A 72,089-nucleotide genomic window follows, 5' to 3' on the forward strand; every position below is an offset into this window, starting at 1 on the left:
CTCCCCCTTGACCTTTTCAAACTACAATGACATATAGGTTCATACACTTCAAGGTCTGCCGATGATCCCTCAGGATTTGTCCATAGATTTTTATTTTTTACTATCTGCTATGCATACTAGATAATTTCAATTGTCTTGTCTTACATTTCACAGATATTCTGTCTGTCCAATCTGCTAATGAATCCAATTAATGGTGTTTTCATATCAATTACTGTAATTTGCAGCACCCAAATACCTGTTTGGTCCTTTTTTGGTAAGTTTTATATCTTTATTTTGTATGCTCTATATCTTTTTTAAGTTGTACAGCTATATAGCTGTCCTGGGAAATCCTGCTGCCTCCTATTCCATCTCCCTCTCCTCCTTAGCTTTTGGAGTGCTAATGCCCCCACCTGGGGAAATCTTCATTGGAGTTCCTGCCCATTCTTTTCTGACTGAAAAAATCACCTGGCCCTCAGGGCGACCGCTTCTCCCCCCAGACTTGTGCTGCATTCACATTTTTGCTCAAGCTCTTCCACACTCAAAGGTGACTCAATACAGGAATAGGCCCTCATCCAGGGTGCTCTCTACAGGAAAGTGATGGGGAGACACAGGCAGGAAGTCTACTTAGTCTTCTGACCTCTCCCCCTTGTAAATTTTCCTTCCCATGGGATATTCCTCCTGATTACTGCCATTGTGTAGCCCATCTCTCTCCTGGACCAAGTTCCCCTTTGCTGTTTTCCTCTCCACACAATAAGTATAGGTGCCCCCACATCATGTGCACACTAAACACCATAATTGGTCAAGGGAGCATCAAGTTAAGCCTCATACTGAGTGCTAGACCTGCTACTTTCAACCCAGAACCATATGGGGAGAGAGATTATTGCACTGTGCTGAGGACCCTTCAAGCATAGCACATACCTATGCATATTCTAGGCGGTCAGGAAATTTTATTAAACAATTCCTAGGATTAATGAAGCTTATATAGTGTAAACGATGGTTACATTTTGGGGGTCTTGATATAAATTTAAAATCAGTTCTGCAGGGATATTGATCACTGATTATTTTTATAAATCAAATTCAAATTCTAGAAAAAACAGTAAGGGGAAGTGGGGCAAGACAGCATATGGGTGAGAGCACCCTCGTCATCTCTCATGCAAAAAAAAAAAAACTGGTAGAGTGGGGACAGAATCCTGCTCAAGTGAGCTGTTTTGGGAACCCACAAAGCAGGAGGTGTCTGAACATCGATCTGGAAAGTAAGTGACAAAAGGAATGCTTGCACAAAGTAAAACCCAAACACACATTTCCCAAACTTGCATTCCTTAAGCCTGGATATCTCAAGCCCAAATTTCTGAACCCAGTGCTCCCTGAAATCTGGCTTTCCCTGAGAATGGAAGGGTTCTGGTGAAGAGTGCTGTGGGGGTTGAGGATTTCAGGTTCAATTGTCTGCCCCACCTCTATTTGGAACTCGGAGGTGCATGCCAGCTGGTTTGGGGAAAGGGTAGGAAGAGGAGAGAGGTGAATCTGCTTAGACAGCCTGACTTAGTTAAATGCACTGGGAGAGGGAAAATTGGTCTGGGAGAAGGTAGAGTTAGGCAATTAACTAGTCCTGTGAAGCACACCTAAGGGAGGGGGACAGTAGGATATGCTTGGTAGGTTTCCAATAGCATATTTAAGATTCTCAACAAGGTGTGGGTGCTAGCTCACAAAAAGACTGAGTCATTATTTTCTGTGTTGACTTGATTCACCAGGACCCCATTTGAATCTCAGAGGGGAGCTCTCACATTGCCTTTCTGCTGCCATGGAGAGAGGGAAGTGAGGAAGGGAGAAAGCGGGAAGGACAGATTCCTAAGCAGTTTATTCAATTGGGAAGAGAACTCCTTGCTTAAGGACTTGTCTGGTCTTTTTGATTTGTTTGTTTTCTTGTCTTTCCTTCCTCTTTATCTGGTCACCACCCCTACCTTTTTTTACATGCTGCAGGAAGGGTTTCTTGTTTGCTGTGTTACCTCATCGTTGATTTCCTCTTTTCTGTGTGTACTGATTTTTGCTACCAATCCTATCCCCCTTCCTTTACGTCTTTCTATCTTTCATCTTCTGCTGTTGCCAGACAGCAACAAAAAATTACCAACCATACCAATAATCAAGAAGACATGACACAATCCAATGAATGAACTAAAATCCAGTAAGAGGAGCAGAATATTGAACAACTAATAAAAGCTCTTCACAAATATCATGGATCAATTTAATGAAGTGAAGGAAGAAATTAAAGATATTAAAAAAAAACCTTGGAGAGCATACAGAAGAAATTGTAAACATACACAAAGAGATAACAGATGATAAGGAATAAAAAATGCAATCTCAGCAAATAACAGTAGATTTGAAAAAGCAGAGGAAAGGATTAATGATGTGGGAGACAATACATCTGAAATCAAGCAGATAGAATTTGTCAATAAAAAGAGAGAAAAAATCCAGCAAGAAAGTAGGGGGCAGAAAGAAACAACAAAATGCACAGATATATGCATTATAGAAAAAGAGAAGAAAAAAGGGACAGAAGAGGTGTTGGAGGAAATAATGGCTAAAAACTTCCCAAACCTATTGAGGGTGATGGATGCACATATATAGGAAGCACAACTCACCCCAAACAAAATAAATCCCAATAGACCTACCCCAAGACATATACTTGTCAAATTATCCAATGCTCAAGACAAAGAGAGAATACTGAAGGCAGCAAGAGAGAAGAGAACTATCACATACAAGAAAGCTCAATAAGATTAAGTGCTGATTTTTCATCGGAAACCATGGATGCAAGAACACAGTGGTATGACATAGTCAAGGCATTAAAAAAATTCCAGCCAAGAATACTCTATCCTGCAAAGCTGGCATTCAAAAAGGATTGAGAGTTCAAAATATTCACAGATAAACAGAAACTAAGAGAGTATGCCAACAAGAAACCTGCCCTTCAAGAAATATTAAAGGAAATTCTGAAAGAGGAAAGGAAAAAACAGGAGAGAGAGAGAAAGAAGAAAGTGTAAGAACAACTAAAAAGTCAAAAAAGAAAAAAGAAAAAAAACCCCAACATATTACATACACAAATCCAAAGAAAATAAGGCTAATGTAAGTAATTCTGTGAGAGTAATAACAATGAATGTCAATGGATTAAACTCCTGTCTAGAGACACAGATTGGAGAATGGTATAAGGAAATATGAACCATCTATATTCTTTCTACAAGAATCCCATTTTAGACTGACTGGACTGACAATATGATAGCCAGGCCCTGACCTCAACAGACTTCAGCTCCTACACTTTGATTTATTGGACTTACTCCACTCAGCTAACATGGAGTTGAAGAATGTCAGCCACCACACCATGGAGCCTAGAGTGCCTACAACTGAAAGCAGGAGGATTGAATCCAATATCTATGTGGAATCTAAACTCCCTCTTGACATAGATGTGGAATGGACACAACCAAGCCAAGGTCCACAGGAAGGAGGAATACAGTAAGGATCAGAGTGGACTTAATGATATTCTATTCATGAACTATTGTGGTTAATAATCGAGAAAATGTGGCATTGATGTGGAAAAAGTGGTCATGGTGGCTCCTGGGTGTGGGAAAGGGGGGGGGAGAGAAGAGATGTGGAGGCATTCTTGGGACTTGGAGTTGTCCTGGGTGGTGCCCCAGGGACAATTGCCGGATGTTGTATGTCCTTCCATGGCCCACTGGATGGAATGTGGGAAAGTGTGGGCTCTGGTGTGGACCACAGGACATGGGGTGCAGTGGTGCCTGGAGATGTACCCACCAGATGCAATGGATGTGACATGATGATGGGGGAAAGTGTTATTGTGGGGGGAGTGGTGAGGTGGGGGTAGTGGGGGCGAATGGGGACCTCATATTTTTTGATGTAATATCTTTTTAAAAAATGAATAAATTGAGTAGAATTTGGAAAAATAAAGTAAAATAAAATACAGGGTTTCCATATACTAAAAAAAGAAAAAAGAAAAATTCCATTTTAGACCAAGGGACTCAAGGAAGGTGAAAGTGAAGAGCAGAAAAATAATCTTACAAGCAAACAATAACCAAAAAAGGGCAGGAATAGTTATATTAATATTGGACAAAATATATTTTTAATGCAAATCTATTGTGAGAGGAGCTGGACCTAATAGACATACATATACAGAACATTATACCCAAATATAACAGGATATACACTCTTCTCAAGTGTGCATGGATCATTCTCCAAGATAAACTACATGCTAGACCACAGAGAAAGTCTCAATGAATTCAGAAAGACTGAAATCATACAAAATAATTACTCTGACCACAGAAGTATGAATCTGGAAATCTGCAAGGGTAAGAGAACCAGATTAGGCACAAATATATGGAAGTCAAGCAACATAAATTTAAACAAACAGTGGTGAAGGAGGAAATTTAAAAAAAAATCACTAACTATGTAGAAACTAATGAAAATGAAAGCACGACATATCAGAATTTATGGGATGTAGCAAAAGCTGTACTGAGAGGAAAATTTATAGCTATAAAATTCATACATTAAAAAAAGACAGAGCTAAAATCAAAGACTTAACTGCACACTTGGAAGAAGTAGTAAAACAACAACAACAACAACAAACTAACCTAAATTGAAGAAGAAAGAAAGAACAGGAGGCAGATCAAGATGGTGGCTGAGCGAGCTTACCTGATAATATCTCCTGCAAAGAAGCAGCTGGGCAGCATTGGAGGTTCTTCAGGACCAGGCTGTTTCAGGATTTTTGCAGGACAGGAGGTGTTTGGACATCGATTCGGTGGGAAGGTAACAGAGAAATTACATCTATAAAATATAATTGAGACTCTTTACATGGAGATCCGGGTTGTGCGCGGAACACACCCTCCTAGGGTGGGTGGAGCCGCAGCACCAGGTGCTGCCATGGCATGTTTTTTTTTTTTTTGGAGGTTCTGCAGTACTGGGGAATTCATAAGCCCTGAGTGGCCTATTGGGGGGTTAATAGGACAGGAGGTGCTTGCAGACCGATTTGGGGAGACAAACGGGAGTTTTATTGTGAAGTGGGGGAATTTTTTATTGCAGACACAAAGAATAGCGCTTCTGCCTAGAGCCCCGCCCCCACCAAGCCTGGTTGCTGATCTCCAGTGGACTTAAATTGATAGCAATAAAGAGATGCCCCCAGGGTCTGCCAGGGTGGGAGACGTTTGGAAGCCGATTAGGGGAATATTTTGCAAAGCGTGGGAATTTCGGGTTTGGACTCTGTTATTAGCATTTCCGGCTGGAGCCCCACCCCCGGGCCTGGCTATTGATGTGCGTCATTAAATTGGCTGCAGTGTAGAGGCACCCCCAGGTGGCCGTTCCGGGGGATTACAGGGTGGGAGGGGTCCTGAAGTCGAATTGGTGATACATCCACAGAATAGACCCCAGCGGGTGAGTGAATTGTGGGGTACAGACACACAGGATAGAGCTTGTGGATGTAACCTCACCCATATGGCTGGCACCCAGCTGCGGGGATCCCTGAAGGCTGTGATGCACTGCAGTGCTCCCAGGCTCCCTGTTAACCGAACTTGAGGTTGCCAGGTTTGAGTCCCCTAAACCCTGGTGGCCCACAGCCCAGAGACTCACACCTCTTGAGTCTTCAATATCTCAGACAATCCATCCCTGAATCCATCAAATCCTGAGTTCCATCTGAGGTCCTTGAATGTCCTAGCCCTCAACATTTGCGTTTTTTCTTTTTTGTTTTGTTTTTATTTTTATTCTATTTTATTTTTTTAATGTCCTGATTGCTAACATTGCATTATCCCCTAGTCTTTTCTCCCAGCGTATCCCCCAAAGTCTTTTATTTTTCAGTTATTTAGGTTTTTTTTTTTTTATTGTTGTTGTGGCTGTTGTGGTTGGTGTATATCTTTTTTTTCTTTTCCCTACCTGTTTCCTGCCCTTTACCCACCCCCTTTTTCTTTCTTCCTTTCTTCTCTCTCTCTCTTGTCCCTCATTTTCTTCTTATTTTATTTTATCTTAACTATACAATAATTGCTGCAGGGAATACCTCACATTTGCTGGGTTTCCTCATCCTCCACTGCCTCATTTCTGTGTGAATAGATCTTGGCCACCTACACTATCCCCTTTCCCCTACATCTTGATATCCTCCATCATCTGCTGTCTCTCCTATATTCCACCTCCCTTTCTTTGATCCACAAAGTGTCTAACTCTTAATTTCTAATACCTTTGTTTTGCTTTCAGTCTGTTACCTGCTCTTGAAACTATTGCCTTTCTTTTCTCTTTCCCTCTCTCACAAAAACAATAGCTTTTTAATTCATACCATATTCCTCCCATATTCAGTCGACTATCTCATTATAGGTACTCCACCTACTGCTATAACTCTACACAACTTACATGAATTTAACATCCATTCTCCCAGATCTCATATTGTTGCTCTGTTGACATATATCACCAATACTATTTTACACTTTTTCCTTGCTTACACAATTGCCTTTCCCTGGTCCTAATACTTTCCTTTAAAGTGAACTAAACCAGCAATAAGAAATTAGAATAAGAAGAACAAAGTGACAAAGAGAATATATAACACTTATGCAAAAACAACAGCTAATTAATTTCCAAGACTAGACAAAGAAGCTAAGGAACTGATTAAACCTGTCAAGATAAAATGATGACCAGACAGCAGCAAAAATCTACAAAGCAAAACAGTAATCAGGTAAACATGGCTGAATCCAATGAACAAACTAAAAATCAGGAAGGGGAGCAGAACTTCGCAGAAGTAATGAAAGATCTCAGAACATTTATCACCGACAAATTTAATGAAGTAAAGGAAGAGGTTAACAACATGAAGACAATACTTGGAGGGGAAATTGCGGACATACGCAAAAAGATAACAGATATGAGGGGAATGAACACCACAGTTCAAGAAATCAAAAATACACTTGCAGCAAATATCAGCAGACTAGAAGAGGCAGAGCAGAGAATTAGTGATGTGGAAGACAGTACATCAGAAATCAAACAGAAAGCAGAATTGGTTGATGAAAAGATAGAAAAAAATCCAGCTAGGACTTAGGGACCTGAATGATAATGCAAAACGCTCAAACATACGTATATAGGCATTCCAGAAGGAGAAGAGAAGGGAAAGTGGACAGAGGAGTGCTGCAAGAAATAATGGCTGAAAACTTCCAAATCTACTGAAAGATAAAGATGTACATATCCAAGAAGCACAGTGCACCCCAATCGTCATAAACCCCAACAGGCCCACCCCAAGACATATACTTGTCAAATTATTCAACGCTCAAGACAAAGAGAACATTCTAAAAGCAGCAAGAGAAAAGAAAACCATCACATACAAGGGAGGCTCCATAAGATTAAGTGCTGATTTCTCATCTGAAACCATGGAGGCAAGAAGACAGTGGTATGGTATAGTCAAGATACCAAAAGAGAAAAAATTTCCAACCAAAAATATTCTACCCAGCTAAACTAGCATTCAAAAATGATGGAGAGTTCAAAATATTCGCAGATAAACAGACATTGAAAGACTATGCCAACAAGAACCCTGCCGTTCAAGAAATATTAAAGGGAGTTCTGCAGGAAGAAAGGAAAAAACAGGACAGGCAGAGCTGGAGGAGAGTGTAAGAGGAACAAAAAAGACAAAAAGAGAAGGAAAAAAAACAAACAAAACATGACAAACTCAAGTCTAATCAATATATGGCTAACATAAATAATTCCTTGAAAGTAATAACACTGAATGTCAATGGATTAAACACACCAATCAAAAGATTCAGACTGTGACATTGGATAAGGAAATATGACCCATCTATATGCTGTCTACAAGAAACACATCTTAGACTCAGGGATTTATGGAGGTTGAAAGTGAATGGTTGGAAAACAATCTTAAAATCAAACAAAAACCAAAAAAAGGCAGGAGTAGCTAAATTAATACCAGGTACAATAGACTTTAAATGCAAAATAATTGTGAGAGACAAAGAAGGATACTACATATTAGTGAAAGGGACGATCTTTCAAGAAGAATGAACAACCATAAATATTTATGCTCCTAACAAAGGTGCCTCCAAATATGTGAGGCAAACACTGGAAAAACTAAGTGAAAGAATAGATGCCTCTTCAATTATAGTGGGATACTTTAATACACCGCTATCCACTTTGGACAGAATATCTCAAAAGAGAATCACTAAAGAAACAAAATATTTGAACAGTATATTAGAGGAGCTGGATCTAATAGACATATACAGATCATTACACCTGAATACAGCAGGATATACATATTTCTCAAGTGCACATGGATCATTCTCCAACATGGACCATATGCTAGGCCACAAAGAAAGGCTTAATGAATTCAGAAAGATCAAAATCATACAAAATAATATCTCTGACCACAGTGGAGTGAAGCTGGAAATCTGCAAGAGCCAGAGGCCCAGATTTCACAGCAAGATATGGAAATTAAACAGCACACTCTTTGGAAAACAGTGGGTCAAAGAGGAAATCTCAAAAGAAATTAATACCTACCTTGAAACTAATGATAATGGTAACACAACATAGCAAAACTAATGCGATGCAGCAAAAACAGTACTGAGAGGGAACTTTATAGCCATAAATTTATACATCAAAAAAGAAAAAAGAGCAAAAATTGAAGAACTAACTGCACATTTGGAGGAAGGTTATCTGTTTAAGATGCTTAAAGGGGATAATCAGATGCAGGACAGTCTCCTAGGGAGTGTGTGAATGCTCATTTTGCCATAGTGGGCTATATCATTGGATAGAGACCCATATAATGAGAGTGAAGGTATACCCACTTCCTGGGGAGGACTGATGTTCTCAAATAGAGGGAATTGTATCTCTTGAGAGAAATGGTGGCTCTCAGTGCATTAGGGCAGTAGAGCATGTCAAGCCCTCAACACTGTTGCAAGTATCTCTGAACATGGGCCTTTCAAGCAGTAAAGATTGACTGTCACTGTGGGTTCTGAGGGGAGAGGGAAAGAGGTATTGAATAGATGGAACCACTGTAACTGTGTGAACAATAGAAGTGTTCCAAAGGTTACAGAAGGATGGATAAAAGACATGTTAAATTACACCAAAAATATATAGGGGCTGATAGGATAAAATGTAAATCATAATGTAAAACATAAGATAACTAAAAATTCAGAAAATTGTATAGTCTAAAATATAAACCACAATGTACACCCAAATGTTACCTCGTTTGAAAGCTATTGTTCCAATATCCGTACATCAGTTTCAGTAAATATGGTATGAATATGTAAAAAGATTATTGCTGTGGAAGGGAAAATGGTTTATGTTGGATATTTGGGAGTACTGTATATTGTATATATGAATTACTGTGATCCAAAACTTTTGTGAAGATAAGCTTAATAATTAGGAAAAAAAAAAAGAATAAGAAAGGACGTAGACAGTGAGGAAAAGATGGAAGAAGTCGCCTTGCCAATTTGCATAAATGACAACACTTATTGCAGTGATGGAAGGCAAAACATCCAAAACAAAGCTTTTGCATTTTTAAATTTTTTGATACCCCAATTTATTTTTACCTTAATTTTTCTTAATTAATATGATTCTATATCTAACCTTTAAACTCATCACTGTATTTCATTTTACTATTAATGGAACCTGGCAATATATTGGGCTTCATTTTTAAAGAAGTTTTGGATAACAGAGAAGTTCAACAATGGCAGGGGAGGAATACTGGTGTGGGATATTATTGAAAGGGGATACATGTTTGGCAGGGAGTTATCCAGGGCATATATCCAGGGTACATAAAAATGGATAATTTCATAATGGTTACAATTAAAAACAACAACTGAGGGAGTGCTGAGTTCCTAGCCAGGGGAACTCTATCACTCTCCCTAAAGGAACAGCAATAATCCCCCAAGTGCAATGGCAAAGAACAAAAAAGAAGGAAGGTCCAACAATGAGCCCTTGATACTAATGACTATGCTTGTAAGCCTGTGCACCTGAAATAAGAACAAGGCCTAGAGCTGCAGGGTGCCTAAGAGTTACCTCCTGAGAGTCTACGGAGGTAAAATGTGCTCAAATTGTGTGTGTGTTGCTCAAATGTGGCCAGTCTCGAAGCCAAACTCTGCATGTAAATGTGTTGCCTTCCCCCCAGTGTGGGACATGACACCTGGTGATAAGTCTCCCTGGTACTGAGGGATTACTACTAAGTACCAGCTGATGATGTAACTAGAAAATGACCTTGAATAAAAGGGTCTACTTGGACCAGCAGAATATCTCAGTCTTCATATAATACCAGGAGTTAAAAATGCTTTTTGACCTGAATCAAGGGGGAAATGGAAAGGACAAATGAGTTTATATGGCTATGAGTCTCCAAAAAAAGCTGGGATGTTTTCAGAGGGGTTGCCCGTATGCACACCTCAGCAGAGTCCCAGAGACAGATAAAGTAGATACAAGCCCAGGTATTGGTTCTACTGAGGGCTACAGAGACCCACAGGTTCTATGGTCATTGCAGATGGAGTTCAGTGCCATGTCAGTTGGCCTTACTTTGGAGTTTGTGTTTCTGTGTGATGGAGCTGGACTCAGATGTGATCTTTGTTCACAATCCTCTCCTGTTACTTTTACCAGAACTGTCGTTGGTGCTGGGATTTAATGTACACCTAGGGGATCTGAGGCTCTCTACTCACCATGCAATAGCCAGGCCCTGAGCCTCAACAAACTTGAATCTCCTACACTCTGGTTTATGTGACTTACCCACTCAGTTATCATGGATGTGAAGGTCAACCACCACACCCAGGAGTCAAGTGTGCCTACAACTGAAAGCAGGAGAATTGCATTCAGCATCCATGTGGAATCTGAGCCCCCTCTTAATATAGATGTGGAGTGGACACAACCATTCTAAGGTCCACACAATGGAGGAATAGAGTATGGATTAGAGTGGACTTACTGATATTCTTTTCATGAACTATGGTGATTAGTAATCGAAGAAAATGTGGCAGTGGTGTGGATTAACTGGCCATGATGGCTGCTGGGGTTAGGGAGTGGGAGGAAGAGAGGTGATGTGAGAGCATTTTCAGGGATTAGAATTGTCCTTGGTGATGCTGCAGGGACAGTTACCAGACATTGTATGTTCTCCCATGGCCCACTGTGTGGACAGTGTGAGAATGTGGGTTATGGAATGGACCATTGTTCATGAGGTGCAGTGGTGCTCCAAGATGTATTCACCAAATGCAATGAATGTTTCATGATGATGGAAGAGGTTGTTGTTATGGGGAAGGTGTTGGGTGAGGGGCATGGAGGTATATGGGTACCTCATATTTTTTAAATGTAACTTTAAATAAATAAAGACAAAAAATAATAAATTGTATATAAAGATTTACCTTTATAGGGCATTAATGGGATGAGTGTGGTAAGCAGGGTACTTGGAAGTGCCTAAAGTATCTAAGAACCACGAAACAGGGAGGAACAGGCTCCAGGCAGGATACCTCAGAGTTGAGGATCGGGCCCACCTGTGTATGGAGCTTTGGGAAAATTTAATGATGGATGAAGCTGTCTCAATCATCTATTATCTGAGAAGCAGTGAAATGTGGGCTATTTGAAAAATGTTGTTGTGTGGTTAGGTTATATAGCCAAAATTTGATGGATTGCTTCATGTGAACCTTGGCCCAGACTCAGAGGAGTAAGAGATGAATAACTTCATTTTTCAATAATTAATTATATACCTCATGGGCTTGGTAGCAGAAGCATAAGTTTGCTCTCATAGAGTCCCCTTCTTGTCTCAGAGTATGGAATGTGATGTCCAGGTATGACACATTGAGGTCTATCTTGATGCCAGGGCATAGTTGTTTCATATACTAAATGAGATAATGACCTGCTGCTCTCACTGCAACTCTCCTTCCTAGCTGCATTCCTCATATCTTCCTTTTCAGACTCTTCTCATCTCTCCTCTTCCAAACATGTACACCATTTCTGGGGTGGGAACATTTGGGGAGACCCCTGAAGGAACACGAAAAGTATAAAAAATATGTGACCAGAACCCAGGCAGGAAGCACCTCCCAAATCCAAAGCCCTCTGCAGACACTTGCAAGGGGGACAGAGGAACATCCAGGTGTGAAGTTTCCTGGGAGATCCCACTGCCTCCTGCTTCACATCCCTTTCTTCCTTAGCCTTTGGGGTGCTAATGCCCCCACCTGGGGATACCTTCATGGGAGTTCCTGTCCATTCTTTCCTACATGCCCACAACCCCCAATCACATGGTGATCCCACTTCTCCCTCCCAGACTTATGCTTCACTTACATCTTCGCTCAGACTCTTCCATACTCAAAGGCAACTAAGTGTATGAATAGGTCCCAGCCAGGTGCTTTCCACAGGAGAGTGATGGGGAGACACAGGCAGTATGCCTACCTAGTCTTCTGACTGTTCCTCTGCCTTTTAAATTGTTCTTCCCAAGGGACATTCTTCCTGATTCCTGTCATCCTGTCTCTCCACAAGCTGAGCATTGGTTCCCCTACATCCTTTGCACTCTGCAGGTGATGATTAGGCTAGACAGCATCAAGCTGAGTGTCATACTGAATGCTAGACCTGCTACTTGCAAACCAGAACCATCTCAGGGAGAGAGACTACTGCACTGTGCTGAGAACCCTCCAACCATAGTACAAATCCATGCATGTTCTAGATGCTCAGAAAATATTATTAACCAATTCCTATGGATGTTGAGATTTATATGATGCAAATGATGGTTACATGTTGAGAGTCTTGGGATAAATTTGAAATTAGTGTTGCAGGAGCCTTGATCATTGATTATTTTTATAAATCAAAATCAACCTCTAGAAAAGCACTCTGTTAAGTTAAGAAATAGAGATGTAGCAGATAATTACTCCTAATCTAAATAATGGTTAAAAATTTGTTAGATTCTTGAGTCATTAAAATTCAATTGCATTTTCTATCATGTGAAATAATTAATTGTCATTCAGAGATTAAAAATGTGCATTGATTGATAAACTAAGGACACTAGGGTATTTTGAAACTTTTAGAGAAACCAATAATTATTTGTTTGCAAATGTAAGAACCACTGTAAATTAATAATGGCCCGCTTTTATTTGTTTATTAATTACAAGTTTTTGCCATATTATCTGAAATTGGTTCCAATATAAATTGCTGTTTTCTTGCCTATATTATTGGCACATGTCCAAACATCAGGCATATTGTGAGGATACCACTTCCAGATACTCAGTTAATCAATTCTGAATATTTTGGTCACCCAAGGGATACAGCAGGCTATGAAGAGCTCACTGTACCATCACCTAAGCTGGGTCCTCATCCTACCTATCTAAAAATCCTCAGGGGTGGAGTGCTGCCTGGCCTAGAGCTTGGGCTACTCTGCTGAGGTGATAGAGTATGGAGTAAGGTCTCTGGACATTTACTCTCACTGCTTCTTATACTGCCAATGCAGCATCTGATGCAGCCCTCAAGGGCAAGTCAGTGTGTCTCCTGGAGTCTATGGTAGCTCATCATTTTGCTGACCCTTAAAACTCAAATGATTAAAAAATCTCATCAAGGTCAACATCTTCAGTGACAAGTCCTTTTGACGGCATGCACCCTTGATGGGGTGTGATAAGAAGGCCACTTTACCACTGAGTTATTCTTCCCAAACCAATAACCCCAGTGTAATTACAATAAGCACATCAAGCAATTCCCATAGTGGGAACTCCTACAAAGTCCCTGACCAGTCCTCCTCAAATGTCAAGGTCATCAAAAGAGGATACCCTCAGAAACTTTTAAGTGCCAAGCAGAACCCAAGGAGACATGCTTGAATATCCCATGGTGTCCATGATGGATGTTGAGACAGAAATGGGATATTTGGGAAAACTGAGGAAATCGAAATAAAGTGAAGACTTTTGTTAATAATATATGAATATTAGTTCTTTAATTGTGACAAATGATTCACTCAAATTCAATACATTAACTACAGGTACACCAGATCATTCAGTGCTAATTTCCCATATTTTTGTAAATCTGAAACTGCTGTAAGGAGTGAATTAGATTCCTGTATTATTTGTTGTTCACAGGTCTTTCTTTGGGTTAGAAGAACAAGACCTACCAGACTCACACAAAAGAGGTGAAGGGCTTGAACCTAGCTATAGCTTGGGAACCCCTTCCCATGGCCTCTGGTTTCTGGCCTGTCCCTGTCCCTTCCTCAAATCCTGGTTCATCCCCTGCCTGAATACTGCACTCAAAGAACCTGTGTTTACCTCTGACTGGGGGTAATTGCTCCCTGAGGGCCAATGCTGCACCTTGGCCCCTCCTTGCTCCCCAGGGACCTTGGCTTCAACCTTGATCAGACAGACTCAATTTAAAGGTCAGCAGAAAACAAAGGAGAAACCAAAGGGAAGAAATTGGGGCTTTTATCCCTAAGTTTCTGTAACCCTTTTAATCAGGGTAAGGGTGTTGCTTATTTTTTCATGAAAACATGAATTTCTTCCTTCAGATAGGAAGCAATTTGAGAACCATCCTTTTATCCCTTGACTTTTAGACTATCTTTCCTCATTTTACTTTCAATGTTTCTGAAATGCTGGTTTAGGTTTAGCACTGACAAGTTTTACTGTGGAAAACTAGTACCTGCAATCATTTAGCTCCCATCTCTTGCTATCTCAGTTTGAGATGTTGAAGTGCCCAGAGACTCTCCCTCCAAGCTCCTTGGCTCTCCTGCCTCCAGAACCATCTGTGCCTTTCATAGGTAAGAGGGAAAAACAGTGGCATGTTTTGACTCTGTATAAGTCAAGGTCTAAACTAATCAGCTCTTGTCACACTATCTGGAGGTGGCTGACAGTTTCCTGTGATTTGGGACTGGAGTACTCATTGTGAATGTGAGGATGCACAGGTAGAATGTGTCCTGAATGTTAGCCATGGACTGTGGGTAGCAGGGGCTAGAGGATGGCTTAGTCATCTGTCCCTGCATAAGGATGACTCCATGCATTGCAGAGAAGGGAGTGTGTGTCAGTGGTCCTTGATGGTCCCCATGGTGACCCTCAGATTGAGCACCCTGTGAGTGAAGAACCCCCACTCTGTCCTGTTGGATTGTTAGCACCTCAGTTCTGTGGGGACACTGATTGGACACAGCTAAGTAGCTTGTGCACTTCTTGGCCCTTAGGATGGGGAGAACAGGGTGAGGGGAGTGAACTGATCCCCAAATTTGTCTGCTCTTTGCTGCACCCACCTGGTGTTCACTGCAAGGTACATATTTCTGCAAATTTGCAGCATCCCTGTTCATGGGACACTGGTAAGAGACCAGCCACCTGGTTAGGATGATGACACATTGGCAGTTCTTTGTTCTCAGTTTCCACATGTTCTATGACCCCTCCTCTTCTTTGGGCTGCCTAAGCCTGTGGTGTACAGGATACAGGCGAGGGGAGGGAAATGTTCATAATGGGTTTGAGGGACCAGGGTTTGGGGCTTAAGGAAAAAAAATCTGCCAATCTAAGCTAATTCTCATCCTGTCAGGTTTCCTGGGTCAGGGATTGGATTCCAAGAAAGGTGGGAGAACTTGAGAGGTCTCTGTGTCCTGGAAACCAGATGACTAGATTATCAGGAGCTCCCATGCAAAATGAGGTTGGATTTCTTCCTTTCTTTGATGCATCCACAGTCCCTGGCACACCCAATGAAGGAAGAGCTTCTCACATAACCCAGAAGAACCTAGATGGGGTTAGTTCCAGGATTAGGGCTGTCCAGACAACAGCCCTAGATAGCCAAAATCCTGTTGCCTACATGTTCTGGAGAGCAGCCTGGAGTGAACAAGGCAGACTTGAGCAGCTGAGGTATTGACTGAAGGACCTGCATCCAAGTTAATGCACAGCTATGTGCTGACAGTGACCCCAACCTCCTATGAAGCTGGTGGCTGACCCCAAAACTCAAAAGACATTAATTGCCCAGACCTCTTCCCAGGTTTTGTCCCCATTTCTTGTTCCTTTCAAAGCTCCTGAACTCCCCATCTCAGCCTATCCTTCTGCCAACACTGACCCCCCTGTGAGAATTCCATTCATTTTTCAGGCAATCTTCTCCATGAAGCATTGCCTGAATGCCAATCTAATTGGTTTTTACTCATTGGAAGGTAACAAGGACTGGAGCCTGCTGGTCTACCTCTCTGAGAGGGTGCATCTTTCATGCCACACTCCACAAAAAGCACATCAGCCTGTGCCTCATGATCTATCTCCCATAAGCTTTCTTGTGTCAGGATAATGTAGTGAACATTCACATTATGGTGGAAACAGGCTTCACTTTGTGTGTGAATTACTGAGCAATGCAGATCCAGCTGCATAAAGGAAGGAGATGCTGTCATGGGAAGTGGATATGTGGAACTGGCAGAGGTTTCAGGGGAAGTCCCAGAGGGGACAGTTATTTTTCTGAATATCTCTCTTATTGGAGGGAACTCTGCTAACATTTAGCTATGTGTTTCCTAGGACAAAGACATCACCACAAACATCCCTGTAAAGTTTTAACAGGACCAGCCTGCAGAGAGAACAGGACACCCAACCAGACCTGGTGCCTCCCTCTCCTCAGGTGCTCTTTGTTCCCCAGGACCACTTGGAAAGTCTCACCCACCCAATGGCAGCAAACAGTACAGCTGCAGTGGGGTTTGTCTTGCAGGGATTTTCAGAAAGCCCCCAACTCCAAGGTGCCTTCTCTGCTGTTTTCCTCCTCCTTTACCTGATGGCTTTTGCAGGGAACTGCCTCATCCTTATGGCTATCTGCCTGAATCCAGCCCTCCACACACCAATGTACTTCTTTCTCACCAATCTGGCCATCTTAGATATCATGTGCACATCCACTGTTCTTCCAAAATTGTTGCAGAACCTGTTGAGCAAGGGCAGAACAATCACCTTTGGGGGATGCATGACCCAGCTATTCTTTCTGTCATGGATACTTGTGTCTGAGCTGTTACTACTCACAGTCATGGCATATGATCGCTACGTGGCCATCTGTCAGCCCCTGCACTATCACACACTGTTGAGCAGGACCCTCTGTGCCCTGATGGCAGGCAGTGTGTGGGCTGTGAGTGGAGTCAATGCCTCTGTGCACACCAGCCTCATGTCACAGCTAAATTACTGCAGCCAGAATCAGATTCCTCACTTCACATGTGAAATGCCCACACTGCTACTGCTCGCCTGTGACTCTACATACCTGAACAACATCTTAGTGGCAATTGCAGATGTTTTCTTTGGAGTGGTCAACTTCCTGTTCACCATGGCATCCTATGCCTTCATCATTGCTAGTATCCTGCGCATCCACTCAACTGAAGGCAAGCGCCGGGCCTTCTCCACTTGCTCTTCACACCTCTTGGTGGTCAGCATGTTCTACTCCACCCTTATCTACACCTATTTCCTCCCTGGTTTTGGGTCCTCTGTGGAAAATGTCAATATTGTCTCCATCCTATACACAGCTGTCAGCCCCACCGTGAACCCACTCATCTACACTCTGCGGAACAAAGATGTAAAAGTGGCCCTCAGGAGAGCATTTTACACATTTGGGAAATGAAAGGAAGTGGCTAAGGTGAAATTATATCTATGTTAATGAGTTGATTTCAGAAAATTTCTTTGAGAATCTGATGCAATTGGAAAGAGGAAGAATGTAATTCATATGACATATTTGTAAATAATGTGCTTCCCCAGTAGGAATTGGAAAAACTTATATGAAGAAAATAACTAAACTATCCATATACCTATTGATGCTCTCAGGGCTTCAGGGGTTCAGGAACTTAGGAGAAAACAAGGGGGAGCAGGTGGGTGGAAGAACAGCAGAAGGACTAGACCGTATACTAGGCACATCCTTCCTCCAATGTCTGCTTACATTTTCACTCACATATCAGTACCATGGGTCAGGGCTATAGTCATCAAATGTAGATGACAACACAGTCCATTTCCTCTTTTAGAGTGGGAGTCTTGGGTCCCATCCTAATCTAAGAACCACAATTACTGACAAATTCTTCCTCTTATTTCTAGCCTCTGTATCCAAAGCATCATCAAATCCTATTGACTGAATCTGAACAACCCTCATATCTGCCACTTCTCCATCTTTAACACTCACCTGAATATGCCACAGCATCCCTACTGGATAACTGAACACCTTTCACCTGGTCTGCCTACATGTATTCTTGATCTCCCAGGATGTTTATTTCCTGTAGCCAGAGTGATAGATTTCACAAGACCTTATAATGAAAGCTTTCAAAAATATAGCAAAATTTGAAAAATTTCACAGTAAACACTCTTGAGCCCAATATATAATTTCTATAATTAAATTATTCCTACATTTGTTTTATTATTTATCAATTCATCAATTCAAATTATTTTTATGACTTTCAAAACAAGTTTCAAACATCAATTTGCTTCTCAAATACTTCATCATGATATTAATTAGTGTAAAATATTTGTTCAGTTTATTTTCCCTTTGAGATAAAATTTTCAATGAAAAACATAAATGTGCACAAGTGCATATGGCTATAGAACCCAAACTCCTGTTAAAGATATAAAATATAACTTTCATTCCAGAATGTTACCTCCTGCCCTTCTCAAGTCAATCCCAATTCCATTACTTACTGAATCTACCAATCCTATTATTTTGTAACCAGTGATCAGTTTGCATGTCTAGAACTTAATATAAATGGAATTATAGTGTACACAAAAAACTTTCACTTGATACAATACTTTTTATATTCATATTGTTACGTGTATTGCTAATTTGTTCATTTTTATTAGTATTCCACTGTATGAGTATATCACATTCTATTTATTCATTAACCTATTAGTGGACATTTGTCTTTGTTCTATCTTGACTATTATGAATAAAACAGTTATGAACATTTGCATGCATGTCCTTCTGTAGATGTGTTTTATTTCTCTTGTATAAATGATTAAGAATGTTATTGCTGGGTCTTAAAGAATGTGTATATTTGATTTTATAAGAAAATGTGAATAGTTTTTTTCCAAAATTATTGTACCCTTTTACAGTTGCACTAGCAATGAATGAGAGTTCTGATTCTCTGCACACTTAGAAACAATTGGGATTATACAAAAAATTGTTTTAAAAATTGAAGTCTAATCATGCCTTTCTATTGCTTATAGTATTTTAGTGTTATTACTTATGGGTGAAGTTAGACAATGCACTTGATGTGGCCTATACTTTTCTTTTTTTTCTAGCATAAGAGTATAGTGAAATAAGCTTCTTCTTAAATTTGCTTTACCATATCACAGACAATCTGATGTTTTGTTTTCATTTTAATTAAGCTCACAGTTCTAATTTCTATTTTTATTTCTCATTTGAACCATGTTCTAGTTAGTTTCCAAAATTTTGGTTATTTTCCAGATTTTCCAATGTTGTTTTTTCTAATTTAATTCATTTATTGTCACAGATCATACTTTGTATGATGTGGACCTTCTAAAATTTTAAGGAAACTTTTATGATCTAGTTTAAGATTTTTCCTGCAAAATAGTGTTTAATGTGGAAGAGGAAGTCATGCACTTCAGAGTTAAGAAAAAAGCTGGAGAGTGGCAAATTTCAGAGACCTCTCTTTTTTAGCCAAGATCTTTCTCCAAGTTATAGACTGTTCAGTTGTTTCTCCTCATAAGGTCTCAAAGTTCCTGTGTCATATAATTCCATCCTCTAAACTTGCTTTACCTCTCTTCTCTTACCCATCTTGAAGTCCAATCACCCAGCTCTCTGTATCTCAAAATACTTGCCTGTATACCTCCTTTGTCCTCTGTTGCTTTATCTAGGTTAAGATTTACATCATAGATATCTCAGATGATATACAACTTCAGTGAATTTTTTTGCCACTTAATCTAAAAATTTTCCTCCAGTCAATTGTTTCCTCTAGTCAAACAATATTATTCTATTTCCTCTAAAGTATCCATTTTATGAAATCATTATGTGAAAGTATCTTGCTTACCATTTATTTGTTTAAATTTTACTAGAATATAAGCTCCATGATGACTTGGGTGTTTTTTGATTCATCACTGTATTCCTAGCATCTAGGACAGTACCTGGCATGTAGTGAGCATTTACTATGTGCCAGGAAAATGAATGAATGCCTCCCACATTAGAATATAAGTACTTTGAGTGTGAAGAACTTATCTGCCTAATTAAAGCTCCTCATGAAACACAGTGCCTGACACCTACTAGGTTTTAAATAAACTTTTATGGAATGAATGGAATATCTGGGAAAACTTTGAGGCTGGACAAAAAATTATGTGATATTACAGAAAATATAAAATTGGGCCACTCATCTGCCTATTGTTTATGACCACAGAGTCCAGTTTGTGTGATGTCTTGGAAGTCAAGAAATCAAAGTGACAGGCAAAACAAAAACCTGAGTGTTGTCTCACACACCTCTCCAGAAGGAAGTCATTCCCAAGTGTCTGCAATGAATGGTAAAGTCAGTTGAGGATGTAGAAAAGGTGGAGATAATCAGGGTCCTTCTCTAAAAGTACGCCTGAAAAAGCACATGCATAACTTTAAAGGGAATTTCCAGGAAAAATTGAAACTGTGAGGAAAAAACAGGATTTGTATGAAAGTGCCTTGGAAGGCAGAACAAGTGCAGTGTCCCCTCAAGTGGGGAAAAGTGAAAGGTGGCCCAGGAGGACCCTTCAAAAAACAACTCATTTCAGGAAACATGCTCTCCTATGGTCTTCCTATTCATCTGACTCATAGGATATTTCTAAACACGAAGAATGAAAATTTAGCCACCATAGCTGGTAGCAGAGTGCCCTAGTTTCTGAAGTTGTACCAAGAGAGCTTTGCATTGGTGATGTATAATGGAGATGTTTCAGGGAAGACAAAGAGAAAAGGGAAGAAGTCAAGCAAGAATATGATTCAAGGTGAGCTACCAGCCTCAACCCGATGTCACAGAGAACTCTGGAATGTAATGTTGCCACAGTTTGCCCACCACAAGGTAAGGGAGTTAGGTTTCCACTCTCCCGCATCTGCCAGAACTGCCTTGCAGGAAAATGAACGTGCAAAACTCATGCTACCCTAACATCCGATGAAATGTTTTCAGGTACTGACATTTGCCCTGGGACACTTTCAAGTGCATGCTTTCAGTGGGGTACAACAAGTTGCTTGGGGTAGGGAGAGATAGGTTAATCCCCTCCCAATGTCAGAATAGTGAACACCGAAAATTAGGCATGTTGTGTTAGGTGCCAGGTCAGTGGGCCTGAAAGGCATAAGCACTATCACCCACAGGTCTAGTTGGTTGTCAGGGCATACTTCAGTTCAATGAACTACAAATTACTAAAGAATACACATATGGTTGGGTCCTGTGTTGGAATAAATATGAGTGAGATCAATGGGACTGTACTGGGCAAATGTGTGCATCAAGGACTATGAATATGGAATGGTTAAAGGAGGAGGCATGAGGGTTTAGTGCATCTTCTGAGAGGAGGGGGATGAACCAACAAACCTGGGACTGTCCTCCATCTCCGTGAAACAAAGTAACAGATTGAACCCATCCTGAAAACAAGAAGCAGGAGATTAAGGCATGAAAACCCTATCCTGAGTCAGGATATATGGACATCAAAATCAGACCTGACATGGCATTTTCCAGGAGCTGACGTTGTCCAGCAGAAGTCAGCAATTTGGTGAGTCTGAGAAGAGCTCGGCTATGCCTACCTTGCAAAGCTTGTTGACAGAACTTCTTTATAGAAAAGGACTTTGATATAGGTCATATGTTTATATATTTTTTTATTTTATTTTTTGTCGTTATTTTTTTAATATGACATTCAAACAATATGAGGTCCCCATATACCTCCCACTCCCTCACCCCACTCCTCCCCCATAACAACAATCTCCTCCATCATCATGAGACATTCATTGCATTTGGTGAATACATCTCAGAGCACTGCTGCACGTCATGGTCAGCGGTCCACACCATAGCCCACACTCTCCCATATTCCACCCAGTGGGCCACGCGAGGACATACAATGTCTAGTAACTGTCCCTGCAGCACCACCCAGGACAACTCCAAGTCCTGAAAATGCCCCCACATCTCATCTCTTCCTCCCACTTTCTACACCCAGCAGCACCATAACCACTTTATCCACACCAATGCCACATTTTCTTTGATTACTAATCACAATACTTCATAAATAGAATGTCAGTAAGTCCACTCTAATCCATACTCTATTTCTTCATTCTGTGGACTTTAGAATGGTTGTGTCCACTCCACATCTATATCAAGAGGGGGCTTAGATTCCACATGGATACTGGATGCAATTCTCCTGCTTTCAGTTGCAGGCATTCTTGGCTCCCTGGTGTGGTGGTTGACCTTCTTCACCTCCATGTTAGATGAGTGGGGTAAGTCCAATAAACCAGAGTGTAGGAGTTGCAAGTCTGTTGAGCCTCATGGCCTGGCTGTCACATGGTCAGTCCAGAGATTCAGGTCCCCTGGTTTACATTATACCCCAGCACCAACTACAGTTCCAGTAAAAGTAAAAGGATAGACTTGTGAACAGGCCAGATTTAAAAGATGAGCCTCTTGTGAATGCAAACATTGAATGGTTCACAGATGGAAGCAGTTGTATTAAGGAAGAAATTAAAAAGGCAAGCGAAGCAGTGGTTTCTTAATTTGAAACCCAGAAGCCAAAGCTCTTCGCCCTGGAACTTCAGCCCAGAAAGCAAAACTAATTACCCTTACCCAAAGTTTATAACTAGCAGCTGGGAAATGGGCTAATATTTACATGAAGTCTAAGTATACTTTCCTTATCATTCATGCTCAGTCTGCTGTGTGGAAAGAGGAAGGCTTGCTTACTAACAGTGGGACACCTATTAAGCATAGGCAAGAAATCCTAGATTTACTAGAAGCTGTATTGTTACCTCAAGAAATAGCAGTTGGGAAGTGGGCTTGGCCCAATAGATAGGGTGTCTTCCTACCACATGGGAGGTCAATGGTTCAAACCCCTGGCCTCCTTGACCCATGTGGAGCTGGCCCATGCACAGTGCTGATGTTTTCAAGGAGTGCCACGTCACGGAGGGGTGGCCCCCATATAGAGGAGCCCCATGCACAAGGAGTGTGCCCTTGAAGGAGAGCCACCCAGTATGAAAGAAAGTGCAAACTGCCCAAGAATGGTGCCACACACACGGTGAGCTGACACAATAAGATGACACAACAAAAAGAAACACAGACTCCCAGTGCCACTGATAAGGATAGAGGTGGTCACAGAAGAACACACAGCAAATGGGCACAGAGAGCAGACAACTGGGGTGGGGGAGAGGTGAGAGAAATAAATAAATAAATAAATCTTAAAAAAAGGAAAAAAAAGAAATAGCAGTTATACATTGTCTAGAATATCAGAAAGCAAACACTGCTATAGAAAGGGAAATATTCAAGCTGATGCAGCTGCTAAAGCAGCAGCACAAACCCAAGTCTTCCTCCTCCCCCTTATTCCAACATCTGTCAGTTAATAAATCAAACAGGAGACTTAAATATCCTACCCCTTCAAAGCCCCCTGTACAGATGTAGGGGTCATACCCTGGGGAGGACTGGAAAACCCACATGTCATCCTACCAGGTCTAAGTGTTTTTCCACCAGAAGGAAAACAACACATGAAGTGGCTAAAACCCACTTCAACCTAGCCCCTTTGAGATGGTCCACGAGCAATCTTGCCTTACCCAGGACCTGAAAATCAGGTTCTGATCACAACTTGGAAAAAACAAGCATATGTAAAATCTTTACTTGTAGTTATGATTACTCCTACAGCTATTAAAAAATTTCCAATTTGATGCACTAATCCTAAATGAAACCAGTTGCCCAAGAAAGTGCATCTCCTCAAAAGCACCTGTACAGGATGTATAAATGCCAGTCATTAGATGGCCTGAAATACCTCTTCAAGAAATAGAGCTAAGTAGTGTCAAAGTCAACTGTTCCCTCTAACTCTAGCCCAAATGCTTATTGCTAGGGGGAAAACAAACCAAACTTCCCTTTAAGAAACCTTGTCTTTTTCCATCTCCTGTACCTTAACTGAAAAGGGCAACATTTCTTTCTATTCTACTGAAGGAAAAAAAATACTCTTTCCCACCAATGTCAGGGAAATGCAGCCTTTATAAACACCTGGCCTTTTCTACTCCTGTGGTCCAGTGTCCTCTTGACAGGACCACGTATTCTTAAAATTCTAATTAAACATATTTCTTCCAGGATCAACATCTTGTTAACCATATGGAGAGTTCAGCTTCATACAGGATGCCCGATTCATCTTCATCCAATTGAGATAGAGTAGCAACAGAATTCTACACCTTGTCAGGCAGGGTCTGCAAGCCCCTAACCAGCAGGAATTAGTTATAGATGAAAGATCATCTTCCTTCAGCACCCCTTTAAGATTAAAGGTGTAGAGCTCTCTGAGGGGGTAATGAAGCTGGCTAGTAAGATAGGGAATTAATAGATGGATCTCGAACCTGGCGGAGTCCACGTGGACATCAGAAACCCCCAAGATGGCTGCTGGAGGAACCCTACCCCCAGGATTCTACTACCCAGAACAAAAACTTCTTCCTGAGAACAAGGAAAAGCCCGTATATTCCCTAAAAACTTTTATCATTGGATCCTCACTAAGGAATTGATGGGTGGGGTAATCAATCCAAACAGCAAACAGCTGAAGCCCCTTCCTCTTCTATTAGCAAGGGGGTGGAATAATTAGCAATTTAAAAGCAAACCTCAAGGCTTGCACTTGCTCTCTCACCTTGCTCTTTTTTGCCTACGGACCTGTCCTGCCCTCTGTATGCTGCTGTCACGATTTTTCCTCTATCATGTGGCCACACAAGTAAATATGGAGATTTATAAACTATAACGGAGAAGTGTAGCTTGTAAATCAGCCTTCTTCGTCCCTTTCACCCCTTTCCTCACTACCTGGGAACCCTGTTCTGTTATTTTCTGTTATTTTCTCTCATTTCTCTTCCCTTCCTTCCTGAATAAATTACTAGCCTAACTAAAAAAAAAATGGGCAAGAGTTTTTAATAGACAATTTTCTACTCAAAGAGGAAATGGCTAAAAATCACATGAGAAATGCTCTACCTTAATAGCTATTAGGTAATGTAAATCAAAACTACAATGATATATCAAATTACACCTATTTGACTGGTAGTTATTTAAAAAAACACAGGGAACTACAAGTATTGGAGAAGATGTGGAGCAAAGGGAGCACTCATCCAGTGCTAGTGGGAATGTGGAATGATATAGCCATTGTGGAGCATAATTGGCAGTTCCTCAGGAATCTAAATATAGAATTGCCATATGATCCAGCCATCCCACTGCTGGATATATATACCCAGAAGAATTGAATGCAGGGACATGAACAGATCCATGCACACACACCACTCTTCATAGTGACATTATTCACTATTTCCAAAAGTTGGAAGGAAACCAAGTGCACATCAACAGATGAGTGGATAAGCAAAATGTAGTACAATGTAATATTGCTCAGCAGTAAGAATGAATGAAATATTGACATGTGAAAACAGGGATTAATCTTGAAGACATTATATGGAGTGAAATAAGCTAGTCACTAAAGGACAAATACGGCATGATCTCACTGGAATGACCTAACCATATTGAGTGGACTCACAGAGCTAAGATATGTTTTCAGGTGAACAGAACGGGAGTAGAAAGTGGTCAGCTGATGCTCAAAATGGGCAAAACTTATGATAAGGAGGAAGGGGGAGTTTGGTAGTTGAAAGGGGTTGATTGTGGTACAGAGAGTAGGGTGGGTCGATGGTGCTGGAATGCATGAGTTAGCAGGGTGGGGTATTTGGGTTGAGCTATCCATTAAACTGCAGGGAAGGCTGGAGGAAAGAAAAAGCTAAACTCTGGGGATTTGTAAGACTGTTTGAAAATACAATGAATGCAGAGAATGTTCTTTTGGCAAATACGGCAGGGGAGGGTCACTGGATCAGGCATCCATGATGAAGGAATATGTGGAAGTGGGTGCACCTGGGGAATGCTTTTTTGGAATATAAATGTGTTCATCTTGACATAGGGTGATAGCTCAGTTAGTAGACACACAAACAATAAAGAAGAAAATATTAAATTCCCATGCTGGTGAGGTCTACTACATTTTCAAACAGAGTAGCAAGAATCTCTTGAGTACATATGGAATGCCTGATGAGAGAAAACAAATAAGTATGTCAAGTCCTCAATAAGAATATTTGCAACTATGAAACTTATTTTCAAAAATTGAAACTTAGGGGGAAACGGACTTGGCCCAGTGGTTAGGGCGTCCGTCTACCACATGGGAGGTCCCCGGTTCAAACCCCGGGCCTCCTTGACCCTTGTGGAGCTAGCCCATGCACAGTGCTGATGCGCGCAAGGAGTGCCCTGCCACGCAGGGGTGTCCCCCGCATAAGGGAGCCCCACGCGCAAGGAGTGCCTCCGTAAGGAGAGCCGCCCAGCGCGAGAGAAAGTGCAGCCTGCCCTGGAATGGCACCGCCCATACTTCCCGTGCCGCTGACGACAACAGAAGCGCACAAAGAAACAAGACGCAGCAAATAGACACAGAGAACAGACAATGGGGGGGGGGGGGAGGGGATTAAAATAAATAAATAAATCTTTTAAAAAAATTTTGAAACTTAGTGGTTACCATAGGTACTGAGTGGAGGGGAGGCAAGAAGAGGTGGGACATAGAGCATTTTTAGGACGTGGGGAATGTTCATCCTTATTTTGACATGATGGATAAAGGCCATTGTACATTTTCTCATGACCTATAAAAGTGTATGGTGCAAAACGGAAACCATAATGAAAACCATAGATCATGGTTAGTAGCAATGGTTTAATAGTTATTCAATAATTTTAACATATGTGCCATACTCATGTAAAAAACTTATTGATAGGGGAATATGTGAGAGGGAAGGGGTTGGAGTATCTGGAAATCTCCTATATTTTCTATGTGACTTTTCTATAACCGAAAGCTTCTTTGAAAACACAATGGAAAAAAAAAAAGACATTGGAGGAATATACAGAAGAAATTAGTAATACAATAAAAGACAACCTATCTTACAATGTGAAAGAATTTACTTTTGGTTTATTTAGGGGGAAGGTTTTTGTTTGTTTGTTTTTAATAGAAGAATATAACAATCACTCTTAATTCAGAAAAAAACAAATGGTTACGAGCATAAAAATCCTTACAAGTTTACTGCTATTCAGAACAAATGTCTCATTCATGGTATCCCTGAGCTGGCAGTTTATTTGAAGAAACATCACCCCAGTTTTAACATTTTTCCTCTTGCCCCTCATTTCCCTAACAGAAAACTTCACAAAATTGGGGAGGGGGAATATAATATCTTTGCAGTTTCATTCATTGTAGAGGAGCCATGAATGCTAATGACTCAAAAGTCCCTAGTTTTACTCCTGAATCAGGCAAAGAGTAAATGTCAATATAAGAACACATTTTGTTTACAGCAATATCATAGAACATTGAATTATTACATTGCAGTGATTATAATTCTTTGAAGAATATTCTTGGTCCGGACATGAGACAAACTAAAATCACCCAACTGCTCACAGACCTGAAGAATTAGTGCAAACATTTGCCGCCTAAAAACCCAAAACTGTAAAGCTTTTCTGGCAGTGAGCCTTTGACATCAACATCTTCCTCTCCTGACAGCAAGATGTTCCTGCTTGGCGAGGACACGTGCCACCCTCACTTTGAGTCTTGATTTTTTTCTCTTCATCTAAAAGGAAGGAATGGACCCCTAGCCTTTTCAGTTCTACCAGTTCCTCGTGCTGGTGCATCTGTAGAAGAACGTCACGGTACCCACCAACTCGCCACTGAGGCACACCTGCGGGATGGTGGGCCAGTTAGAATAGTCTCTGATGCCTTGCCGGAGCTCGGGGTCGTCCAGCACTTTGTGGGCTGCGTAGTTACGGAGGCCATGCAGCGGCAGGATATGCCCTACGGCGTTGCTGAAGCTGCACTGGGGCTGCTGTGGCGTCCCCTAGAGGAAGATCACCGCCTTGTCCTTCACCAGCGCCGCCAGTTGCTCCTATGAGCCGCTGCCGCCGCCTGCTGCTGGAGCCTGCCGCCCGCGCACCTGGACCCCGCAGGCTGCCGCTGCTCCCGCCAGGCCCCCAGTGGAGCAGGGTCGCTGCATCTTGGCCCAGGGCCACTCAAGCCAGCATGCCCGCCGGAGCCATATGTAGGTCCCAGACCTGGGCTATTTGGAGTGAAGGTTTTCACTGTAGAAAGTTTGCAATGGTGGCAGGGCAGGATCACTGGGGCAGGATGTTGGTGATGGGGATGTGTTGGGAGGAGTGCACTTGGAGCATGGCTCTATGGAATATGAATGTGTTCATGTGATCATGGAAAATTATCTCAGTGGGTGGAGACCCACACACCAACTGATGAAAATTGAATTCCTATCCTGGGGTGTCTTGCTACATTATAGAGAGGCAAGAATCTTTAGAGTATATGAGCAGTGCCTAGTGAAAGAGGACAGAACAAGTGCCAGACTCTGGATATTAATGCTTGTACTTAGGATCCTGGTTCTTGTAAGGCTGAAACTTAGCATTGTAATATATATTGCCTAAGAGTTACCTGCTGAAAGATTCCTTGTTGCTCATAAGTGACCTCTCTTTGAGCCAGGTTCAGCATATAATCTTAATGTGTTCTATCTAGCATGGGATATTACTACCAGGGACAGGTCTCCCTGGCACCAAGGAATTATTACCAAGCACCAACTATTAATATTAATGCATTTGGGAAAAGACCTTGAGTAAAAGGGAGAAATATTAAATACACATGAGTTATTATGGCTAAAAGTTTTTAAAGTAAGGAGTCATTCCAAAAGTTGTGCGTATGCACTTCTCAGGAGGTTCTCACTGAATTCTACAGTAAACAGTGCCTCAAGCAGGGGTGTATTTAATGCCTACAAAGATATCTAGACTCTACATGCAGGGCAGACAACCCCAGGAAATTAGCACCCCATCAGTGGATCCTCCCTTGGATTATGTGATAACCTGTTTCCCCAATATATCAGAGTTAGACTCATTTATAATTTTCCTACATTTGTTCTTCTGTCCCTTTTATTTGAAGCTGTAACTAACAATGTAACCATTAAATATATATCCCAGAAATTTAAAACTCTGGGCTCTTCATATATCAGTTGAGCCATGAATCTCAGCAGAATTGCAACACCTACTCTTGAGTTTGTAGAGCTCACCAAGGATAGCTAATAAAAAGATGATCAGGGACAATGCCTTTCCAAAAATAGAGTATCTCCAGCTGCAAGCTAGTCTGTTCCATCCATATGCACCATGGGATCTAAGCCCTCTCTCAGTTGGAAGCAGACTGGGAATGACCATCCTCAATTCTCAAGATTGAGAAATGAACAAACATAAGGATGGAATGCAACTGTGGAACAAAGTAGATTCATTGGTGTATTAGTCAGCTTTCTCTAGGAAAACAATCAACAAGAGATATCTGTCACTAGTAAGAGGTTTATTAGAGTATGTTACCCAGCCATGGGAATGCACAAACCCGGGTTCCACAGGCAAGCTACAACCAGGAGCTCCAATAAAAGTCAAACAAAGACTCTTGACAAGTTCTGGGAAATGTTGGCTGTCCAAAGATGAGCTGGGAAATTCTCTCTCAATGCTGAAATCACTTCCCCTTTTAAGGGATTCAACTGATTGGATTAAGTGTCACTCATTGATGATGACAATCTCCCTGATTTATGTAATTATAACCAGCTATCTATGATTTACCACTGCAGTAAAGTCAATGGTGACTCAAATCCATAAATTCCCTTGTATTACAGTTAGCCCAGTGCTTACTTGAGCAAACAACTGGGCACAATTACCTGGCAGAGTTGACACAGTAGCCTAACTATCACACTTAGTATTCTAGGAATGAAAGAAATTTTAACATTGATATAAAAACAGTGGTCAACAGAGGTTGTGTGGGTAGGGAGAGGTAAGGATAAGTGTAGTATGGGGTGTTGGGGGACATTGGAATTTTTCTGCATGATATTGCAGAGACAGATACAGGCCATTATTTATTTTGTCAAAACATATAAAATTGCATAGTGTAAAACATTGAAAGCATAAAACAATGTAGACTAACCATGTGTAGTAGCAATGCTTCAACATTTGTTCTTCAATAGTACAAAAGTATCATACTAATGAAAGATGTTAATAGGGGGAAATTATGGGAGAAGGAGGAGGTGGGATATATAGGAATCCACTATATTTTTGATGTAACATATACATAATCTAAAGGGTCCACAGAATGAAGGAATAGAGTATGGATTAGAGTAGACTTACTGATATTCTGTTCTGGAACTATTGTGATTAGTAATAGAAGTAAATGTAGCATTGAGATGGAGAAAGTGGCCATGGTAGCTGCTGAGGGTGGGTAGTGGGAAGAAGAGATGTGATGTGGGGGCATTTTCAGGACTTGTAGTTGTCCTGGATGGTACTGCAGGGACAGTTACTGGACATTGTATGTCATCCCATGGCCCACTGGGTGGACTGGGGGAGAGTGTAAACTTGTAAACTATAATGTGGACCATTGACCCTGTGGTGCAGTGGTACTCAGAGATATATTCACCAAGTGCAATAAATGTCCCATGATGATGGAGAGATTGCTGTTATGGGAGGAGTGGGGTGATGAGGATTGGGCCATACGGGGACCTCATATTTTTTTAATGTAACATTAAAGAATAATAGTAAATAAATAAAATAAAAATAAAGAAAAAGTTTGACAAAGAGATACAGTTACTTGCAATGTATTTGTTAAAATTAAAACACTATATATTAAAATTCTATATTCAAAGAAAGAATACTTCAAACATGAAGGATAAATATTTTCTTAAAAAAAAAAAAAAAAGATTCTATTGCTAACTGACATGTCCTAAAAGAAATGTTTAAAAGTTTCTTAGGGAGAAGGAAAACGATAATAGATCAGAAAATTTTGTCTTCTTTATGAAAGATAGAGCATTAGTGTTGGAATAATGAAAGTGAAATAAAATATTTTATTTTTCATATTCAAATGTTTTAACAGTTACTTTTGTAAAGAAGTGACAATAATAATTCACTGTTTAATTATAATATATAGATATATGAAAAGAATGACTGTAATCTTGGAAGGGAAAGAAGGAAAGAACTGAGTATGTTTTCTTGTACATTGCTTGCAGTTGACATAAAGTGGTATATTATTATGTGAAGGTATAGCAGTTTAATACTATTGATGAAATCCAGAAAGAAATATTGGCCTATATTTGGAAACTGGACTTTTCCTCTGGGCATATGAGATTATATTGGGTTCATTAGGGCATTGAAATAAAAGGCTTGGCAAAAAAGTGAGTTGGAGGGTTCTTAATGTTGGAGTTTTGATGTTAGAGTTGGATGCTGAAGTAAGCACACAGAGGAAAGAGAAGCAAGTCCCAGGAAGAGAGGAACCCTGAGTCCAGAAAGAAGCAATCCTTGGGAAGAGAGGAACCCAGGAAGCCTGAACCCTGTCAGATGTTGGCAACCATCTTGCTCCAATACATGGAAATAGACTTTGGTAAGGGAAGTAACTTATGCTTTATGACCTGGTATCTGTAAACTCCTACCCCAAATAAATACCCTTATAAAAACCAAGTGATTTCTAGTATTTTGCAACAGCACTCCTTTGGATGACTAATAGAGAAAGTATCTCAAATTAAATAAAAATGTGTGTTAAAAACTCACGGACAACAATTAAAAACAATTTAGTTTTAATTGTTGTGATTGACATGTCATTGATATGTTGCTATGTTTAATTATTGTGATTGGTATGTTAATAGGGGAAATGTAATGGAAAAATATCCATAGAATGTTATATAACTTTTACTGCTGCTTATTTGAGAGCTTTTCCAAGCCAACCTTCTAAGATAAGGCATGTGAATCTACCTTACAAGTTTAAGTAGCAAAGTTATTATTTTCTCCATAAAGTCAAACATATGTTTATATCATAGAAGTTGAAAAAAGAGGGAAGTAGATGTGTTTCAAGTGATAAGGCCTCCCCTTACCATATGAGAGGACATGGCTTTGATCCCTGGGGCCTCCTGGTGAAAAATAAGAAGGGAAAGCATGCCTGCACAGTGAGCCAGTGCCTGCATGGTGAGCCAAGTGCCCATGTGGTGAGCTGATTGCCATGCAAATGCCCACATGGTGAGTTGAGTGCCTGCATGGTAAGCTGAGTTCCTGTGCGAGTGCCCACATGGTGAGTCGAGTGCCCACATGAGGACCTGCATGGTGAGGCAGTGCCCATGTGGTGAACCAAGTCCCCACATGAATGCCAGCCTGGCAAGCCATGTGACTTTGTGGTGAACTGAGTACTCACGTGAGTGCCCATGAGATGACCCAGTGCCCTTGCAAGTGAACCATGAAGCAAGATGATGATGCAACAAAAGGGAGATGGAAAAGAAAGTCAAGGTGAAGTACAGCAGAAACCAGGAACTGAGGTGGCAAAATTGACAGGGATATTCTTTCCACATCAGAGGTCCCCAGGATCGAATTCCAGGAAATCCTAGAGGGAAAGATAAGAAGCGGATACAAAAAGAGAAATAGTTGCAGAAGATCACACAGTGAATGGACACAGACAGCAAAAACAGCAAGGTGTGGGATGAGAAGGGGATGAGAAGGGGTAGGGAAAAATAAGATTAAATCTAAAAAAAATAATTTTAAAAAAAGAATGATTACCCTGGGTTGCTGCTTCATGAGCCAGGGGGGAGCCTCAGACCCTGACAGGAAACTCTTCCCTAATTTCCCTCTGCTTGTGGCCAGAGTGTCCTGAGCATCCCTAGAGGCTAGACCCATTCTGACATTCTTCCAATGAAGATGCTGTTTTCAGAGAGTCCATACGGTGGATGCCCTAAGATCTGAGGATGTTCACTGACAAGTTCCCCTGACTCAGCCAATCCTTGGTGATTTAAGTTTATGAAAATTGTAGTAGAGGTGTATATTATAGCACTTCCAGAAAATTTTGGAATAGCTTCAAAGTTATTTCTCCTATTCTTTGGCACATGGTACTGAATAATCCTGTAGGGATTAGACTTAAATTAAATGACAGGACAATTTAAACATCTCAATTTTCTAGCAGCACTTAGAAAGGTTTAAATACTTAATCTTAAAAAGTGCTATGATGAACCTTGGGTAAGTGTGGAAAGAAATGAGAGAGTTGAATCTGTGGATAGTTCTTTGACAAATACAATTCCTCATAGTTTTATATTTTACATTTCCACTCATTAATGAGAATGAACTCAGATGTACAGAAATTCTACAAACTTTACCCAGAGAATCAAGGTCTCCCAACATAGATGCTGCCATACATATCCTGCATTTGTCCTAGATGATAAAGCTTTGTTTATCCACACACTTGATAAAGGGATTAGAAAATTAAAAGAAAAATGAATTTAAGTGCTTTTTTTGAGAGCTAGGTATATAGCACATCATTGGAAGATACCAACAGATGCTACTACCAATCAGCTGAAATTAAGTTGTTTGTTGGCAATGAATGCAACTTTCCCATATTTTTTCTTTTCATGATGATGGAATTTTTAGAAATAATCTCAGACAAGTAGAGGGATATCAGCATCTTGTGACTCCAGTGCTTCATCAGAACACAGAAGGATATCCTGTAATACTAAAATATTACTGTGTGTAATCTGACTTTGTAGAATATGAAAAATGAAAGCTACAAAGTCAAAAGTGATTTCCTAGTAAATGTAATAATGATAGAAAACATTTTCTCTGGCAACAAGCTCTTTATATCCTTGCAAAACTCTTGGCCAATGAATTAATCAGCCCCAAAGACATTGATCTGATCCACCAACATGTCCCACTACAAAACCAATGTAATTTTGGCAAGTGGCATGAGGTTTTCCAATTAGGGCCCAATGGAAAATGATTTTGTACTTCATGTAGCACTTGTAGCAGAAAGCCAACACTTTCAAGTTTTTCTCAACACAAATGTTATTCAAACTCAATCTCTTTATCAGGTACAACATGTTCAAATATGGCCTCAGTATGAGCTCATGAAAGCTTATTTCCACCTAAGCATCACTGAAATGTTAGAACTCTCCAGAAGATCAGAAAGGCCCATCAGCTACCTCAGTTATATCCAAGATCTATTGCATTCTAGGAAGGACTGTGATTTGTTATTGCATCAACTTTGACCTATGTGATTTCTCCATGTCTCGAGATGTTTTATTGCTAATGGATGATATAAATAATGCCCTCGAGTTCATTAACAGTATTGAAAAATTCATGGTCATCTACTTTTCCTTGTTCTCAGTTAGGAAGACAATATAAAAGGTTGCTGGTTCAACTCCATATTAGATAAGCTGGCAGCCCTTAAAAAAAGCATGATTGTAGGAGTCATAGTTCCTTTCATTGTTACAGACAATAATACCTGGATCTGTAGTAGAGTGACCTGACTTCATAAGAATCCTTTATTTTCAAAAGTGATTAAGTACTACCTTTATAAGTTTAATACCAATGATATTAGGGAAGTGCTCATCCAGCAAGAACTGGTCATCTGTATTGGTGGGATCATCCTGAATTATTCAGTAGTTTGCTGAACTATATGCAATTTGAATTGATCGTCCATGCAATGGAGTATAAGATCCATGACAGAGGGAAGCCAGCCATATACTTATATTAGTTGTCACTATTTGAAGTTAGGCATCTTCTGTTGGATATTCTCTACCTTAACTAAATGGAAGTTGTTGGCTGAACAGGTGTAAAATCAATAGGCCTTTAAATAGAACTCCTGCTGGGTTATATGACTGAGTATGGCAGATCCTGGAGTGCACGTCCAATGCACTGTAGCTGGGAAGCATTTGCCACAGCAACCAACCCACCCAAATATGACCACATATGAGATGACTTTCTCTGTCCTTGCTGAAGATTTGTTGCAAATATTGACCAGTCAAAATACAGACAGATCATCTTGGAGTTACTAATGGTTGTATCCATTGTATTGGAAAGAAATCCTGAGGTAGAATTTCAAGACACAGTAGATATAGACAACTTTGTGAAAGAAGCATTTCATTAATTTGAAAAAGATGAATGTGTGCTAAAGGAAGCAGAAAAACATGATGACATGACTTCCTTTTATAACTCCCCAGCATGCCCCTGGGAAAAACAGGAACATGTAGTTATTTGACAAAAGCTTTGATGAAATTGCAGCTGGAATGAAAAATCAAGCCCAACAACATTGACTTATGTCTGGTAAGGCAGTGAGGAAGGTAGAGGGGCCTCTGTTAAGACACTGAATAGAAGTAGGTTAAGTTTTGTGTTGAAGCATAATCAAGGCAACCATGCTTGCCTGGAATGATCATGCTAATGAAGTGTTTATCAAGTACTTGGCACAGTTACTGAACCTCTTTTACATGTCATAGACCATCTATTGATAAGAAATGCTTTTTCTCAAGTGAAAAATTTTCTCAGGATTATAACAACAATAATAACCTTCATTATATGACAAAAATAGTTTGTGGACTGAAAATATTGAAAATTCACCTCTGTATTTCATGAACATGAATCTTTACTCTTTGTACTAAATTCCCACTTCAATGCAATTAAATTGAGTTGGCTTACTAAACAAAAATATCTGGAGGACACCTAGGCCTCCCTCTCCCCTTGTTCTTGCATTGGGCATTAACCACCCCCTGGTGATGCAGAGGCCCCTGCATCTCTCCTCCTGTGCCCTGCAGGGGAGTTTGAGTCTGGCCTCACCCTGACATCCTCTCTGTTTCACTCACACAGAAATACATGGTTGTTTTATTTATCAGCCAAAGGGGTGCTGATGCAAAACACCAGAAATTGGTTGCTTTTTATAAAGGGCATTTATTTGGGGTAGGAGCTTATAGATACCAGGCCATAAAGCATAAGTTACTTTCCTCATCAAAGTCTATTTTCACTTGTTGGAGCAAAATGACTGCCAGTGTCTGTGAGGTGTCAGGCTTCCTGGGTTCCTCTCTTCCAGGGTCTTGCTTCTTTTAAGGTTCAGGGTTCCTCTCTTCCTAGAGCTTGCTTCTTCTTGGGCTCAGGTTTCCTCTCTTCCTGGGGTTTGCTTCTGTTTCCTCTGTGAGCTTACTTCCTGGGGCTCCAGTTTAAGGCTTCAGCATCAAACTCCAACAACAAAACTCCAACATCAAAAATGCTCAACTTTGTATTTTGCTATATCTTTTATTTCTGAGTCCCCACCCCTTGATTGGTGAGGACTCAACACACTAATCATGTGGCCCAAAGTCCTAATCATAACTTAATCATGCCCAGGTATAGACCAGATTACAAACATAATCCAATATCTATTTTTGGAATTTATAACCATATCTAACTGCTAGAGTTGTCTCCTCAGCTTTCATATTGGTCATTTCAAGAGAGAATGTGTGCATAATGTTGTCCCTAACAATTGTGACTCTTAAATTGATGGAGCATACTTTAAGTATATTATTTCATTGACTCAATAATGCTTTTTTATCTGAAGACTGACAGCATCAGTTCATTATATAATCAGGCATTGCAGGAGATGCTCAGAGGAACACCCAGGTTATCTCCAGTAAGTGCCAAAGTCCACCAGCTGTATTCTGCATTTGACAACTGTAGGCACAGAGAAAATAGAGTGAAAAACCCATGTAGAGTGGTCTCAACTGAGCCGAATGAAGGAGGAACATTACCTTTGACAGTGATGAGGAGAGAAGTGTCAAATAGTGCAGCCACCATGGTGGTGGCTAATGAAGAAGGGAAGAGACATGGGGCAGGCTCCTCAGCAGATACTGCAGGGACAGGTGGGTTGCATTGCAGGAGCACAGGCAAGGGGTGCATTTTAATTTCTCTTTTGCTGTGGACATATCTGAGCTGATCAGCAGGGCTCCTACCTTCTTTGCCTCTCAATGCCATGGTGGAAAAGAGTAAAATCATTCCACATACTTGATGTGCAGCATTACACTCTCCACCACCCTTCCTTTTCTAAAATGTGGACACTGTCACTGTATGTTTAAGGCATAGGTCCTCATAGCCAATTTAATCCAGTAAGGACAAGGACAGGGACATCAAGCAGTATTTGAGTATTAGTTAGAGCTCTCAACCACTGGTACCTTCCTAAAATTAGTGTTTTGTGAGTTTGAAAATCAATACAGGTGTCACACATGATCAGGGATGGAGTGATGGAGTAGGAAATTTCAAAAGTACAGAGCTCATGTTGTCACCATGTCCCATATGTGTCCTGGATGTGGTCGACACAAAGCCTCTCTCTGCTCCTCTCCCTGTGCTTTGTGCAAAGGGGACTTTGAATGTTCCCAGGTCTGTGTAAAGATCCTGGTTGACTTCTAGTGACAAAATTGTGATCAATAGCTTATCCTGCTTCCCTTTGTTTCTCTTTCTGCAGGCACAAGTGTTCCCAGGAACAGAGTAACTCACACTATGGGAACTGTTCACCTGGAATGAGTCCACATTGGGAGGGATCATTCCTGGGAATTTCACTGACAGCATGACTGTTCTTTCTCAATGAGAATTTCCAATTTCCCTCTATCACAGTATCGAGAGGAAGAAAGTGAATACAACCATAGCCTCAAGCCCAGGTAACAGGGCTTCACTCGTCTGGGACTTGGGAAATTTTTCTCCCTCTATCTCATTCAATTTATTTATCTATACAATAGAGATAATTATCCTAACTGCCTCACAGAGGTATCATGAGTGATTTTTGTAAAAAGCTATCTCTATTTTCAACATTTTCCATAATATTTGAATAGAAAGAGGCACTGTTCAAATGTCAAAGATTGTATTGGAAAGTGAATGAAAGCAAGAGTGAATGAGCTTTGATCTGAAGAAGAGGTAAGGAAAGAGTTTAGATGGCAGAGATGAACAGGATACAAGTCAGAAACTCCTTGTTTGATGCGTGACTGTGGCTGACCTCATTTTTGGTAAAGGAAAGGGAGAGGAATTTCCTGCAAACACTAGACTGTCATTGAGCCCCTTGCTATGCACCAAGTCTTGGGAATTCATTTGTGTAAGGCACTGCCCTGCCATCAGCAGATGGTAGGATATGTGAGGAAACCAAAACAAATTTCTAGGAAGAAATAATCAATCAAAATGGTAAACAGCTGGAATTTATCCCTGGCCATTAGCAAAGCCGTGAGAGAATCAACAGTTTAAAAGGCAGGCAATAGGCCTGAGCTCTCTCTCAGATGCTCTCTTCCTTGTTGACCCCTGTTCCTGCACTCTGTGCACCATTCTCACCATTTTTCCTATGCCATGTGGCCATCCAAGTAAACCAGAGGATATGTAATCTATAATGGGGAATTGTAGCCTATAAATCAGCCTGCTTTATCACTCTTCAGCCCTTTCCTCTCTACCTGGGAACTCTAATCTATTATTTCCTCCCATTTCTCTTCCCTTCCTGTCTGAATAAATTACTAGCATAACCAAAAAAAAAAAGAGATAAGATATAACTTATAAAAGACATCTGCAGTAGATTGAATCATGTAAGTCAGGAATACAACTGCTGAATCTTAATCCACATTCCTCTGGGTATGAGTTCATTTCTAAATAGGACCCTTTGAACATGTATTATCCTTTATTATCTGGAATCATTTGAGAATAGGATCTTGTAGGATCTTACTTATGCATGGACAAAATGAAAGGTCTTGATTGATATAGTGGGAGGCTTAATAAAAGAGGAAATTCAGACAGGCAAGAGGAATGAGAATATGGAAGCTAGTGTAAACTAGAAAGTGAGTCATAATGATAGAGAAAATGCCATGTGACTGGAAAGCAGAGTTGCAAATCAAGGGGCCCAAGAATTGTGGCAAGTAAGAAAGAAAATATTACAGAATTCAGGAAGAAAGCACAATCTTGTTCATGACTTTTACTTTGGACATCTAGCCTCTGAAACTGTGAGCTAATTTAATCATTTTGTTAAACAAAGTGAAGCACTGCACTTGGCATAGTAGACTGCAAACAGTGGCAGCTTTTAGTACCAGAAAGAGGAGGTGCGGCTATTACATAAACATAAAAATAGGGAAGTGGCTTGGAAATAGTTAATAGATATTGACTGGAAGAATTTGTAGTTTCTTGGTAGGAAATCCTTGGTTTTCTTTTAAGGGAAGGTTGGTAAAGACATGGATATTAAAGTCATTTCTGAAGAGGTTCAGAAACAGGTGAAAGAAGAAGAGAAAGTTGCTACCATCATATAGAATACATAGTTCATTATGGACTGAATGTTGATAAAAATGTAGTTCCATTGAGACCCTACAATGCAATGATGAATATAATATTGCAAACTGCAAGAAAGGTGATCTTTGGTATAAAGAGGAGGAGTGTTCAGTAGAACTGTTCAGTAATGTCCAGAGGAAAACAGGGCCTGAAAATTCTCAACTTCTCCAGGTAGATTATTCCATGACTTGGGCCAAAGTTGGCTCTCAACAGCCTGCAGTGTGCTTCCCAGAGATGATTTCAAAGAGAACAGGACTACAGTTTGGTCTTACCTGCCTCACCCTTTTCTATGAAATGTAAGAATAGGACTTAGGTATCAAGTCACCCATTCTAGAGGAAGCTAGATTTGGAAATATATAACTTTATTTTCTGATGACATGGACCCTTTCAAACTACATGGTAAATCAACAATTTGTTGAGACTTTACCAAGTGCTGAAGTGCTGCCAGCCTAGATGGAAATACAAATGGAATAAACAGAAACATGGAAGCAGAAATAAGAACTGAAGAGTTCTCCTTGGGACGAGACAGTAGCGTGCTTGGACAAGGCATTGCAGAGTGAATACTACACTACCGCATTTAGAGAGAGTTGGAGTTATGCACTAGCATTCAGGGAGAGCATGGCCAATGCACAAGACTATGGAAGTGTTGACTGCAATTTCAGTTGGACTGGAAGAAGTCTAGTCCATCTGCAGTTCACTCTCAGGCCTTAAAATCTAGTGGACATTTCCCTGATGAGATTTAGATGTGCCTGGGAAATGTAAACCCAGTTTGTCTTCCAATTCTTCCTTCTAGAATGGTCATTTCTATCCTACATCTGTCCCACCAACATATTTCAGAAATGAATAAATGGTTTTCCTGCTTTCACAATTTGACAGATGGGGAGGAATTTTCCTTAGGATGAACACACTTATGACTGATTCTTCTAAGACTGAGTAGTTACTGAAAGACTTAAGTGTTTTAGGATATTGCTGTGTGGTAAATGCATTTAGCAGGTGGAAAGAACATATGTGGTCCAAAAGGCAGACGTTGGTAGATTTCTTTGAGTGCCAAACAGACATCTATCTTTATATTAATCTATGTTCCTTGGGATATGAACACTTTATAAATGGAACCCTTTGATGACATATTATCACTTTAGAAGTGAACCCATATTTTAGAAAAGGATGTTTTATTATTCTATTTATTATATGGCAAATGGAATGAGGTTAGTCGATTTCTCTGAAGACATTTGTAAGAGAAGAAATTGAATTCAGAGAGAGGAGTGAGAAGTTGGAAGTTAGTATAAATTGGAAAGAATGTAATATAACAGGGGGGCAGTTGTACAAGTTAATGAACCCTAGGTTTGGAGTAAGTCTGCAACATAATATTAGAGATTTGGGGGAGATAGTGTGGTCTTGTTTCTGCCTCAATTTTGGATTTCTATCTTCTGAATTATATGTGATAGCATATTTCTCTTGTGAAGCCCAATAAGTGGTATTTGTTATAACAGCATGGCAATCTAAGTGTGTGTCTCCTGTAATCTTATGAGAATTTCCAAATATGAAAAGAAGGAAAAACAGATATACCTCACCCATACTTTGGAACCTTTGTGTTATATAAATTCCCAATGTCATAGCACCCATTTCCCTGACATATTTCATAATGCCATAGATGCTCTAACCAATGATGAATAAATTAATATTATGCAGTTTATGTCATTGCAAACTGACTTGACAAAATGAGACCTATGGATAATCCCTCAGTCAAAATACTTAATACATCCCAATGTATAGTAAAATGGGGCATTCAGGGATTGAAACCTGCCATATAAGACTTACAGAAAGGATTTTAATGTCCACTCCTTCTCCATTTAACAACCCTATCTGGATTAGAGCAGGGCAAGATGGCATCTGAGTGCATGCACCTCATAATCTCTCCTGCAAAGAAGCGGCTGAATAAGATCAGAGTCCAGCTGGACTGGGCTGTTTTGGGTGCTTGCAGGACAGGAGGTGTCTGGACGTTGATTTAGTGAGACAGTGACAGAAGAGATTCTTGCAACAGGTAGAATTTTGGGTCTCTTATAGGGAGGTCAGAAGTTGTGGACAGGAACCTTCCCCCTAGGGCTGGTGGCCTGGCTGTGGTGATTTCTGAAAACTTTGTTGTGATGAGGCGCTCCCAAAACCTGAGTGGGCTGTTTGGGGGCTTGCAGAGCAGGAGGTGTCTGGATGTTGATGTGGTGAGATAGTGAGAGAAGCGATTCTTGCAAGAGGTGGAATTCTGGGTTTCTGACATGGAGGTCAGAAGTTGTGGGCAGGACCCCTCACCCTAGGGCTGGCAGCCTGGCCAAAACAATCCCTGAAAACTTTGTTGTGCTGTGTTGTTCCCAAACCCCATGTTAACCAGATGTGTGGTTCCCAGGTCTGTATTCCCTAAACCCTGGTAGCCCATGCTCCAAAGACTCTCATACCTTGAGTCTGCAATACACGGAATTCCCATTCCCAAATCCACTGTGCCCTGAAGTCCATCTGAGGTCCTTGATTATCCTAGCCCTCTGTGTTTTGTGTTGTTGTTGTTGTTGTTTTCTCCTTGAGCTTGGAGGAGTATACCAGCTGACTTGGGGAGAGTCTGGGAAGAAAGGAGAAGTGAATCTGCTGAGGAAGCCAAATTTACCTAAATGTTCTGGGATAGGAAACTTGATCTGAGAAATGGTGCAGTCAGAAAATCAATTTGACCTCCCCTAGCACATCTAAGGGGGAGGGACTGTAAGACGTGCTATCCAAGCTTCCAATAGCATATTTGGGGTTGCTGGTGAGGTATAGGTGCTCTCAGGCTGGAAATAAAGAGTCATTGTCTTCTGTGTTGAGTTGGTTCAACAAGGACCCACTTGAATCTCCTACGGGACCTCTCAGGCAGCTTTTCTGCTGCCCTGGGAGAGAGGGAAATGAGGAAGGGAGAAAGAGGGAAGGTCAGATCCCTAAGCATTTTACTTAACTGCAAAGAGGATTGCTAGATTGAAACATTGGTCTCTTTCTTTCTTTCTTTCTTTCTTTCTTTCTTTCTTTCTTTCTTTCTTTCTTTCTTTCTTTCTCTCTTTCTTTCTCTCTTTCTTTCTCTCTTTCTTTCTCTTTCTTTCTTTCTTTCTTTCTTTCTCTCTTTCTTTCTTTCTTTCTTTCTTTCTCTCTTTCTTTCTCTCTTTCTTTCTCTCTTTCTTTCTCTCTTTCTTTCTCTTTCTTTCTTTCTTTCTTTCTTTTCTTTCCTCTTTCCCTCTCTCTTTCTCTTTCTTTCTTTCTTTCTTTCTTTCTTTCTTTCTTCTCTCTTTCCCTCTCTCTTTCTCTCTTCTTTCTTTCTTTCTTTCTTTCTTTCTTTCTTTCTTTCTTTCTTTCTTTCTTTCTTTCTTTCTTTCTTTCTTTCTTTCTTTCTTCTCTCTTTCCCTCTCTCTTTCTCTCTCTTTCTTTCTTTCTTTTTGTCGTGGTTGCTAATATTGCATTGTCTCCTGGACTTTTCTCCCATTTATCCTGCAAGGTCTTTTTACATTTATTTAGGTTTTTTTTTCTTCTATTTTTCCTCTTCTTGTGTCCCCCCCCTTTTCTTTGACCCCATTATTCTCTTTTTTTCCTTTTCTCTCCTTTTGTTCTTTTTTATTTTATTTTATTTATATAATAGATGCTGCAGGGAGCACTTCGCACTTGCTGTGTTTACTCATCTTCCATTTCCTCTTTTCTGTGTGTATTGATTTTGACCACCTACACTCTCCCCTTTACCCTACATCTTTCTATGCTCCATTATCTACTGTTTTTCTTACATTCCACCTCCCTTTCTTTGGCCCCCAAATTGTCTGACATTTTATTTCTGATACCTGTGTTCTGTTTTCTGTCTTTTATCCACTCTTGATATTATTGTCTTTATTTTCTCTTTCCCTCTCTCATGAAAACACTGGCCTTTTGTTTCATACTATATTCCTCCCCATATTCAGTTGACTGTCTCATCATAGGTACTCTACTTACTGCTATAACACTACACAACTTACATGAGTCTAATATCCATTCTCCCAGATCTCACACTGTTGCTCTGTTAACATTTATTACCAATACTACTTTATTCATTTTCTTTTCTTACTCATTTTACTTTCACTGGTCCTAATATTTTCCTTCAAAATGAACTTAGCCAGCAACAAGAAAACAGAGTAAGAAGAACAAAGTGACAAAGAGAAGACATAACACTTATGCATGAACAACAACTAATTAATCCCAAGACTAGCCAAAGAAGGTAAGGAACTGATTAAACCCTTCAAGATAAAATGATGACCAGACAGCAACAAAAAACTACAAACCAAACCAATAATCAGGAAAACATGGCTGAATCCAATGAACAAACTAAAAACCAGGAAGGGGAGCAGATATTCAGACAAATAATTAAAGATCTCAAAACATATATTAGAGACCAACTTAATGAAGAAAAGGAAGAGATTAACAAGAAGAACACACTTGGAGAGGAAATTGCAGACATATGCAAAAAGATAACAGATATGATGGTGATGAACACCACAGTTCAAGAAATCAAAAATACACTCACTATGGGCTATGATGTGAACCAATGTATATGAGGTGCAGAGGTTCCCAAAGATGTACTTACAAAATCCAATGGATGTGTCATGATGATGGGAATGAGTGTTGTTGGGGGGGGAGGGGGGGGATGGGGTTGAATGGGACCTCACATATATATTTTTAATGTAATATTATTACAAAGTCAATAAAAAATAAAAAAATTAAAAAAAATACACTCACAGCAAATAGCAGCAGATTAAAAGAGGCAGAGGAGAGAATTAGTGATGTGGAAGACAGTACATCTGAAATCAAACAAATAGTAGAACTGATTTATAAAAACATAGAAAAATCCAACTAAGACTTAGGGACCTGAATGATAATGCAAAATGCACAAACATGCGTATTATAGACATCCCAGAAGGAGAAGAGAAGGGAAAGGGACAGAAGGGGTGTTGCAGGAAATAATGGCTGAAAACGTCCCAAAACTACTGAGAGAGATGGATGTATATGTCCAGGAAGCAAAATGCACCCCAAACAGCATAAATCCCAACAGGCCTACCCAAAGACATATACCTGTCAAATTATCCAATGCTCAATACAAAGAGAAAATTCTAAAAGCAGGAAGAGAAAGGAGAACAATCAAATACAAGGGAGGCTCCATAAGATTAAGTGCTGATTTCTCATCTGAAACCATGGAGGCAAGAAGGAAGTGGTATGATATAGTCAAAGTACTAATAGAAAAAAAATTTCCAACCAAGAATACACTACCCAGCTAAACTAGCATTTAAAAAATGATGGAGAGTTCAAAATATTCACAGATAAACAGAAATTAAAAGAGTATGCCAACAAGAAACCTCCCCTTCAAGAAATACTAAAGGGAGTTCTGCAGGAAGAAAGAAAAAAACAGGACAGGCAGAGTTGGAGAAGATTGTAAGAGCAACAAAAAAGACAAAAAGAGAAGGAAATAAACAAACCAAATATGACAAACACAAGTCCAAACAAAATATGGCTAACATAACAAATTCCTTGAAAGTAATAACACTGAATATCAATGGATTAAACTCACCTGCTGAAAGATTCAGACTGGAAGATTGGATAAGGAAATATGACCCGTTTATATACTGTTTACAAGAAACACATCTTAGACCCAGAGATTCAAGGAGGTTGAAAGTGAATGCCTGGAAAACAATCTTACAAGCAAACAATAACAAAAAAAAAAAAGACAGGAGTAGCTATATTAATATCAGACAAAATAGACTTTAAGTGCAAATCAATTGTGAGAGACGAAGATGGATACTACATATTAGTGAAAGAGATAGTCTTTCAAGATGAACAAACAATAATAAATATTTATGCTCCTAACAAGGGCACCTCTAAATACATGAGGAAAACACTGGAAAAATTAAGTGAAAGAATAGATGCCTCTACAATTATAGTGGGAGACATTAATACACTACTATTAACTTTTAACAGAACATCTCAAAAGAGAATCAATAAAGACACAAAAACTTTGAAGAGTATATTAGAGGAGCTGGACCTAATAGATATATACAAATCATTACACCCAAATACAGCAGGATATACATTTTTCTCTTGTGCACATTGATCATTCTCCAAGATAGACCATATGTTAGACCACAAAGAAAGGTTCAATTAATTCAGAAAGATCAAAATCATACAAAATAATATCTCTGGCCACAGTGGAGTAAAACTGGAAATCTGCAAGGGCCAGAGGCCCAGAGTTCACAACAAGATGTGGAAATTAAACAGGACATTCTTAGAAAAACAGTGAGTCAAAGAGGAAATCTCAAAAGAAATTAATAACTACCTTGAAACTAATGAAAATGATAACACAACATACCAAAACTTATGGGATGCAGCAAAAGCAGTACTGAGAGGGAAATTTATAGCCATAAAATCATACATCAAAAAAGAAGAAAGGGGAAAAATTGAAGAACTACCCACACATTAGGAGGAATTAGTAAAAAAACAACAAAGTAACCCCACAGGAAAAAGAAAGAAAGAAAAGAAAAGAAAGAAAGAAAGAAAGAAAGAAAGAAAGAAAGAAAGAAAGAAAGAAAGAAAGAAAGAAAGAAAGAAAGAAGATAAGAGCAAACAAAATGAAATAGAAAATAAGAAAGCACTTGAAAAGATAAACAAATCCAACGGCTGGTTCTTTGAGAAGATCAATAAAATTGACAAACCTTACCTAGACTTACAAAGAAAAAAGTAGAAAAGATACAAATACATTTAAAAAAAAGAAATGTTAAAGGAGATATCACCACTGACCCCACAGAAATACAGACTATCATAAGAGGATACTTTGAAAAAATTTATTCCAACAAAAATGAAAATTCAGAGGAAATGGAAAAAATCCTAGAAACACATAAGCAGCCTATATTGATGAAAGAAGAAATATACTATCTCAACAAACCAATCACAAGTAAAGAGATAAAATCAATCAGTAAAAACCTCCCAACTCAGAAGAGCCCAGGGCCAGACATCTTCACAGGTGAATTCTACAAAAAATTCCTTAAAGAACTGATGCCAATCTTGTTGAAACACTAACAAAAAATCAAAACAGCAGGAACATTACATAACTCATGCTATGATGCTAAAGTTACCCTAGTACCAAAGCCAAACAAAAACACCACAAGAAAGGAAAATTACAGAACAATTTCTCTAATGAACCTAGATGCAAAAATCCTCAACAAAATACTTGCTAACCATATTCAACAACACATTAAATGGATTATACATCATGACCAACTGGGCTTCATTCTGGGCATGCAAGGATGGTTCAACATAAGAAAATCAATCAATGTAACACACCATATAAACAGATTGAAGTAAAAAATCACATGATTATATCTAAAGATGCAGGAAAAGCATTTGATAAAATACAGCACACTTTCTAGATTAAAAAAAAACTGCAAAAGATTGGAATACAAGGAAATTCTCTGAACATGGTAAAGCGTCTATATGAAAAACCCACAGCCAGCATCGTTTACAATGGTAAAATCCTAAAATGTTTCCCTCTAAGATCAGGAAAAAGACAAGGATGCCCACTGTCACCTCTTCTATTTAACTCTGTCTTAAAAGTAATTGCTTGGCAGTGAGACAAGAACCAGAAATAAAAGGCATTCAAATTGGAAGGAAGAAGTCAAAATTTCATTATTTGCAGATGACATGATCCTATACATAGAAAACCCTGACAGGTCTACAACAAAGCTTCTAGAACACATAAGTGAGCTTTGTAAAGCCTCAGGATATAAGATTAATGTGCAAAATTCAGTAGCATTTCTGTACGCCAATAATAGGCAAGCTCAGGAGGATATCAAGAAACAAATACCATTTACAATAGTAAATATAAAAATCAAATATCCAGGAATAAATTTAACCAAAGATGTAAAAACTTAAATACAGAGCACTACACAACACTGTTCAAGGAAATCAAAGAACAGTTAAATAAATGGAAGAATATTCCCTGTTCATGGATAGGAAGACTAAATATTATTAAGATGTCTATCCTAAAAATCTGATTTACACATTCAATGCCATCTCAATAAAAATCAACACAGCATTTTTAATGAACTAGAAAAACTAGCTATAAAATTTATTTGGAAAGCAAAGAGGCCTCAAATAGCCAAAGACATATTGAAAAAGAAAAATGAAATTGGAGTAATCACACTACCTGACTTCAAAGCTACAGTGGTGAAAATAGCATGGTATTGGCTCAAGGAGAGACACACAGACCAATGCAACCGAATTGAGAGTTACAATATAGATCCTCACATATATAGTCATATAATATTCAATAAAGCCATTGAACCCTCTCAACTGTGAGAAAATAGCCTTTTCAACAAATGGTACATGGAGAACTGGATATCCATATGTAAAAGAATGAAAGTGGATTACCAACTCACACCTTATACAAAAACCAACTCAAGATGGATCAAAGACTTAAATATAAGCTAAGACCATAAAGACTTTGGAAGGCAGTGTAGGGAAGAATCTACAGGACCTTGTAATAGGAAATGGCTTCATAAACTTCACACCAAAAGCAGGAGCAGCAAAAGAACAAACAGATAAACGGGACTTCCTCAAAATTAAAGCCATTTGCATCTCAAAGGAGTGTGTCAAGAAAGTGAAAAGGAAGCCTACACAATGGGAGAAAATATTTGGTAAACATATATGAGATAGGAGACTTATAACCTGCATATATAAAGACATCCTATATCTGGAAAAGAAAAAGAAAAACAACCTATTTTAAAAATGGAAAACGATTTAAACAGACACTTCTCCAAAGAAGAAATACAAATGGCTAAAAAGCACATGAAAAAATGCTCTAAATCTCTAACTATCAGGCAAATACAAATCAAAACTACAATGAGATACCATTTTACTCCCATAAGATTGGCAGCTATGAAAAAACAGAAGACTGCAAATGCTGGAGAGGATGTGGAGGAATAGGAACACTCATCCACTGCTGGTGGGAATGCAGAAGGATCCAGCCATTCTGGAGGACATTTTGACAGTTTCTCAAAAAACTAGCCATAGATTTGCCATAGGACCCAGCAATTCCACTGCTGGGTATATACCCAGGAGAACTGAAAACAAGGACACAGGTATTGAATAGATGGAACCAATGTAACTGTGTGGGCAAAGGAATTGTTCCCGAAGAGTACGCAATGATGGATATAAGACATGTTAAATTGCACCAAAAATATATAGGGGATGATAGGCTAAAATGTAAATCATAAAGCAAAACATAAGATAACTAAAAATTTAGAAAATTATATAGTCTAAGATATAAACCACAATGTAAACACAAATGTTACCTTGTTTGAAACCTATTGTCTCAATATCTGTACATCAGTTTCAGTAAATATTGTATGAATATGTACAAAGATTACAGCTGTGGAAGGGAAAAGTGTTTTACGTGGGATATGTGGGAGTACTGTATATTGTATATATGAATTACTGTGATCTAAAACTTTTGTGAAGATAAGCTCAATAATTAGGGAAAAAAAGAAAGGATGTAGACACTGGTGAGTAGACGAAAGAAGTTGCCTAGCCAATTTGCATACAGGGCAACACATTGCAGTGGTGGAAGGCAAAACATCAAAAACAAAGCTCTGGCATTTTAAAATTTTTTGATACCCCAATTTATTTTTACCTTAATTTTTCTAAATTAATATGTATTCTATATCTAACCTTTAAACATCACTATATTCCATTTTACTATGGAATCTGGCAATATATTGAACTTCATTTTTGAAGAAAGTTTGCATTGCAGAGAGGTGCAACAATGGCAGGGAAGGAATACTGTTGTGGGATGTTATTGACAGGTGTCACATGTTTGGCAGGGAGTTCTCCAAGGCATTTATCCAGGGTACATAAAAATGTTTTGATATTTTCATAGTGGTTACAATTACAAACAACAACTGAGGGAGAGCTGAGTTCCTAGCCAGGGGAGCTCTATCACAGTCTCTAAAGGAACAGCAACAATCCCCCAAGTGCAATGGCAAAGATCAAAAAAGAAGGAAGGTCCAACAATGAGCCCTTGATACTAATGATTATTCTTGTAAGCCTGTGCACCTGAAATAAGAACAAGGCTTAGAGTTGCAGGATGCCTAATAGTTACCTCCTGAGAGCCTCTGTGTTACTCAAATGTGGCCAGTCTCGAAGCAAAACTCAGCATGTAAATGTGTTGCCTTCCCCACAGCATGGGACATGACTCCCAGGGATGAGCCTCCTGGCCGCTGAGGGATACTACCAAGTAGCAGTCGATGATGTAAATAGAAAATGACTCTGAATAAAAGGGTCAACTCGGACCAGCAGATTATCTCAGTCTACATATAATACAAGGAGTTAAACATGCTTTTTTTTTGGTCTTTTTTTCTTTATTCATTTTTTAAATATTACATTCCAAAAATATGAGGTCCCCATATATCTCCCACAGCAACATTCTCCTCCATCATCATGAGATATCCACTGCATTTGGTGAATATATGTCTGAGCATCGCTGCACCTCATGGTCAATGGTCCACATCATAGCCCACACTCTCCCATATTCAATTCAGTGGGCCATAGGAGGACATATAAGGTCTGGTAATTGATCCTGCAGCACCACCCAGGACAACTCCAAGTCCCAAAAATGCCTCCACATCTCATCTCTTCCTCCTATTCCCCACACCCAGCAGCCACCATGGCCACTTTCTCCACACCAATGCCACATTTTCTTTGATTACTAATCACAATAGTTCATGAATAGAATATCAGTAAGTCCACTCTAATCCATATTCTATTCCTCCATCCTGTGGACCTTGGATTGGTTTTGTGTCCATTCCACATCTATGTCAAGAAGGGGCTTAGAGTCCCCATGGATGCTCCTACTTTCAGCTGTAGGCACTCTTGGTTCCATGGTGTGGTGGTTGACACCCTTCAACTCCATGTTAACTGAGTGTGGTTAGTCCAATAAACCAGAGTGTAGGAGCTGAAGTCTGTTGAGGCTCAGGGCCTGGCTATCATATGGTCAGCCCAGAGATTCAGATCCCCTCGGTATATATTAAGCCCCTGCCCCAACTACAATTCTGGTAAAGTAACAGGAAAGGCTTGTGAAAGATCACATCTGAGTTCAGCTCCATCACACAGAAAAACCAACTCCAAAGAAGGGCCAACTGACATGGCAGTGAACTCCACCTGGCATGACCATAAAACCTGTGGGTCTCTGTAGCCCTCAGAAGAACCAATACCTGGGGTTGTATCTACTTTATCTGTCCCTGGGACTCTGCTCAGGTGTGCATAATGGCAATCCCTCTGATAACCTCCTGGCTCCTTTTTAGAGACTCATAGCCATATAAACTCATCTGTCCCTTCCATATCCCCCTTGATTTAGGTCAAAAATGCATTTTTAACTCCTGTTATTATGCTGTTCCTTTAGGGACTGTGATAGAGCTCCCCTGGCTAGGAACTCAGCACTGCCTCAGTTGTTGTTTTTAATTGTTTCCACTATGAAAATATCCAAACATTTTTGTGTACCCGGATATATGCTCTGTAGTACTCCCTGTCAACCATGTGTCCCCGTCAATAACATGCCACACCAGTATTCCTCCACCGCCATTGTTGAACCTCTCTGTGATCCAATACCTCCTGAAAAGTGAAGCCCAATATATTGCCATGTTCCCTTAATAGAAAAATGGAATATAGTGATGAGTTTAAAGGTTAGATATAGAATATATATTAATTTGCAAAAATTCTACATCTTATCTTTTTATTTTCTTTTTTCTAATTATTAAGTTTATCTTCACAAGTGTTTTAATCACAGCAATTCATATATACAATATACAGTACTCCCACATATCCAACATAAAATCTTTTCTCTTCAACAGCAATAATCTTTTTACATATTCATACTATATTTACTGAAGCTGATGTACAGATATTGACACAATAGTTTTCAAACAAAGTAACATTTGTGTTTACATTGTGATTTATATTTTAGACTATACAAGTTTCTAAATTTTTAGTTATCTTATGTTTTACATTATGATTTGCATTTTAGCCTATCAGCCCCTATATATTTTTGGTGTAATTTTACATGTCTTATATCCATCCTTGCATACACTTGTGAAACACTTCTATTGCCAACACAGTTACATTGGTTCCATCTATTCAATACCTCTTTCCCCCTCCCCTTAGGGCCCACAGTGACAGTCAATCTTCATTTCTTGAAGAGCCATGTTCAGAGATACTTGCAACAGTATTGAGGGCTTGACAAGCTCAACTGCCCTAATGCCCTGGGAGCCACCATTTCTCATGAGAGATACAATTCCCTCTATTTGGTGGCCTCAGTCCTCCCCAGGAAGTGGGTGGCACCCAAGCGTGGGGCAGGTAAGGACCCCCGTCCCCTCCCGGGCCTAACAGCCCGCCGGAGAGGGCTCTTCCGTCCGCCCTTAGTGGACCCCTCGACCAGCCCTGTACAGGCTCGGTCTCTTCTGCCCGGCACTCTGCGCGGGCCCCTCATCGCCCCTCCCCCCTCAGGAGGGCTCTGGCGCACTGCAGCTCGGTTCACTCGGGCCCAGCCACCCTAGAGGCATCCGATAAAGTCCCTGCTGTCCCTTCACCTTACCCCCACCTCGCTCCATAATTTGGCGGACCCCATGCCTCTTCCCCTCCCACCGCAGCCATTCCTTCGTTACTTCCTCCTCATCATTCCCGCCCTCATTACGCTCCAGTCCTGCCTCCAGGGGGCTCGCCCCCCCCCCAGACCTATTTTACAGAGGAGGAGGAGGACAACGCTCCCGCCGCGTCTAACTCCGATTTCGCCTCGGCAGGCGCTCAAATGGAACGAGTACTGGAGCAGGGCCCGCAAGGCCAAGATGACGAATTTCCGCCTTCTTCTTCGGCTGTGAGCCGCCCGCCTAAACCACAGGGCCAAGGGCGGCCCACATACCCGGCCCCTCCCCGGCCTGGCGTGCCTCCTCTCTCTACTCCTCCCTCTGCACCGCCTTGCTACGGCCCCACCTTCCCACCCCTGAGGGCGGCGCTTGGGATGAGCTTTCCCCCTCCCCTTCTGCCCCTGTCTCCTGGGACCCGCCCGCCTCCACGTTGCCAAAGGGGCGGGTCCCCCTTTTCGATTCCGACCCCTGGGCTCCGCCCCCGCATGAGGCTTCCTCTCTCACCCCCCCCCCCCTCAGATCTCCCTTCTGCTCGCTTAGCCAATCTGGATCCCGGGCCGGAACACCAAACCCGCCACCTCAGCCGAGGCCAACAAGGAGGGAGCGCCGCCGCCTGAGGGTCCTGCAGCACCAGATGAACCAGCTCTCCCTGGGTGCGACGGATCCAGAGGAAACGAGGAATTTACTTCATCTATACCACGCAGCTAAACACGCTCACCCCGCCCCTCACCCAAACCTCTCTGCTCTTCTCCTCTCCATGCTCTCGCTCCTCCTCACAACCCCGACGGTGTTCTCCAATCCACAACATCAACCTTTCAATTGGTCTCCTTTTTTATAATCCGGAAAGCACCAGTCTCCTCCCCATCACCTTCAGTCCCAGTCGGCCCAAATAAGGTTTTAAACCCTCCCCCTCAGCCTAACCCTGCACCCACTTCGCACGGCACACCAGTTCCTTCTAGCAATGGCACACTTAGCAACAGTACACCCGTTACTCCTGACCGCTTACCCTCCCTGGACCTAAGCCACCCGCTTATATCCTTTATCAATGCCTCATTTTACTCCCTCAACTCCTCCAACCCCAACCTCACCCAAGGCTGCTGGCTCTGTTACTCCTCCACGCTCCCCTACTAAAACCACGACCAAAACACCAAAAACTGGCCCATCACCCGCAGCCTAAGAGGACCGTGCCACTGATTTGATCTTGTCCCCCTGTCAGCCCTTGCCCTATCCCGCTACCCCTTACCCCGCTCCTCCCGCCTACCAGCCGGCAGAGGCCGTCTGCCCATTGCCATGGCAGCCCCCTTTTCTTCTAAACTAAAAAACAAGGGTGAGATGAGGTAACAAGCATGCTACCATCGTTGGGCAGGCCTAGCACGTTGAGATGAGGCCTCGTCTCCTGCTGGGTGAGTGCTTGGTGTGGGTAGATTGTCGCCCCCCTGCTACTCTTGCCCGTAAGGGTTGCCGCCTCTATCTCCACCCAGCATCCGGTCTCCATAGGGGCCGCCCTAGGGTAATCGGCCTGCCTCTCCTGCGCCTCACCAGAACCCAACCCACAACTTCCCCTTATTTTCTGCCCCAGCCCCCATATACCCCCGGCCAGAATGATAACTTCACCTCTGCCCCTTTACCTAGCAACAGCCTCCAACAACCAATCAGAGATCCCTTCTTTTAAGCCAATCCACACCCCACACGTCCCCCCTTACCCTCGTACCTCACCCCCAACCGTCCCTCAGCCAATTAGTGGCCTCCCCTCACATACATTGCCTTAATTGGCTTAGCCTTGCTACCGCCAGTGCCCTAGCCTATATAAACGCTTGTCTTCCTCAATAAAGGAGACGCGTTGCCACCACTCTCCGTCTCCGCAGCATTCTTCGCACCGCTGTGCGTCTGCCCTTGACACCACCCACTGGCCGCCGTGCGCCCTCAATGGGTATACCTTCACTCTCATTATATGGGTCTCTACCCAATGATATAACCCACTCTGGCAAAATGAACATTCACATATTCCCTAGGAGTCTGTCCTGCATCAGATTATCCCATTTAAGTATCTTAAACAGGTAACTTTCCTTATTATATTTTTGAAAAGGTTTTCTCAGCATTATACTCTCAACGAACACCTGACAATCTCCTATGTTCCCATGTTGCCCCACCCTCCCCCCAATTTCTTGGGCAATATTACCCATCCTCCCATCCCTAGGCCCCTCAAACCCTGAAAGCCCCACCCAAAGATTACCCTATGCCCCCATTTTTTCCCTTCCTTGTACACATACTTACCTCCAGCTTATCATATATTTCACCCACGTAGGTGTCAGCTTACATCCTTCCTCTACCCCTCGATTTCCTGTAAACCTATCATCCAGTCTCTAGCTCTCTGAGACAGTTTGGTTTACTTATTTAATATCATTTAGGTCATGTAGTTTTTGTCCTTCAATGTCTGGGTTGCTTCACTCAACACACAAGATTCTCAAGATTCATTCATGTTATCACGTGTGTTTGTAATGTATTTGTTCTTAAAGCCGAGTAGTATTCCATTGTATGTATAAAACACATTTTCTTTATCCATTCATCGTTGATTGGCATTTGGGTTGATTCCAACTTTTGACGATAGTGAACCATGCTACTATGAACATTGGTGTGCATATATCGGTTTGTGTTCTTGTTTTCAGATCTGCGGGGTATATACCCAGCAGTGGAATTGCTGGATCATATAGCAAATCTATGGTTAGTTTTTTGAGAAACCGCCAAACTGTCCTTCAGAATGGTGCGATCCTTCTGCATTCCCACCAGCAGTGAATGAGTGTTCCCATTCCTCCTCATCCTCTCCAGCATTTGTAGTCTTCTGTTTTTTCATAGCTGCCAATCTTATGGGAGTAAGATGGTATCTCAATGTAGTTTTGATTTGCATTTCCCTGATAGCTAGAGATTTGGAGGATGTTTTCATGTGCTTTTTAGTCATTTGTATTTCTTCTTTGGAACAGTGTCTGTTTAAATCTTTTTCCCATTTTTTAAATGGGTTTTTTTATCTTTTTATTTTCAAGATATAGGAGTTCTTTATATATGCAAGTTATAATTCTCCTATCTCATATATGTTTACCAAATATTTTCTCCCATTGCATAGGCTTCCTTTTCACTTTCTTGACAAATTCCTTTGAGGTGCAGAAGGCTTTAATTTTGAGGAGGTCCCATTTATCTATTTGTTCTTTTGCTGCTCGTGCTTTTGGTGTGAAGTTCATGAAGCCATTTCCTATTACAAGTTCCTGTAGATTCTTCCCTACACTGCTTTCCAAAGTCTTTATGGTCTTGTCTCTTAAATTTAGGTCTTTGATCCATCTTGAGTTGATCTTTGTATAAGGTATGAGATGGTAATCCTCTTTCATTCTTTTACATACGGATATCCAGTTCTCCAGGCACCATTTGTTGAAGAGGCCATTCTCTCCCAGTTGAGTGGATTTGGTGGCTTTAATGAATATTATATGGCTATATATGAGGATCTATATCAGAACTCTCAATTCGGTTCCATTGGTCTGTGTGTCTCTCCTTATGCCAATACCATGCTGCTTTCACTACTGTAGCTTTGTGATATGTTTTATAGTCAGGTAGTGTGATTCCTCCAATTTCATTTTTCTTTTTCAATATGTCATTGGCTATTTTGGGCCTCTTTCCTTTCTAAATATATTTCATAGTTAGTTTTTCTAGTTCTTAAAAGAATGCTGTCTTGATTTTTATTGGAATTGCATTGAAAGTGTAGATCAGTTTTGGTAGGATAGACATCTAAATAATATTTAGGCTTCCTATCCATGAACAGGGAATATTCTTCCATTTATTTAGGTCTTTTTTGATTTCCTTGAAGAGTCTTGTGTAGTTCTCTGTGTATAAGTTTTTTTTTTTTTACATCTTTAATTAAATTTATTCCTAGGTATTTGATTTTTTTATTTACTATTGTAAATGGTATTTGTTTCTTGATTTTGTCCTCAACTTGCCTATTATTGGTGTACAGAAATGCTACTGATTTTTGTGCATTCATCTTATAACCTATGACTTTACAAATCTCATTTATGAGTTCTAGAAGCTTTGTTGTAGATCTGTCAGGGTTTTCTATATATAGGATCATGTCATCTGCAAATAATGAAATTTTGACTTCTTCCTTTCCTTTTGAATGCCTTTTATATCTGGTTCTTGCCTCAATGCTCGAGCAAGTACTTCTAAGACAATGTTAAATAGAAGGGGAGAGAATGGGCATCCTTGTCTTGTTCCTGATATTAGAGGGAAGGATTTTAGGATTTCACCATGTAAATGATGTTGGCTGTGGGTTTTTCATATATACTCTTTTTCATGTTCAAAAAATTTCCTTGTATTCCAATCTTTTGGAGTGTTTTTTTTTTTTTCAAGAAATTGTGCTGCATTTTGTCGAATGCTTTTACTGCATCTATAGATATAATCATAAGTTTTTTTCATTCAATCTGTTTATATGGTGTATTACATTGATTGATTTTCTTATGTTGAACCATCCTTGCATACCCAGAATGAATCCCACTTGGTCATGGTGTATAATTCATTTAACGTGTTGTTGAATATGGTTAGCAAGTATTTTATTGAGGATTTTTGCGTCTAGGTTCATTAGAGAAATTGGTCTGTAATTTTCCTTTCTTGTGGTGTCTATATTTGGCTTTGGTACTAGGGTAATTTTGGCATTGTAGAATGAGTTCAATAATGTTCCTTCTATTTTGATTTTTTAGCAAGAGTTTCAGCAGGATTGGTGTTATTTATTTCTGGGATGTTTTGTAGAATTCACCTGTGAAGCCATCTGGCCTTGGGCTCTTCTGAGTTGGGAGTTTTTTTCTGACTGATTTTATCTCTTTACTTGTGATTGGTTTGTTGAGATAGTAAATTTCTTCTTTCATCAATATAGGCTGCTCATGTGTTTCTAGTAATTTTTCCATTTCCTCTGAATTTTAATTTTTGTTGGAATAAATTTTTTCAAAGTATCCTCTTAAGATAATCTTTATTTCTGCGGGGTCAGTGGTGATATCTATCTCCTTTCTCATTTCTTATTTTGTGTATTTTCATCTTCTCTCTTTTTCTCTTTGTTAGTCTCACTAAGGGTTTGTCAATTTTATTGATCGTCTCAAAAAACCAGCTCTTGGTCTTGTTTATCTTTTCAAGTGCTTTCTTATTTTCTATTTCATTTAGTTCTGCTCTTATCTTGATTATTTCCTTCCTTCTTTTTCCTGTTAGATTACTTTGTTGTTCTTTTTCTAATTCCTCCAAATGTGCAGTTATTTCTTCAATTTTTGCTCTTTCTTCTTTTTTGATATATGAATTTATGGCTATAAATTTCCCTCTCAGTACTGCTTTTGCTGCATCCCATACATTTTGGTATGTTGTGTTATCATTATCATTTGTTTCAAGGTAGTTGTTGATTTCTTTTGAGATTTCCTCTTTGACCCACTGTTTTTCTAAGAGTGTGCTGTTTAATTTCCAAATCATGGTGTGAAATCTGGGCCTCTGGCCCTTGCAGATTTCCAGCTTCACTCCACTGTGGTCAAAGATATTATTTTGCATGATTTCAATCTTTCTGAATTCATTGAACCTTTCTTTGTGGCTTCGCATATGGTCTATCTTGGAGAATGATCCATGTTCACTTGAGAAAAATTTATATCCTGCTGTATTTGGGTGTAATGATCTGTATATGTCTATTAGATCCAGCTCCTCTAATATAGTGTTTAAATATTTTGTTTCTTTATTGATTCTCTTTTGAGATGTTCTGTCCAAAGCTGATAGTGGTGTATTAAAATTTCCCACTATAATTGTAGGGGCATCTATTCTTTCACTTAGTTTTTCCAGTGTTTACCTCATGTATTTGGAGACACCCTTGTTAGGAACATAAATATTTATGATTGTTCATTCTTCTTGAGAGATTGTCCCTTTCACTAATATGTAGTATCCTTCTTTGTCTCTCACAATTGTTTTGCATTTAAAGTCTTTTTTTTTCTGGTATTAATATAGCTACTCCTGCCTTTTTTTGGTTATTGTTTGCTTGTAAGATTGTTTTCCAACCATTCATTCTCAGCCTCCATGAATCCCTGGGTCTAAGTTGTGTTTCTTGTAGACAGCATATAGATGGGTCATATTCCTTATCCAATATTCCAGTCCGAATCTTTTGATAGGTGAGTTTAATCCATTGACATTCACTGTTATTACTTTCAAGGAATTATTTACGTTAGCCATATTTTGATTGGACTTTTGTTTGTTATATTTTGTTTGTTTATTTCCTTTTTTTTTTGTCTTCTATGTTTCTCTTACACTCTCCTCCAACTCTGACTCTCCTGTTTTTTCCTTTCTTCCTGCAGAACTCTTTTAGTATTTCTTGAAGGGGAGGTTTCTTATCGGCATACTCTTTCAATTTCTGTGAATATTTTGAACTCTCCATAATTTTGAATGCTAGTTTAGGTGGATAGAGTATTCTTGGTTGGAAATTTTTTCTTTTAGTACCTTGACTATATCATAACACTGCCTTCTTGCCTCCATGATTTCAGATGAGAAATCAGCACTTAATCTTATGGAGCCTCCCTTGTATGTGATGGTTCTCTTTTCTCTTGCTGCTTTTAGAATTTTCTCTTGCCTTGAGCATTGGATAATTTGACAAGTATATGTCTTGAGGTGGGCCTTTTGGCGTTTATGATGTTTGGAGTGCGTTGTACTTCCTGGACATGTACATCCATCTCTCTCAGTAGATTTGGGAGCTTTTCAGCCCTTATTTCCTGCAACACCCCTTCTGTCCCCTTTCCCTTCTCTTTTCCTTCTGGGATGCTTATAATATGTATGTTTGTGCATTTTAAATTGTCATTCAATTCCCTAAGTCCTAGCTGGATTTTTTCTATGTTTTTATCGATCAATTCTACTATCTGTTTGATTTCAGATGTACTGTCTTCCACGTTGCTAATTCTCTCCTCTGCCTCTTCTGATCTGCTGCTATTTGCTGAGAGTGTATTTTTTATTTCTTGAACTGTGGTGTTCATCCCCATCATCTCTGTTATCTTTTTGCATATGTCTGCAATTTCCTCTCCAAGTGTTTTCTTCATATTCTTAATCTCTTCCTTTACTTGATTAAGTTGGTCTCTAATATATGTTTTGAGATCTTTAATTACTTGTCCAATGTTCTGTTCCCCTACTGGTTTTTACTGTGTTCATTGGTTCCAGCCATGTTTTCCTGATTATTGGTTTGGTTTGTAGTTTTTTGTTGCTGTCTGGTCATCATTTTATCTTGACGGTTTTAATCAGTTCCTTAGCTTCTTTGTCTAGTCTTGGGGATTAATTAGTTGTTGTTCTTGCATAAGTGTTATGTCTTCTCTTTGTCACTTTGTTCTTCTTACTGTAATTTCTTGTTGCTGGCTAAGTTTACTTTGAAGGAAAATTTTAGGGCCAGGAAAAGGAAATTGTGCAAGAAAAGAAACTGTGTAAAGTAGTGTTGGTAATAACTGTTAACAGAGTAACAATGTGAGTTCTGGGAGAATGGATATTAGACTCATGTGAGTTGTGTAGAGTTATAGCAGTAAGTAGAGTACCTGTAATGAGATAGTCTATTGAATATGGGGAGGAATATTGTGTGAATTAAAAAGCCAGTGTTTTCATGAGCGAGGGAAAGAGAAAAGAAAGACAATAATATCAAGAGTGGATAAAAGACAGAAAACAGAACAAAGGTATTAGAAATTAAAAGTTAGGCAATTTTGGGGCCAAAGAAAGGGAGGTGGAATGTAAGAGAGACAGTAGATGATGGAGGATAGCATGATGTGTGGGAAAAGGGATACTGTAGGTGGCCAAAATCAATTCACACAGAAACAAGGAAATGGAGGATGAGGAAACACAGCAAATGTGAGGCACTCCCTTCATCACCTATTGTATAAATAAAATAAAATAAAATAAGAAGAAAAAGAGAGAAAAGAAAATAAACAGAAGAAAAAAAGGGGGTGGGCAAAGGAACGTGAGGGAAACAAGCAAGAAAAGAAGAAAAACAATCTAAATAAATGAAAAAGGACCTTGAGGGATACAATGGGAGAAAAGACCAGGAGCTAATTCAATATTAACAACCAAGACAATTTAAAAAAAAAAGAAAAAAGAAAAAAAGAACACAAATGCCGAGGGCTAGGACAATCAAGGACCTCAGATGGACCTCAGGGCCTGGTGGATTCAGGAATGGGAAGTCTGTGAAATTGTATACTGAAGAGGTGTGAGTCTCTGGAGTGTGGGCCATCAGGGTTTAGGGGACACAGACCTGGGAATCACGCAGCCAGTTAACAGGGAACCTGGGAGCACCACAGTGCAACACAGCCTTCAGGGATCCCCACAGCTGTGTGCTAGCCCTAGGGGGAGGATTCAGGCCTGCAAACTCTGACCTCTGTGTCAGAAACCCAAAATTCCACCTCTCACAAGAGTCTCTTCTGTCACTGTCTCATCCAATCGACTTCAGGACACCTCCCGCCCTGCAAGTCACTGAAACAGCCTGCTGGAGCCCCGCTGCCCTATTAACAATTCAGGGACTGCCAGAGATGGGCCGCCAGCCCTAGGGGGACGGGCTCTAGCCAGAAGCTCTGATCTCTGTATCAGAAACCCAAAATTCCATGTCTCGCAAGAATCTCCTCCGTCACAGTCTCATCAAATCGATCTCCAGACACCTCCCACTCTGTAAGCCCCCGAATAGCCCGCTCAGGGCTTGGGAACTCCCCAGTGCTGCAAAGCCTCCAGGAATCATCACCGCCAGGCTGCCAGCCCCAGGGGAAAGTGTCCTGCGCACAGCCCCGATCTCCGTGAAAGAGACCCAAAATTCTACCTTTTACAAGAATCTTCTTTGTCACCATCCCACTAAATCTACGTCCAGACACTTTCTGCCCTGCAACACCCAAAACAGCCTGGTCCAGCAGGTTTCCAACCCTACTCAGCCACTTCTTTGCAGGAGAGATTATAAGGTGCACTCACTCAGATGCCATCTTGCCCCACCCCCCCAAATGCTTTTTGACCTGAAGAAAAGGGAGAAATGGAAAGAACAAATTAGTTTATATGGCTATGAGTCTCCAAAGAGGTTATCAGAGCGGTTGCGGGTATGCATACCTGAACAGAGTCCCAGAGACAGATAAAGTAGATATAACCCCAGGTATTGATTCTTCTGAGGGCTACAGAGACCCACAGGTTCTATGATCATGGAAGATGGGGTTCAGTACCATGTCAGTTGGCCCTACTTTAGAGTTTGTGTTTCTGTGTGATGGAGCTGGACTCAGATGTGATCTTTGTACACAAGCCTCTCCTGTTACTTTTACCAGAACTGCAGTTGTTGTTGGGGTTTAGTTGTATACCCAGGGGACCTGAATCTCTGGACTGACCATGTGATGGCCAGGCCCTGAGTCTCAAGAGACTTGCAACTTCTACACTCGTATTTATTGGACTTACCCCACTCAGCTAACATGGAGGTGAAGAAGGTCAACCATCACACCATGGAGCCAAGAGTGCCTACAACTGAAAGCAGAAAATTGCATCCAGCATCTATGTGGAATCTAAGCCCCCTCTTGATATAGATGTGGAGTGGACACAACCATTCTAATGTCCACAGAATGGAGGAATAGAGTATGGATTAGAGTGGACTTACTGATATTCTATTCATGAACTATTGTGATTAGTAGTCAAAGAAAATGTGGCATTGTTGTAAAGAAAGTGACCTTGGTGGCTGCTTGGAGTAGGGAGTGGGAGGAAGAGATGTAATGTGGGGGCATTTTCGGGGGTTGTAATTGTCCTGGGTGGTGCTGCTGGGACAGTTACCGAACATTGTATGTCCTCCCTTGGCCCACTGGGTGGACCATGGGAGAGTGTGGACTATGGTGTAGACCGTTGACCATGAGGTACAGCAGTGCTCAGAGATGTATTCACCAAGTGCAACGAATTTCTCATGGTGATGGAGGAGGTTGTTGTTATAGGGGGAGGAGTGGGTTGAGGGGGGTGGGGGTATATGGGGACCTCATTTTTTTTAATGTGACATTAAAAATAAACAAACACACAAAAAAACCCTATCTGACTTGCTCTTAAATTTAAGATTAATACCCCCTCATGGTGGATAATTAGAACCATAACGCTGTGATTCTATGCATTATGATACCCATAAATCAACTTATTTGTAATTATTGATTCCTAACACTGCACAACTGAAAAAAAATTCCTTATATAGATTTTGGTGATTCATTATATTTATTGGCCTGTCATTGATCCTTCATTTGCAAAATAATGACCTTAATGAATAGAAGACTCTGTATGGATCAGCAAATTTAAATACAAAATGATCATTAGTTGAAAAATATTTGTATATATGCTTTCAGAATAATAATTTTAAAAACATAAGTCTCTACAACACAGTGAATCCTAATGTAAACTACAGACTAGAGTTAAAAGTATGATTAAAATAATATTGTTTCATAAATTGCAATAAAAGCACATGAATGCATAGTGTTAATATTTTAAATTGTGGATGAGTATATGAGAACTTTCTAATTTCTGCATGCTTTATATACACATATTATTAAAATCATATATATATTATCATTAACTATGCTCAAACATGCTTAGAAATTATGGTTGATATTAGACCTTAAAATTGTATGTTAAATATTGTGATGATATTCAGAGGAAACTCAATGTTTACTTGGGCTGCAATTGCTTATGGTTTAATTTTCCTATGAAAAATGAATTGACCTATATTTGTTTGTGTTATTCATCCATTTAGTTATGGCAATTCTCTTTTTCTGTTCAATTGAGTGCTGCTCTAACAGGTTACACAGGTGGATGTTTCTACCACTATCTCCTCAACATATAGGAACTGATTCCTGGAACAACACTTTCTCTCCTAAACCCCACATGAGAGACCATCAAGATGATTTTTGAAGCTTTTCCTTTCATGCAATTTGTACAAGATTATATCAGGCAAAAACACCAATTCATAGACAGACCCTGACCCAACTACCCTTGATAACTCAATCAGTAATGAGAGCTGAGCCCTGTTTTCTCCCCCAGAGCAGGACACCTGCACAATCTGACAAACTGTCCACTCCACTTGCTAAAAGCTTCCTCTATGCTACTCACCTCATGATCCCCCATATTCCTGCACAGTGAAGGCATGTTTTTATGACTGCTTCACAAGTCTAAGAAAGGAAATAATTTGGTGGTGCTCTTTATATATATGACAAGAAATGTTTACATTGCAAACTTTTTGAAAGACAAAGTTTGTGAATATATCTACAAAACAAAACAAAAAACTGAGGAAGCGCTAGTTAAATATGATGTTGAACTGGTTCTCTCATGTCCTGGCTAAGGAATGAAAAGGAACATTTTCCCATTACCCTCAACCAATCAATCCTGAAGACATCACATCTGCCTCCCATAGAAGAATGCAGCTAATCCAGTATTTCCTACATGAAATGAGCACACACTTGTCTCCACGTAAATGCAGCAGTTATGTGAGAAAGGAAATCTCTCAAAGAGGCAACTCAGTTTCCAAATTTTCTACCAGAATTCCTATGATTAAACACTCTCATTAGAAAAGAATATTTCGTAAAGCAGTTTTTCTTTTTACCTGAAGCTTTTGGAAGATTTGAAAATTGTCTCTTCTTCACAATTTGGTGCATGAGGAAAAATGATATTATTTTCCTATTTGAGAGTGGAGGGTAACTAGTTGAGTGAGGAGACTCATGGAAAGAGTAGGAAAGGAAATCCAGAGTTCTTAGGCAGGTGGGCACATGGAAGTGATCACTTCACACAGCTCTCATTCTGCTTCTGAGTTGTGTGGTCATTTTGTTAAACAATGAGAACTCAGCTCACAAAGAGAGACCTGGTCTTGTCCTCCAGAGCTCATAGCACAGTAGGAGACCAACAGAAGCTCTCCCCAAAGCCATAGGAAATGGAGGTGAAGGCATGACAGTTTAAGCAGCAATAGAGTTCAAGTTGATATTTAAACCCCATTTTGACCAAATAAACATTATCCACATAGAAATGACCATTTGTATTTCCCACATGTGCCACCCACAAAGGAAAGAGGAGAGGTGCCAGGCAATGGTATATGATGAAGTCCCCTCACCCTTACAAAGAGAGATGTAGGAGCCACAGAAGCTCTAGGTAATATGCCTGAACCTTGGATATAGACTATAGGAAACAAATAATTCATTGACAGGGAATATAAAGAACAAAGGGAAATGTGAGAACAAAAGGATTCAGGGAAAAGAAAATGGATCATCAGACATATAGATAATCAGGGCAATGCTGAGACTGATCTGAACACTTTTGCATAAGTAGGAGTGAAATTTGAAATCCAGTACAATTTAAACATTGGAACAGCCCCTCTCTTGCTTCTTATGTTAATCACAGATATTTTCCTAATGAGGTATATTGCTGAATCATTGTCCTCAGTCTCTCATTGAAAGATTCAACATGTTGTCATGAACCACTTAGAATTCCGAACCAAGCAAACATTGGCAGAGTTATTTCTACTTCATAAGGAAGACTTTGCGGATTTTTCATGTGATTATACGTCCTCCTATGGCATCAAACTATTCTAAATTATTATACCAAGGATAGGCAGAGGATGATAAATTTAGAAATGTTCCCTGGGTAAACAGCTAGAAAAGAACTAGATCTTGACAGGAAACCAGTCCTTATTCACCTCACTGCACCTGCTCCTACAGCTGCTCCTCGTGCTCAGTGGGTCCTGAGCATACCCTTGTGGCAACCCCACGGAAGAGGTTTTTGTCTGGGTTAGCATTGCCTTTCCCTCACTGTGTCTTTAGCACAGTAATAGAGGGCCGTGTCCTCAGTTTTCAGGCTGTTCATTTGCAGATGTAGCTGGTTCTTGTTGTTGTCCCTGGAGATGGTGAATCGACCCTTCACTGAGTCTGCATAGTATGTGCTACCACCATTACTACTAATTTCTGAGACCCACTCTGGCCCTTTTCCCGGAGCCTGGCGGATCCAGCTCATATAATAGTCACTAAAGGTGAATCCAGAGGCTAGACAGGAGAGGCGCAGAGATCCTCCTGGTGGTCTCAAGTCACCCCCAGACTCCACCAGCTGAACTTCACACAGGATACCTGCAAACAGACATTAAAAATTGAGTTACCCATAGTCTCACACAGACACACACAAATACAAATGCACACAAACACATATTCACAATGCAGCAAAACCAATTTCTAGTTAATATTACCTTGGAAAATTGAGAAAAGTAAAGTCCAGACCAGTACACACTTCATGGTGCCTCCTCTTCCTCAGTCCTTGGCACAGAGTAGGGAGAGCTCACACACAGGGTAGGGGGCTCCTCTCTCAGAGCTACAAATTCTGTACCTGGGCTAGATTTCAGGACCAGAGGGAGGGGTCCCATTTGCATATCCTCTCCCCAGAGGGCACATCAGCTCCCTCCCTGCACCTAAGACTCACTTGCCCTGCTGTCACTGCATCCAGAGCTCTCTATGACAAGAGTCAGTGAGAATTTCTCTGATGTTATGAACATGAAAATCATTTCAGTACTAGAAACAGCTCAGTGCTTTCTTTTTCCACCTTCTCCTGAACAACTGTCCTTATTGCTCAGATTTCTCTCCTTGTAACATCCACATGGCCCCTATGACAGCAAGCATATTCTGTTCCTCCATCAGCTGATTTCAGGGAGCTGGAGATACAGTCTCTGAACAACTGTGTGTCGGAGCTGATGACAGCTGCCCCATGAATGGGGAATCACAACCAGTTTCATTTGCTTCCACAGTGAAATAAACCAAAAGTTAGGTTGGATGTCCAGCTGAATCTGACCCTGTGAGCCTCCACCTGACATGCAGAAGAGCTCCATTTCTTGAATAATCTTTCATTCAAGGGAGTTGAGTGGTATATCAGGGAAGTGCTGCCTGGAAATCTTGGAGCAGGGGAAGCAACCAGCTTCCTTTCAACCATGCTGCACATCACACAGACAATGAATGCTCCTCTCCATCCAGTCCTCCTTCCTGCTCCCCTGCAAATTCTGGTTCAGGTTCTCAGAATATCTCTTGACTTATATCCTAGACAATATAAACTCATGTTCTATTCTGAATAGGGATAACTGCTACAACTCTGAGAACTTTCCAGGGAAGACAAGAGATCTTTGCTGAGTGTGCTGGTGAGGACATGATGGGGACAAGAAGGGACTCTCTGTGGTGAAGATAGCAGCAACTACACAGAACCCCAAGTACCCCCTCAACCTGGTGCTGTAATGCAGCTTCTGGCCACTTCCAGGTCCTTTTACTCCATCCTGAATATCCTGCAGTGGGTATATATTGCCATGGTGGAAGCCACAACTGATGTTCCATGGGGGTGCCAGATTTATGCCTCCTCCTGATCAAGTGAACAGTGAGCCCAGGCAGCACCTGGTGGTCATCCTGCAGATACTGGTTTATAAACTGAGTTTGCATCCCTCATGTGATTTCTTATGACACCTTAGACCACTTTGTTCAATATGAAATCACTTTATTTCCTCTCCAAATAAGACTGAGCAGAATAAAAACCTGAGGATTGAATAATTTGTATATATTGAGGACAATCTTGGTACAGGGAAATTTGTTCAAATGGGAGCCATATTAGAGGGAACATATTTTTGAAGCACCTGCTTATTGTAATTTCCACAATATATGCCTTTGTGTGTGTCTGTGAATTTCTCACAAAATTAGAAATTTAAAACAACAAATGTATTATCTCATTTTATGTTCATGAGGGGTTTGGAAATTGCTTAGCTTAATCCTCTGCTCAGTTTTTTTTTATATAAGTTTTTAAAAAATTTAAAAGATAAATAGATCATACAAAATATTACATTAAAAATAAAAGAGGATCCCATATACCCCCACTCCCCCTCCTCCATGCCTCCCACATCACCAAACTCTTTCATCACTGTGACACATTCTTTGCTTTTGATGAATACAATTTGGAGAACTGCTACATAGCACGGAATACAGTTTACATTGTAGTTTACACTCTCTCCCAGCCCATTCAGTGGGTTATGGCAGGATATATGATGGTCTACATCTATCACTGCAATATCATTCAAGACAACTCCAGGTACTGAAAATGCCCCCATATCACACATCTTCTTCTCTCTGCCCTCAGCAAATCCCATGGTAACTGTTTCCACATCAATGACAAAGTTTCTTCCATTGCTATAGAATCACAATAATTCTATAGTAGAATACCAGTAAGTCCACTCTAATTCATATTTTATTATTTCATCCTGAGGACCCTTGCATGGTGATGACAACTCCAACTCTAAGTCCGGAGGGGCCTAGATACAACATGGCTGATGGATGGAATTCTCCTCCTTGCAGTTGTAGACCCTCTCATTTTCCTGGTGTGGTAGCTGATCATCCCTACCTCCCTGTTAACTGACATCGACATGTCCAGCACACTGAAGAGTAGGTGCTCCAACTCTGCTGAGTCTTGTGTCTCCCCCAGCACATAGTCAGTCCAGAGATTCATATCTCCCAAGCATATACCAACCCCAGAGCCAACCACAGATACAGTAAAAGTGACTGAAGAGGCATGTGTAGAGATGCCAATCTGAGTCCAACTCTATCATACTCAGGAGCACAAATTCCACAGAAGGACCCACTGGCAGGACACTGAACTCCATAGCCAAAAGACACTGACCATTGGACCTGGGTGTCTCCATAGTCCACATAAGCACCACTACTTGAGGTTATATCTACTTTGGTTGTCTTTGAGATCCTGCTGAGATGTGCCTAAGTGCAACCCCTCTGATGTCCTACCGACTCACTTCGAAGACTTTTAGCTATATAAACTCATTTGTCTTTACCATTTAACTCCTTTATTCAATGTCTTTTTCGAAATCCCTTGGCCCCAGGGAAACTCAATCCCGGGAGTAACATCCCATGTTGAGAGGAAAGTAGTGCATTTACATGGTGAGTTTGGTTTAGAGAGTGGTAATATTTGAGTAACATGGAGGCTCTCAGGAGATAACTCTTAGGCAACCAGCCACTTTAGGCCTATTTTAAATTTCCAACATACAGTCTTCTAACCACAGTAATCAGCAGCAAGGACCCATTATTGGACCGTCCTTCCTCACTGGTCTTTGCCTTTGCACTTGGGAATTTGTTGCTGCTTCACTGGGGAGTGCAACAGATTTCCCCAGAGTGGGAACTCAGCACACCCCCAGTTGTTAAGTGAAACTCTACCTGTTATATCAACACCCAGTGAACATCTGAACATATCTATATACCCTATATGCACACCTTGGATAACTCCCTCCCACCCATGCATACCCCATCAATGACACCCCCATCAGTGCTCCTCCCCTGCCCTAGATGAATCCCTCTGTGATCCAAAACTTCTGCAAATATGAAGTCTAATATAATTGCTGAATTTAATTAATAGGAAAATGAAATAGTAATCATAGGTTTAAAGATTAGAAATAGAATATATAATAATTTAGAAAAACTAAATTAAGCAAAAAATAAATTGGGGTATAAAAATAATGAAAAATATCACAAAAATATGTTTTGATGTTTTGCGTTTCATCACCATAACAGATATTGCCCTCTATGTACAGTGGCAAGGAAATTTCTTCCATTTCTTCCTCAGTGTCAACAATTTTTTTTATGTGTTCAAAAAAATTAGATCACAGTAAATTCACATATGCAATACAGAGGGTTCCCATTTTCCCAAAATCAAACCCTTTTCCACCTTCAACAGCAAAGACCTTTTACATGTGGATGTTACATTTGCTGCAACAGATGACCAGATATTGAAACAGAGCTACCAACCATGGTTCCATTATGGTTTACATTGTAGACTATACACTTTTAAACAATTTTGGTGTAGTTTGACATGGCCTGTATCCATCACTGCAGGATCATGTAGAATACCTCCATTGCCCGACAGTTACCCCCTCTTCCAACGATTCTACTTCTCTCACCCTTTCCCTTCAGGTCCCACCATGACAACCATGCTTCACTGCTTGAAGGACAAGATTCTAGATAATTGAAACAATGGTGAGGCCTTGACACACTAGTCTGCCCTCCTCGATTGGGATCCACCCATGCTCTCCACAGACCTCTTCTCTGTTTGAGAACATCAGGCCTCCACAGGGCGGGGGTTTAACACTTCCCTAACTCATTGTTTGGCACTCCACTTACTGGTATAGCACACTATGACATGAGGAACACTCACACACTCCCTAAAATTCTGCCCCATGGGCACCTTGTGTCAGATAACACTGTCAAACATCTTAAACCAGTACCCTTCCTCATTATATTTTCTAAAGAGTTTTCTCAACATTATAATTTCAACCACATATCCAACAATTTCCCATGTTCACCTGCTTCCCCCAACACTCCCAAATTCCATGGACAATCTGACCCAACCTCCCAACTCTATCACCCCTCAAGCCTGTAAATTTCAACCCAATAGTATTCCTATGCCCCAGTCTTCTCCCTTCACTGCACAACTACTTGCCTCGACTCTATCATAGATATTGCTAATGTGGGCATTGGTTCAATTTTCAAAAGATTTCATCAAGTTGTTATCCACAATCCATTCTCATTCAAGATTTGAATGGGGAGCATCAGGCTATTGACAGAATTCATGTTCCTGAAGCTTTAGGATTAATGGCTTTCTTCAAGCCAGTGATGAAGGGAGATTTAGAGCGGTACTGCTAGCAGGATGGGGTGCTACATATCAAAACATTATCAAGGGCGTGGCCTCCCTTCTCTTTTATTATATTCTACTGTTTAGGAGTGATTCACAAGTCCTGCCCATAATCATATATGTTTGTTCAGGTGTGGGGTTTTTTTTCAAGGAGGGGGGATAAATGAGTGTATGAGTGTCTGCATGACAGGATGTCCTGTTCATTTAAAGCCTCTTCACCTTTGTGTCCCTTTGTAACAGTTGTATAAATGAGGGTCAACTATCAAGATGTGCTCTGTCTCATGACTAGCATGTTGCTAGTTGACCATCTGGAACATGTTACTATTCTCATCATGTGTTACTCAACTTGAAGTGACTGGTATATTTTGTGATGTAAGGTGAATATGTAGTGAATTTTCTGAGATTACCAAGTAGATTTAATAAAATACTAGACATATGTGAAACTGGAGAAAAGGTTTGATGAAATAAAAAATAAAAGGAAAAACAAAGATAACTTTTTATAGCATAAACAGGATAATAAATGCTTGTACATATCATCAAAAGTAATTCAGGCAAAAGATGAATTGAAATATTTAAAGTGTTGAAAGTAATTTTTAAAAAATCTTTATTACTGAAGATGTCATTTAAAAGGAAAGATAAATAATGACTACTGCAAACAAAGAAAAATGCAGAACTACCCATAGGAAATGCTAAAAGAAGTTCTTCAGGTAGAAAGGAAATTACATTAACGGTGTGATGGTTAGGCTATTGTGTCAACTCAGTCAGGTAACAGTGCCCAGTGGTTCGGTCATACAAGCACTGGGTTAAATGTAATACAAGGATATTTATGGACATTACTGCAGTGGTAAATGATAGATAGATGATTACAATTACATCAATCAGGGAGATTGCCATCAGCCATGAGTGACACTTTATCAAAATTAGTTGAATATCTTAAAAGGGGAAGTGATTACACCATTGAGTGAGAATTTCCCAACTTGTCTTTGGATGTTCAATGCCTCCCGTAATTCATCAAGAACCTTCACTGGACTTTTACTGGAGCCCCTGATTGCAGCTTGCCTGCAGAACCTGGACTTGTGCATCCCCAGGGTCACATGAGAGACTTATGAAATTGCATACTATTGACAGATATCTTTTGTTGATTCTGTTTCCCTAAAAATCCCTGACTAATACAAATAGGAATTTTCATTTCCACAAAGAAGGAAGAATATATGATAATAAATAAAAAATGAGGGTATATCAAATATTAACTTTCCTTATTTTAATTTTCCTAAAATATAATATTCATGCAAAGATGGTGTGGTACACCATGATCATAACATATGGATAATCAATGATCATGACATTATAAGGGATGCAAAGTAGGAATTAACAATACTTTTTTTTCAGTCACCTGAATTGTATAGTGTTAGTTTGACTGAGTCAGTTGAATATGGATTCAGAATAGTTAAAAGGCAAATTATAAATTGTAAGAAAAGCACTAAAAACCTTTTAGAGATTCAATTTTTCTATATACTCAGAAGAGAAATGAAATAAGTGACCTTGGAATTCTATGCAGCCCCTACCTCACATTTGAAACCTACCCAAGCCCCTGTTCAAGGAAGGCTTTTTAGTCTGCCCTGCAAGATTGAATATCAAATATATCACTTGTCTGGTAAAGTCAAGTAAGTGAGGGCATCTCAGTGGTTGGAAGAAGACTGACTATCCTTGGGAGCCAGTTCTTAGGCAAGGAGCGGAAGCTGCAGACTCTGACAAGAGGCCCCTCCCAGCCTCCCTCTGTGCCTGCCCCTGAGGAGACCCTGATCTCAGAGGGTCTTGAGCTCTCCCTGCAGCCCCCTTCTGCCCTCCCTCCATGCCTGACCCAGCTCACACTCACTTGATGTGCACAGAGTGCATATAGCAATGTCCTGGGCTCTGAGCATGTTCAGGGAAAAGGTCCTCTGGCTCTGACACAGAGTGGAATTATTGAACTGTCAGGGAGTTACAAAATACATCTCAAGCTAATGTTTTATTTTTCCTGTAGGGATTAGACTTATTTAGCTAACAGAAAATGACATGGAGTTATAAAAGTTAGATTTTTCCCAGCATTGCTTAGAAAATTTTAAATCCTTCATTTAACAAAATGTCTGGGCTGTACCGTGGGTAAGGTTAGAGAGGAGATTGGAGGGAGAGTTTGTGAGTTGCTAATTAACAAGTGTTGCAGTTTCTTTTGCTCTTATTTTATTTTTTGTATTATCATTTTACTGTGAATGAGCACAAATGTACAAATAATTATTCACAGCTTTGTGAATCACCATAAATTGTTCAAACTTGTGTCTCCTACAAGGTCAGGAAATAGAATTTGACCTTCTCTCCCCAAAGTCCCCCATGTGCCTTGTTACAATCACAGCTCTTCCCCCCCTCAAGAAGCAGCTCCTTGTCACGTGCTTAGACCAGATCTCCACACATTCCTTTACACTTCATTTTCTGACTGTGTATCTGTAAACACTAAAATCTGTAGTTTTATTTTCTCTATC

At 40.3% G+C, this 72,089-nt stretch overlaps 1 protein-coding gene and 1 pseudogene across 1 annotated transcript; both read left to right on the forward strand.

Annotated features, from left to right (window-relative positions):
* Nucleotides 1–16,905: 16,905 nt before the first annotated feature.
* Nucleotides 16,906–17,487, forward strand: LOC139436954 (olfactory receptor 13A1-like). The gene has a single exon (XM_071209680.1). It carries the CDS (start codon nucleotides 16,906–16,908, stop codon nucleotides 17,485–17,487), a length of 582 nt encoding a protein of 193 aa, XP_071065781.1.
* A 10,481-nt stretch (nucleotides 17,488–27,968) lies between these two features.
* Nucleotides 27,969–52,107, forward strand: LOC101442759 (phosphorylase b kinase regulatory subunit beta-like; annotated as a pseudogene).
* The last annotated feature ends 19,982 nt before the right edge of the window (nucleotides 52,108–72,089 follow it).

Source organism: Dasypus novemcinctus, chromosome 19 (assembly GCF_030445035.2).
Source record: "Dasypus novemcinctus isolate mDasNov1 chromosome 19, mDasNov1.1.hap2, whole genome shotgun sequence".
Lineage (NCBI taxonomy): Eukaryota > Metazoa > Chordata > Mammalia > Cingulata > Dasypodidae > Dasypus > Dasypus novemcinctus.

What these genes read in the sequence shown, in the direction of transcription:
- LOC139436954 (XM_071209680.1), top strand. Translation starts at nt 16,906, where the DNA reads ATGGCATATGATCGCTACGTGGCCATCTGTCAGCCCCTGCACTATCAC.